Source organism: Rhipicephalus sanguineus, chromosome 1 (genome assembly GCF_013339695.2).
Source record: "Rhipicephalus sanguineus isolate Rsan-2018 chromosome 1, BIME_Rsan_1.4, whole genome shotgun sequence".
Classification (NCBI taxonomy): Eukaryota; Metazoa; Arthropoda; class Arachnida; order Ixodida; family Ixodidae; genus Rhipicephalus; species Rhipicephalus sanguineus.
Genome location: NC_051176.1, coordinates 251330151 through 251402239, shown reverse-complemented (window position 1 = coordinate 251402239; position 72089 = coordinate 251330151). Strand labels below are relative to the sequence as shown.

The window sequence follows — 72089 nt, the reverse complement described above, 5'->3', positions numbered from 1 at the left end:
TTGCACAAAAAGTGCCTTAAAATGCTTGTACATAAAAATTTCTGCGCGTCATAAAGTGACTGTGTTGACGCGATGTTAAAAAATCCAAGATTTCAGAAATAGGCCGAAGGAATTCATTTTCTTTGTGCACATACGGTTCGAAATATATCGCGTAAGAAGCTGTAATATAGGTCGTTATCGCAAAATATTGCTCAGGTGTAAGATTAATACAAATAGAGAATAATGATAAATAGCCACATAGGCCTGATATTACGACCTCTCTCCACAAGTATTTCACCAACAAAGGCAATCACGTCGTTAAGGAGCTCAGATATGCAGTCTTGCTGCCGTAAGAATGGAATTGGATATCATAAGTCCTTTGCAGACAAAGGGTGTGTCACTGCGTGTGTGGCAGGTATCACACATAACAATTGTTTCGAAACGTTCGAAAGCGAAACGTTTCGCACGTTTCGCTTTCTCGCTGCAATCTTACTCCCACCTTATTCACTCTTGCAAACTCTGAGCAGACCAAATAACATTACTACTGTAGTAGAAATGCTAAGGCATATCCTAGTGGCAGTGGCTTGATCCTTCTGGCTGGCGTCGTGGAAGTGCAGCGCTCCTGCGCCACACACAGATCCTCTAGAACGCGCATCAGCGCACACTGCCGATTTTCGCAGATGGTACGAGCACTGGGCCCTTCAGTACACAGTACACACTTCGCATTCGCAAAGCGATGTTGAAAAACACGAGACAGCTTCCCAGTGGGTGCTCTCTCAAAGGTCTCAGCACAGGTCCCCTTCCGCAGGGTGCGTGGAATCGACGGTAATCATGCTGTAATTATCATATGGGTCACGATTTAGCCCCAAGCCTTCAACCGTAACGGATAAAGAATCCTCAGAATTGTAGCCCCTTGAGCCCGCTGCAGATGGCGCTGTCGCAGGTGGAAGAAGACGCGTCTCGGTACAGGTTGTCAACGGGCAGACGCAGCCGGGGGGGCGCGTCCGGATCCATACCGCTTACATAGGACGGCGACGCAGTGCGGGTAGAGCCACGGCTCTGCAGGTACCATTGGTGACAGTGGTCCGCGTCCTGAGCCCGCTGCAGCTGGCACTCTCGCAGGTGGAAGAAGACGCTGCGGAAGAGGGGCCAGTCGTCGTCTCGGTCCAGGTCGTGAGGCGGCAGACGCAGCCGCGAAGGCGCGTCCGGATCCATTCCGCTTACATAGGACGGCGACGCAGTGCGGCTGGAGGCACGGCTCTGCAGGTACCATTGGTGACAGTTGTCCACTTCCTGAGCCCGCTGCAGCTGGCACTCTCGCAGGTGGAAGAAGACGCTGCGGAAGAGGGGCCAGTCGTCGTCTCGGTCCAGGTCGTGAAGCGGCAGACGCAGCCGCGAAGGCCAGTCCAGATCCGTACCGCTTACATGGAACGGCGACGCAGGGCGGGTGGAGGCACGGCTCTGCAGGTACCATTGGTGACAGTGGTCCGCCTCCTGAGCCCGCTGCAGCTGGCACTCTCGCAGGTGGAAGAAGACGCTGCGGAAGAGGGGCCAGTCGTCGTCTCGGTCCAGGTCGTGAAGCGGCAGACGCAGCCGCGAAGGCCAGTCCAGATCCGTACCGCTTACATGGAACGGCGACGCAGGGCGGGTGGAGGCACGGCTCTGCAGGTACCATTGGTGACAGTGGTCCGCCTCCTGAGCCCGCTGCAGCTGGCACTCTCGCAGGTGGAAGAAGACGCTGCGGAAGAGGGGCCAGTCGTCGTCTCCGTCCAGGTCGTGAAGCGGCAGACGCAGCCGCGAAGGCCAGTCCGGATCCGTGCCGCTTACATAGGACGGCGACGCAGTGCGGGTAGAGCCACGGCTCTGCAGGTACCATTGGTGACAGTGGTCCGCCTCCTGAGCCCGCTGCAGCTGGCACTCTCGCAGGTGGAAGAAGACGCTGCGGAAGAGGGGCCAGTCGTCGTCTCGGTCCAGGTCGTGAGGCGGCAGACGCAGCCGCGAAGGCGCCTCCGGATCCATTCCGCTTACATAGGACGGCGACGCAGTGCGGGTGGAGGCACGGCTCTGCAGGTACCACTGGTGACAGTTGTCCGCTTCCTGAGCCCGCTGCAGCTGGCACTCTCGCAGGTGGAAGAAGACGCTGCGGAAGAGGGGCCAGTCGTCGTCTCGGTCCAGGTCGTGAAGCGGCAGACGCAGCCGCGAAGGCCAGTCCAGATCCGCACCGCTTACATGGAACGGCGACGCACTGCCGGTGGAGGCGCGGGCCTGCAGATATCATTGGTGTCAATTCTCCGTTTTCTGGTCCCGCTGCAGTTGGCACTCTCGCAGGTGGAAGAAGACGCTGCGGAAGAGGCGCCAGTCGTCGTCCCGGTTCTGGTCGTGTAGCGGCAGCCGCGAAGGTGCGTCTGGATCCATACCGCTTACATGGGACGACGGCGCACTGCCGGCAGAGGCACGGATCTGCAGATACAATTTCTGACAATCGTCCACCTCCTGGGCCCACTGCAGCTGGCACGCTCGCAGGTGGAAGAAGACGCTGCGGAAGAGGCGCCAGTCGTCGTCTCGGTCCAGGTCGCGAACGGGCAGACGCAGCCGCGAATGGACTTCCGCATCTATACCGTTTACATGAAACGGTGACGCACTGCCGGTGGAGGCACGGGTCTGCAGATATTACCGACAGTTTTCCGCCTCCTGAGCCCGCTGCAGCTGGCACTCTCTCAGTTCGAAGACGCTGCGGAAGAGGCGCCAGTCGTCGTCTCGGTCCCAGTCGCGCAACGGCAGCCGCGAAGACGCGCCCGGATATATACCGCTTACATGGAACGACGGCGCAATGCCGGCAGAGGCACGGATCTGCAGATATCATTGCTGACATTCGTCCGCCTCCTGGTCTCGCTGCAGCTGACACTCTCGCAGATAGAAGAAGACGCTGCGGAAGAGGCGCCAGTCGTCGTCTAGGTCCAGGTCGTGTAGCGGCAGACGCAGCCGCGAAGGCGCGTCCGGATTCACACCGCGCACATGGGAGGACGGCGCACTGCCGGTGGAAGCACGGGTCTGCAGATACAATTGCTGAAAATTCTCCGCCTCCCGAGTCCGCTGCAGCGGGCTCTCTCGCAGGAGGAAGACGCTGCGGAAGAGGCGCCAGTCGTCTCGCTCCAGGTCGAGAAGCGGCAGACGCAGCCGCGAAGGTGCTTCCGGGTCCATACCGCTTACATGGGACGACGGCGCACTGCCGGTGGAAGCACGGGTCTGCAGCTTCCGAGTCCGCTGCAGCGGGCACTCTCGCAGGAGGAAGAAGACGTTGCGCAAGAGGCGCCACTTGCCTTCTCGGTCCAGGTCGTGTAGCGGCAGACGGAACCGCGATGGCGCGTCCGGAACCAGTCCGCTTACGTGGGACAACGGTGCGCTGCCGGTGTAGGCATGGGACTCCAGGTGATGCAGCGTGTTTTCCCATCTGCAGGCTCTGCCAACGATGTTCTCGAGCCTTTTGTAGCCGTTGCCCAGCCAGTCAACCATCACCTGTGCCTGGGTTTCGAATGCGGCTCGTGACAGGAGCGCGTGCACGACATCCCTGTCCTCTTCTTCCTCCCCGTCAATGGCTCGTAGCCACTGCAATTCGCGGCTTTCAAAGCGGCGAATTGCAGTGTGTCAAACAAAATCACTGTTTGAGTCAAACAGTGATTTTGTTTGACACATTTTTTTTGCCTTCATTTCTGAGCTCCCTCTTTACTCACGACAAGGAAAAATAATTATTTTTATGTTAACGTGTTCAAGCATTGAAGACATTTTTTCCTACCCCACCCCCAGCCCCCTTGCAGTTATCCGAAACCGAAACTGGAAGCTTGCGATTGAATATTCCTTGTCGACTCTTCTCAACTATCGCGACATGTGGATATTATGCCACGAAACTTTGTTGTAGTAAGTTATAAAATCTTAGGGAAGCATTTTATATCACCTGATGTATTTTAATTCAGTAAAACATTCTTCTGGAGGGCTACGGGTTGGCCCAGCAGCAAAGCGGCATTCGGTTAGTGCATGAATTTGTATATTTAGGCCTATGAATTTGATATTTGAGTTTTACAATGTTTTCAATTCATTTATGGAGATAGGGGCGCACTTGACATTTTGTTGCAGAAAGGCATCAAACCTGGCTGCCGGACGGATAAAATCTTCGCCGGTCCTGAACTACGTCTCGGGCTCGGGTAACATTCTGCGGATAGCAAACCCTGTTTTTAAGAGCTCGACCAAATTTTGTTGTCGTGCGCGGCATGTAGAGTTCACAAGCAGAGCGCGGAGTTGTACCATTTTCGTAAGCGCCCTCTCTTCGAACAGAGGCCCGTCCAGGGCTGGGCAGATACTTTGAAGTTGTATCGCGATACAAGATACTCAGGCAAGAAGTATTCGAGATGCGGATACAAGATGCCACCACAATAATTGTATCTGATCCACCCTGAGGTCGAAATTTAGTTGTGGTGTTGTAGTTGTGCACGAGTCTACAACGAAGACGTAGCCATGAGAATTTTTCGAAACAGTTACACGCGTTTGATGATGCGAAAGAAAGACGCCCTCGCAGGTTTCCCTCTTTCATTCGCTATCCTCCGTTCGTCGGTTCGTCTCTCCTCCTGGCCGAGTGCTCTCCTCGCAGGGCGAGGAGGAAGAGCAGGAAATGCGCGTACCTGCGAGCGGTCGAACATGTGTTGATGACGAGCAGACGACATGTTGAAGTCACGGCGAACCGTTGGGGGGTTGAGGAATGCCGAAAGGCACGGAGAGGAGAAGGGACAGTTTCTTGAAATTTGTGGGGCGGCCGCGGCTGATTGCGCTGCGGCGTTTGGCATTGTTGATCGTGACAGCATTCTGAACTCGAAGCGCGCGTTTATTTGAAACGTTAAAAAAATTATCGGAGCTGATTTAGGGGCCCTTTAAAGGGCCAGTAAGTACCTCGTGGTCCAAAATTTGTGACGGAGAGATAACTTTGCACTAGCTTGTACGATGTGAACGTGCTGACGCAAGGGTTTTGCGAATAAGTGCTGTAATAAGTAAGTTAAAGAGTGTACAACAACCCGCTTCGACTGGTTTCGTTTTCTAGCTCGCCCATCCTACCCTTCGGTGCGCTCACTGGTACGAAAGGAGGGAGAAAGCGCTTGAAGCGTGCGGCAAACCCCTGTAACTACGCTCGTACATGACAGATTATAAAAAAAAATTGAGGCATGTGATTCCGAAAGTTTCATGCGCTAATTCCACCGTAATTCAGAAAAGTGTTGCAGGGCCCCTTTAAAGTACGAACACACTGGCGCCGTGGCCCTTTCCCGCGCGCCGCTCACCGCTCGCGAAACGTCGCGAAATGGCTTCAAGGACCCCAGGGGGTCCGCGAAGCCACTTTTGGGGGACCGCGAAACCCATCATCGAAGAATAAAAGCACGTTTTTGGAGGCGCACGATATCCCGTGACAGCGGCGCCTTCGGATTTTTTTTTTTGTATGCTTCACCGCATAACAAATTTCCATTGCGGCGGAGCTCACATGTGTTTCCCCTTCTCCATGAGATGGCTGTAACGTTTTTGTTGCAGTTTTCTATGACATGTGCAGGCGAGCATATCTTTTCTAGCCTTGCATATTCGAAGAGCAAACATAGCTAGAAACAGGTTGAATGTGGCTGTGCACCGCACAACGTATTGACAAGCTGTTGAGATCAATGCCATTCTTTGCCAGGGAGCAGTACAAGGCGCCTATTTCACGATGCATGTTGTGTTATGACCCTCTTCCAGCCCCCCCCCCCCTTTTCTCTCACTGCAAATGATCCCTCATCACTTCCACCGGTCAAGAAGGGGTCCTCGAAACACCCATGGCTGAGAACCACTGTCCTAGAGCTTCATCTTCCCTTCCGACACTGGATGGATGGATGAATGCTATGAGCGTCCATTTTATAACGGGCCGGTGACAAGTGTGCCACCAGGCGCAACAAATAAAAAAAGGCTTTTTGCTGCTTTTTCTTAACGTTGGCCTAATGCCTCTACTTCGATTAAGTGTATCTTACTACACAAAAAAAAAAAAACTTAAATTCTCAGCCCAGTTCTCTACCCGTTAGGGCAGATTGTCCTTCTTTTTTCCAATATTTATTTTCGTCCTTTCTATAATTTTCTGCCACCAATACTCTAACCGTCTCTTACTTATTGCAATCGCGGGTGTGTTCAGCTTACCATTGTTCTCCCTAAAACCCAAGACTTCATGTAGGCTCGTGCCCAAACGTACACCAGGGTGGATATCTCCACATTCGATCAGAAGATGCTCCGCCGTTTCCTTATTTTCCCCACAACATGTGCATTGTTCTTCTTTACTGAATCTTGCTTTATAACTACGCGTTATAAGGCAACCCGATCTCGCTTCAAACAGTAAAGCGCTTCTCCTTGAATGATCGTAAAATGCACCCCTCCTTATTTCGTTTTTGCCCTTTCGGTAGTTACTCAGAGCCGCGATGGAGGCGAAAATGTTTGAGGCCCGTGTACTCAGATTTAAGTGCACGTTAAAGAACCCCAGGTGGTCGAAATTTCCGGAGCCCTCCATTACGGCGTCTCTCATAATCATATCGTGGCTTTGGGACGTTAAACCCAAGATATTGTTATTATATTATTAGTTACTCAGAACCGGTTGTTTCTCCATAGTTTTTTTTTTAGGATGATGATGATGATTATTATTTGCTGCGGTTCTCTTCTTAACGGGCGGGTGTAATGACACCCTAGCACATATATGTAGAAGGAAAAAAAAACACGTCACACTGGAGAGGCCCAGCAAAAGGAAAGGAAAAAAAAACGAACAAAGAAAAAGCGGGATACACTAGGTGTCACAGATGTTCTCTAGTGTCACTGCACTGCGTCACCCTGTGCTTTCGTTGCTTTCGTCCGTTGAGAAATAACCACTGCCCTCCAGCGTTCGAGGCGCCGCATCGTCACCTTCGCTGCTCGTGGATCGTCCACACCATCTTCGCCCGCGAAGCCCAGCGCTGTGCGCAGTGGCCCTGCGTACGGGAGGCCTATCTGACCGCACTCGAGCACAATATGCGCAATTATTTCGTCCGCACTGCCACACGCGCGACACAACACCGAAGCCACCGCATTGTCGAACGCTCTTTTGTATGTGAGGGTACTGAGCGCCTGCGCGAGCCTCGAACAGAAGTGAGCTCCTGGTGGTGTTATCGTACAGACGAGCTGCGTCGATGGTGCCTTTGTAGGTGCGGTATAGTTCGAGGGTGGTTTTGCTACTCATTGTGTGCTGCCACATTTCCTCTTCCTTGTCACGTACCCGCTCTCGCACTTCCTTGGTATAACGCCTTACGGTTTCAGCCTGTACAGGTTCTGTAAAGGCTACGTACTTCTGTTCCAGGCGATACACCCGGTTCACTCAAGCTGTACGGATGCATGTTGCTGCAAGGTATTCAAACACCTGCCTTGCCCAACGGTCTCTACACATGAATTGTAGGCGGTCCCGGTACGTTATAGCTTGCCGGAGGTATCACGAGCTTCAAAACCAGACCAGCCCAGGTCCCCCTGGATTGCCTCATTCGCCACCCTTCCATGGTAGGCAAGCGCCGTGCGGCCTACTTCTCGTTGCCGCCACTCCAGCCATTCTCTGGTTGCCGCTGTCATGCAGACTACTGCATTGGCGAAGAACGTTGCCATCGAAACTACAGACAAGAGGGTTCGACGACAGCTCCACGGTTTACTGACTGTCGGACATCTCAGCAAAGGGATAACCGTGTACGCCAAGAGAAGGAACTTTTCTTTAGGTAAATCCACGATAAGTTCAGTGGTCCCACGTCCAGGCAAGGCCAAGCAAGCTTTGAGACAGGTTAGAGGGACGCGTGACAAGTTGCGTGAGATACGCGAGAGAACAAGACGCGTGAGAGCGACCAGTGACGAGTTGTGGCCATGACAGTTTAGGCGCTAATCCCCGGAGAGAAGTATTACGCCAAGTCCCTGCTGATGGGGCTGTATAGGGAGCTTGGCGCTGCTGATGGGGGTTAGGCGCTTGGCGACTTCTGGAAATAGTGGACGGCAAACGAGTGCTCTCCGAAGTTCATCCCGAAGACGAGAGTTAGTGCATGAATGATGGACTCTTGGTAAAGTAATTCCAAACTGATTTCATTACTTTTGAAAAGTAATATTAATGTCAATGCATTCCACCACCTATTATTTTTAACGTAATTACATTTTGAAGAATTCTAAAAATGTAATTAGTAACGTAAAATTACCTTTCAGGAATAATTTTGCCTTGTCTGTCGCATACCACGAGCATGCGCGTATGCGCGTAAGCGGTACCTTCCATGTCGACAGAATATGTGTTAAACACCATAGACGCATTTACCGGGGGGAGGGGCAAGGGGGCGCTCGAAAGTGCTAAAGAGAATCTTATGATATCGGGTTCTTCTGCAGTGAAGATTGTCTTCGTTGTCCCGTCGCAACGCGTGGTAGATTCTCTGCGGTACGAGCCCCCTATGCGATGCTTTCCCAACATGCGCTCTAGCGTTGCCGAGGAGGATACCGCTGAGCAGGGGCTCTCTATAATGTCTTTCATTCTGTCCTATCACACGTCAAATGTACATCGCCGGCGACGTAAGCGCGGGCGGGAACCGGCAAATTTTATGATGATCTGAGTTATTTGCCATTATTAAGCCTTTTTTTTCTCTCCCCCGAAAACATGCAGCATTGCCCGCTCCTAGCTTGGTTGCTGTGAGTCGATGAGCGTGCAACAGTGTTCGGTGTTTTACTTGGGCCAAGCTAAGGCGGAACACCGAGGGATGAGGGTTCCGCCTGCGTCTCCGATTTTTGTGCTTCGCCTTTTTCATGATGCTTTGGCTGCGACAACTGCGGTGGCTTGAATCAAGACGTTAAAAAAAAAAACGCATCCTCAAGAAAGAAGAGTTCACACAGCGATGCCGTATATACGCGCACAAAGTGCCACACACGGCTAACAGCGTCATACTATCCCTGAAACAATTTACTATACGCAAATAAATTCATTCTCGCCAACTTACGACTGACTATAGCCGCTGCCAAATTATAGGCGGGAAGTCATCATCTATCGTTATCAAAACAAGACACTGTCCTTTTATTCCGAAAAAGTTTACGTATTGTTCGGCATAATAAAGGGGGACTGACACCAATGGTTCTAAGGTGAACAGTGGTGGCAGCGGATGCTGCACAATGACGGGCTGGTGGACCAACTCAGGGCTGTCCATAGGGCGCGTGTGGTGGCAGGGGGGCTGGGCCTCTCTGTCCCGACGTGGGAGCGGCCCGCATCAGTCCCAGAATGATTACTTAGGACCTAAATAAAGTTCTTCATAGTTCATACCATAACAATTTTTGAAGCTAAGTTTACTCCACCATACAATTCTCCTGTACACAGACTAGGCTCTGACCAAGTCTGAAGCTCACCAAAGGCTTATGAGACCTCTTATTTTTACATTGAAGTTAATTTTCGAATGGCGCGCCTACTTACGTCGACACTAGCGTGACGTCTGGCTACAGCCTCAATTCTGGTGACCTCACGTAACAGTATGGCTGGTTGTGATGACGTCTAGGTACCAAAACATACGGAGCCGCGGAGCGGAGCGGCCATGGAAACATCCCGATATCTTGCCCAAGCACGTCATATGAAAAGCTCATACCGTGTCGTGAGGTCAGGGTGCAGCAGGAACCGATACTAGCTTTGAAAACACATTGTAAATAATTTTTCAGGGCGTATTCATGCTTACCAGTACGCTCTTGAGGGCATGTTCTTTCATTTGGCGCAAAGAAAAAAAGAAACACGATTGCTGAAAATTTTCGTGTTATTACCCCGTTAATGCGCTATTTAGTGCATGCACATGTTCTTTGTGTCGTGAGTTCTTGCGGTTTTGTGAGGTCACGTGACAGCTAGATTAGCAATTTTAGCGAGAAAGGTGCAATTACAAAAATGATTTGTCAGAGCGGTAACTCTACTCCTGTCACTGGATTTTTCTTGATAGAGTGGTGCGTGTTTTAATTTTGTCGTTGTGTGCGCGTGATGCGTATTCGTGTATTTTCCCAAATAAACATGCTTTGAAGTTAGCGCTTGTCCTGTTTACGCCTCTTTATTTTGCCTCCGTTTTTTACGAGCTACTCATTTTTTAAACACCTTTATTTACAAGGCAGCTAAGGAGAGACGCCCTTAGTCCAGGATACCTGGAGCTCGGGCAGCGTCTTGGCTTAGCTGATCTTCGATGTTGAAGCTGGCCAAGGCTCTCTCCCAAAGCTCGTCGGTGTGGTAAGGGTTGTGGAGCTTTAGCGGTTATTTTTGGCATGCCCCCTACCATGTGTTGAAGGGACCCGGGTTCTCCACAGAAGTGGCAATGCGGAGAAAATTGAGTAGCGGCTACGTGGTGATGTGTCGTTGATATGTAAAGCCCGGAGTAATCTCTCCTGCTAGGTGACTTGTGTGCGGGAGGGTACGTTCTCCGGGTGAGCTTATGTGGTGCTGTGTATGTCATGGTACGTGACTAGAGGATGCATGCACTCGGACTCGTTGTTGAACGGCCTCATATTGCTTCCTACCAAGAATTCATATATCTCACCGATTATCCTTCAGATCATACGATAGAGTTGTCACTCACCAGTGCCCGTTCGGAAATTTCATGATCATTGTTATCCTTATTGTCATCTCTTTGGAAAAGGGGCCGCGACCAATGGCTTGCCTGTTTGTTCTAGTCAAGATATAAATCATCTAGTTATAAAGCATCTATTTTTGTACTGAATAGCTACCTACGTCGTTCGTGACTCCGGTTCTACCAATCACTGCCATGTTTTCCTACTTTCACAGATACTGTAAACGTCTCTTGGTCATCTCAACCGCTGACCATGCAGTTAATACTTTAAAGGCCAACTCCGGCGATATTTTGAGGTCGACGGATCTCAATGAAATTCGCTGGGTACGTTCCTTTGCACGTTTCCGTCATTTATGCCAAATTACGGGCTTGAGACATGCTCAGATTGTTTGCAAATGAATTTTAAAGATTGTCTGCAAACGCCCTCCTGGCTTCCCACAATTATTGGCGACATTGCGTCTGTGACGTCAGTATTGGCAAGCCGGCGGAAGTGACGCAGCCGAGGGCACCGCTAACTTCGGCGTTTCGGCCGCTTCTGTTGTGCACAAGGCGACAGACAGCGTTAGTTTGGCCGGCGCTTCTCTGGTCGTCCCGGCTGTCACAGTTTTTCATACTCCGCGCCGGCGTGACCGGCATGCCTTGCACGACTTCCGGTTCGTTCGTAACAACGTCTACGTCATACGTAGACAGTACACTCGGTTGGGTTTCGGTTTCGGTGTTACGCTTTTTTGCTTATTTAAAATTATTCTCCAATTTGCCGAGTATTTCTGCTATCGGGCCCGTAACAGGAGCGTCTCAGGAACATAAAAGCACCATTACTTTGACATGGCCAAAAAATCGCCGGAGTTGGCCTTTAAGTCTTAGTCTCTGAAAGATCGACCCTTGTACGAGTCTTGCTTGATAAAGAAGGCGAAGTGGGGAGTGGGGGAGGCGAAAGAATAAACCAATAAACCGCCGCTAGAGCTTCTCATAGAGATGCCGTTTTCGCTGATCTACTATTCTTAAATAAATAAACTGGAAAATGCAGTCGTGTCAATCTCAACTAAATATATTATGACACCCAGCACAATTTATGGCAACTGCACATATAGGGTGTCGTGTGGAGTTGTTAATAATTATGTGAGTATAGCGGTGTCAATATGTCTCCTGCACTTGTGTAATAAAGACGTCTCTATAGAGAGGGTCCAAGTGCAGGAAGTTCGTAACACGATTGGTTGAAACGCCTTTATGGTTCAATTCTAAAGGGTGGAAGGTTCCGTGTGTTGTGCAATAATCGAGCGTCGAGTTGCCCTCCGTTGTGTGCGGAAAGAGTATCGTTAATGTGCCCCCATCTGCATTGTGCATATATTGAAACGCGCTAGCGAAGATTCGACGAATAGGAGAACGAGGCTGAACTGGCTCGCGAGCGACGCCGTTGACTCTTCGCTGAGCTACACCTCTGCATTGTCCATCTTGTAAATAAACGCGTTCCATCGTCACACGTGAAACGCGCTAGCGAGGAGTAAACGGCGTCGCTTGCGAGCCAGTCCAGCCTCGTTCTCATTCGTCGAATCTTCGCTAGCGCGTTTCGCTATCACGCGTATATATAAATCACAGTTCTCTTATGCGTGATGTGACTTCTCACAGTTGGTTGTTATGAGCGTCCCCTTTATAACGACGCGATGACCTGTGGGCCTCTAAGCTGAATTATTAATTCTGCCTATTGTTTTGCATACCTGAATGAAATATTTTTCCCGATGAAAAATGATTATAAATTAATAGTTACCTTTCTGCTTTTTACGGTAGAGTTACTGGTTTTCATGCCTTTTTTTTTTTTTTTTTGCTTCCTCCATACTCTTCCGTTACCAATCCTCCAACCGTTTTTACTTAACTCCATCGCGGGCATGTTCATTTTTCTCGTGATATCCTGAAAACCCTGTGCTTCATGCAGGCTAGTACCCATACACACGGACGGAACAAGAGGGCGGATGGCCTCGCTCGAGAATATAGCATCCGAGCGACGTAACGTGCTCCCGTAGAATCCTCTATCACACCTTTTTATTCTGGAGACGCAGAGAGGCAGAGACGCGGAAGGCAACGATATAGCTTTCCGGACCCATCCTTGGACTCAGCCCAAATGCGGGACTGACCCAGACTACAACTCCGTACACACACACGTTACTCCTACTACACCGCTCAGAACCCCCCCCCCCCCCCCTGTACTCCAACACTTGCCCGTGGTGCGGGGGGCGGTTATTTATTAACTGTATCACATGGTCATGGCAGAGCCGGCCACACAAATCAAGTTCCCCCTTTTGGGACGATGTGACTCGCAAGTAGAGTGTGGTCTCGACCAAGCTTGGAGTGCCGCAATCGCCAAAGGGGCCCTGGATTTAGAGACACAACCAGTGGACCTGAATGTCATTGTCAATAAATGTTTTGTACTACTAATACATTCAACTGAAGCATGCTCCGTCATTCCCTAGCTTTCCCTCATCAAGTATACGTGCGTCTCACTTACTACGCGTACTAAGGCGACCTGACCTCGTTTTTAACACTAAAGCGTTTCCCTTTGAATTAATGTTTAAAATTGGCGCAGCTTGTGCAATGCCGCACAAGGCTGGCTAGGTTTTTACCCTCTCACCTCTCTCTTTCCCGCCCCTTGCTATACGATACTATACATGGCTATGCTTGCTCTCCTTCCCCCCCCCCCTTTTTTTTTTTCGTGTCTCTGTCTTTCTATCTCTTTCTCTCTATGTATATATTCCTTTCTATGTCTTTCTATCTTCTCTTTCTTTCCCTCTTCTTTTTTGTCTTTCTATGCCTGTTTGTAGGCGTTTTCTCGCCTTCTATCTTTTCTCGATTTCTTTCCCTTCTTTCTATTTCTCTTTCTTTCTATCTCTGGACTCGTTATCTCTTCCTCCTTTCCCTCCTCCTCACCCTTGCATCTGTCCTCACCCTTACTTTCCTTTCCCACACCCTTGCTATACTATGCTATACAAGGCTATGCTATGCTCTGCTAGCGTGCCTGGATAGCTGAGTGGTAGAGACGCTCGCCTTCGGATCGTGGGGACGCGGGTTGAAACCTCGCCCGGCGAAGAATTTTTTTTTCGTCAAGAATTTCTCTTTCTCTCTTTCTTCCTCTCTCTCTGTACTTGTTCTCTCGCCCACCAGATTTATTGCATCCCACGTCGGACAAATCGACGCACGTGTTCTGGGAGCGAAGCAGAAGAGCAACAAGAGGACGAAGGGAGCGCGTGTCGGTTCATGATGATGATAATTATTCTATCTACGACACACGGCAAACCTCGACCATAACAGCCCTGCTGCAAATGCTTCCGTCGTTTCATGTTTACCCTTTCGGCAGTTGCTCAGAACAGTTTTTTTTTTCATCGCTGCTTTCCTAAACATGTAATGACTTTCTGATTTTGCGCTCTTAATTGCCATATCGCCTTCACTGCCGGCCGCATGCTTGCTGGTGAAACACTTAGTTCTTTTTCTCGAATGTGAGTAGGTCTTCCTGTACAAATACCTGAACTCTTTTTCTGCCCATCTGCTTTCTTTCATATCCGTTATTCTCTATTCGAACCTAATTATGCCGTGAGCTTCACTCGCCTCAAAAGCCTGCCTAGCTCATGTCGCCCTTTGATGTCTCATTTGTAGTCTTCCCGTGAGCGCCCAATTCGAGGTATCTCTATACATACACTGCGTAAGAACAAAAAAGGTTGTCGTCTAACCGCCTTCCAGTTCGAAATCCATTCTGGAGTTTTCTCAAAACACCATTACCTTCTGGTCACGTTTGCATTTTTAATTGATTTGCTTGTATCGTCAATCTACGTAGTGCAAATGGGATGGTCAGCGGTCTATATGAGTGAATGTTATCTTTCTCTCCTTTGCCTTTATAAGTTAACTTCATCCTACTTTGACGTCAACTGTCTAAGTTTTTCTGCCGCTTTCAACAGTCCTCCTTTAGTGTTTCGCTTCAGTTCATTTATCAGACTTATGGGAGACCAATCTACTCCGTTGGTTTGAATGGTTTCTTCTTCATACAAGCAGGATCTCGCCACCAGGTCTGCAGGGCGGCAGGACACGAAGAGCCGGTCAGCGAGCTGCTGTAGTGCTGTTGGACTCTAGCTCGCTCGCACCTACGCAACGCATGCAGCTGCCTTCGTATCTCGTGCGCGCGATCTTCCAATTCTTCTCAACCATCACCTTATCACAACACCGCTGCTCTTGTGACACAGCAATCATCACGACGCTGTCTTTTCACGGCCCCACTATCCGCATCACCACACTCGGTTGTGGTGATGTCGTTTGTCGCGAAGAGGCCGGATTGCCGCCATGGAATCCGAACCATTGCGGTACCGAGGAGAGGCAGGAAGAAGGGATAATTCCTGCACCGCACGAACGATCGTGGCCAATTCAAGATATAGGGGGGAGGTGGGAAAGGAGAAGGGACCAGCAGTGGATGTGATTGGAATGTCAAGGGGCGTAGGCGTTATGACACAGGGCTGTGGAGCCGTGGGTTTGTTGATACGCTGCGTCAACGTAGCATGTGACAGCGTCCGGAGGAAAAGGGTCATGGAAGTGAGCGCGGATACGTCGTCGCCCCTCATGAAGATGTGGGCTCATACTGGATGGTATAGGGGCACAGAGCAGATAGCTGAGAAGGGCTTGTTGAGGGGCGTCTAGAGGACATTCAATGGGCCAGATGCCAACACGACGCAATAACCTATAGCCCTGCGCAGAGACGGATAGGCGGCCCACTTGTCGATCACTGTGGAGGCGCAATAACTCTGCTAGGGGAAGAAATAGGCCTGTTGCGTACTGTTTGGCTGTGTATATGTGTATAGGGAGATGAAGAGCAGCTTTATAAAGAGTGTTTAAAGCCAATTAAATGCGATGCATTTGTGCCTGCGTAAGTGTGCAGTATGGCAGGCAATAAAGGATTTTATTCAGGGCAAAGGCTTTTACAAGTTTATTGGCTCTGCATTCGTCGAGGCCGCCGCGCCGCTTGACTACTTGCCGGACTAATTGGGTTAATTGGTGACGTGTAGTGATTGTGGACTGTGTTGCTCGGGTAAAAAAGTGCTCTTGGAGGGGAAAGCCTAAAACTGAGCAAGATGACGTTAGGGGGATGAAAGTACAGGTGAGAGTGGGAGAAAGGAGTGGTTTGACAGACCGTTGGTATTCAGTACTGGAGAGGAGCAGCAGCTCAGACTTCTCTGGAGCTGCTTGCAGACCGGAGCGAGAAGGAAATTCGGAAATGAGGTTGAGGCCGGAGTGTAGTGTGAATTCGACCTCTCTCGGAGACAGTGAGTGCACGAAACGGCGATATCGTCTGCATAAAGAAAGAACGGATTGTAGTTAGGGAATCGCAGACAAACCCTTTGCGAGAGGGGCTAGCCCTATATTAAAGAGGGTTGGAGAGAGCGCGGCTCCTTGAGGTGTTCCACGCGTCAGTGTGATGGGCGAAGATAGCGGGGTCTCTAGTCGGAACTGGGCCCGTCGTGAGCGAAGAAATGCTGAAACGTATCAGTAGAGTCGTGATCCGCAGTGGATGTCTTGGAGGAGAGAGAGTATAGCGTCGTGAGGTATGGTATCCAAGGCCTTGCGCACGCCTACAGGGACAAGTGCGTGAACTTGACACGTTAATGGTATAAAGAAAGCTTCTTGGAGAAGGAGAAAGAGGTCTTGAGTACACATGTGGGTGCAGAAGCCAGTCTGATTGTACGGAAGAAAGGGAGTGTCCTCGTGAAGATCAGTAAGACGAGCGAGAACCACGCGTTCCATGGTCTTCCCGACACAGGAAGTTAGTGAAATGGGACGCAGGTTGGAGAGTGTGGCGGGCTACCGGGCTTCGGTATGAGAGTCATGATGGAAGAGGTCCATTCATCGGGAAGTGTGCCGGTCGTGCAGTGTTCATTTATTTTGCTAAAAGAAATTCTTCGTCGGAATCTGGCATGTTCTTCAGCAAGGTGCAGGTGATGTTGTCAGCACCCGGGGAGGTTCCAGCCTTGCTTTGAGCCAAGGTTCGTTCCAGCTCGAAGAGGGGGAAGGGGTCTTCCAAAATGCCGTCCAAAGTGCAGGCTGTGGGCCAAGGGGGCACCGGAGGAGTTACCCAGGGTAACCTAGTGGGCAGGGAAGAGTTAGTAGAATCGCATATTTGATTCCAATTTGTTGTGTCTGCGCGTGGAACAGTGAATTAGTATGTTGAATGCCGATGCGACTGAGACGTTTACGACGTCTCCAGAGGCACATGAGGCGTGGGTAGGGGTGGTCGGATGGTGCGTTAGCTTCTGTAGTAGTGGTGCCAGGGATCGCATTCGCTTTAGCGAGTTCACCCGCACAACGTTGCTTGGTCTTGATTCCTGGACTCGGAGGCGACGAAAGAGGTCCCAATTGGTCAGCGTTATACTTTTTCTGGGTTTGTGAGTGAGGGTCAGTTTAATTTCATTTAAGTGATGATTGGGCAGTAGGGTGTCCGGGAGGACCTGCCAAGTTTCTGGAGGATTGTGATCACGGTGAAGGGTAAGGTCAGGCGTTGTATGACGTTGCGTTGTGTGTCCATCTCGTGTGGGTATGTCTGATGTGTTGATAAGTGCATATGAGTGCTGCATAGCGTGTGCGTGAAGAAGGCGGCCAGGGCGCAAAGTGTTCGGGTATCCCCAGATGGTATTTGGGACATTGAAGTCTCCACCAAGAATGATGTCGCGGTGTTTTGGAAATGATCGAAGGAATTGAAAGAGAGGAGAGAGGATAGTTGTTGAATTTGGGGGATTGTAGCTTTGTTAAATTGGGTTGGGTGGCTTGGTTAGTTTGGTTATCCGGGTTCATGACAACACTGAACCGTATAACTATACTTAAAATATAAGACGGTGGCGCAAAACGGGACGAACACAAGAAGAAGAGACGTAAACAAGCGCGCTTGTTTGTGCGCTTGTTTACGTCTCTTCTTGCATTCGTCCTTGTCCCGTTTTGCGCCACCGTCTTATATTTTAACTATGCACCAACTAGCCCCGCAACAAATTTTATAGCTATACTTGCCGGGCAAGGGAAATTTCTTCCTCAGATCGGGAACATCGTAAAATCAGGTTTCGTTATATCAAGTTTTAGTTTTACTCATCGATAATCCTCCAGATAGAGTATCATTACGCGCCGCCAGGACCCGTTTATTACCTGCGTTAAACATGATCATTATTACCTTTATTGACATCTCCATCGAAAAGGGACCATGATAAATAGCTTGCCTGTTTCTTCTAATCATGGAGGAAGTAAAAACACTAGGATTGATCGTCACGAGGCAATCTTGAAGCCTAGTCATAAATAATTTAGGAGAGAAATGGGCCCTATTGTCTCGAGACATGAGCCTTATTCTTCTTTTGGTCGGCCCACTTTGGTCATGTGCTGGAGGCGCTGCGGAGGCCACGTACCTAGAGTTACTGTATAGGCTACATTTAGGTAGCATACACAAAGGCTGCATATTCAGTAACTCTACACATACCCAAGAGGCACCGCGCACTCACGGTGAGTGTGACCCCTATATAGTTCTCCAAACCAAAAGTGGAGGTTCACGTGACGGTAATCTGCGGACCAAGAGAGCCGTTTGGTCCGCCTTCTGAATCCGAGCTTAACGATTCTGGTTGTATCAGTCAATGCCCTGTTGCTTTTTTTCACCGGCATCAAAAATTAAAAAAGTAAGAATAATCAAAAATAAAGAAATAAAGCCCTCTTGCTTATCTCAACCGATCACTAATTAACAGAGTTGAAACTCAATTTAACAAAGCGATGGCGGCGCTCAAGTTATTTCGTTAAATCGGGAAGGTCGGCAAATGGAGAAAGGAATTTTTCGGTTCTTCGAAATCTAAAATTATAACGTAGCGTCACCCAAAGCTACTACGGCATTGTTTTTGCCAGCAACCCACGCCTGTGTGTTTGAAATGTCCCTGAGGAAGAAAAAAGAAACAAAAAGAAACATGAGATGTACGGATGGACGACAAGTCGGGCCCCTAAAGTGCTACGCATATAAAACCCGTCTCGTTCAAAATTACAAGAAAATCATCGCTTATTGACTGAGTTACTTCACGAAAAACTTAGCTAAACAGGGTTTTGTGGCCAAATTAGTTCGTTAATTCGGGTAGATGATGACACTGAACACTATGGGCATTAGCCGGGGAATCGAAATTGCTTCGTTAGTTCGAGAACTTCGTAAAATTGGGTTTCGTAAGGTCCGGGCCGCGGCGGCCGCATTTTCGATGGAGGCGTAAATGCTTGAGGCCCGTGCACTTAGGCTTACCGTATAATCCCGAACAACCTCTCCCCCCCCCCCCCCCTTCCCCTACGGTGAAAGATATTCGGACAAGTTTTAGAGGGGGGCCCTTGCTCCGTCGCGGACCGAAATTTAAGATGGCGGCGGAATAGCCTCTAAGAAGAATGAGCACATGCGCTTAAAAGAAGTGCTTTATTGAATACACATGCACTTGCTGTTTTTGCTGAAACGGAGGGAATAATCCTCGTGCGAAATTTAATGTGTTATGACAAGGGGGAAAGACGTTCTTGAAATGTTCCAGCAATTTGTGACAACACCGAATGCAACCCGGATGCACTACATTGTAAAAGTACTAAGAAATCCTGCACATATTTAAACACTCTCACTTCTTGGGTTACTGGGAGCCGCTGCTGCATAATTCGGTAGCGAAGAGGCTGAATGAAAAAATGGCGATTGGGGAGGGGGAGAGGAGGTGGGCGCTTGCTAGGTCATTGGTGCATATTTCAAATCCGCCGAAAAGTGGAATGGGGAGCTTGCTAGGGTAGGGGCCCTTGCCCGGCATTTTACGATAGGCGCACGTTAAAGAACGCCAGGTGGTCGAAATTTCCAGAGTCCCCCAATACGGCGTCCCTCATAATCATAGCGTGGTTTTGGGACGTTAAACCCCAATAATTATTAATTACTCTGATGTGTGGACGCCTTTTACGGGTCTTGCGGCCCTGCTTGATCATGAAGGGCGAGGGGAGAAAAAATAAACCGCCGCTCAAGCTTCTTATAGGAATGCCATTTTTGCTCCGGTACTTTTCCTGAACAAATGAATCCGCACGCGCAGTGGCATTTATATGAAGTAAAGATGTTATGCCGCCAGAGAAATGCATTGCAACTGCTCATGTGGTGTCACCTGCTTATTGTAACTATGGAAACATAGAGGTGTCAATTTGTATCCTGCACTTAATTGTGTAATAAGAACGTCTCTATTTAGAGGACGCAGGCGCAGCAACTTTGTGGTACGATTGGAAAAAACGCTTTGCTGCGTTGAGTCGTTCTTAATTTTCGTAAACGCAAATGGGATTTGGTTATCATGCATTTTCTAACCGGCGAACGCCGATCAAGGAAGTACCCAAACGCGTTCCGCGGCGGTCCGGATGCGTCGATGCGCGCTCCCATTTATCTGGAATGGCGTTTGTGTCACCTCTTTGAAATTAAAGTTTCGGATTGTTTGCGAAACGTGCCTGAGACGTCGAGCGCAAGCGAGAAACCAAAGGCGAAGCCCGCCATACACTGTCCATGTGTGTTGTTGGTACATTTCTCACCACGCGGCCTGGCAAGGTGCATGCTTGGTTGTATGATCCATCCTCGCAGCGTGAATGGCGCTTTAATTCTGTTACTCCCTTTCACAAAACACGAATCACTCCCGTATTTTCAAAACAATTCCCCACTCGTGATGATGATCTACATTGGCATTCCCTCAGAAAGGGGGCGGGGGCAAACAGTCTGTTACAATAATAATCAGACCTGTTGGTCATCTTTTGCAGTCTAAAATTATGGTTAATCCTTGTCTGATCTTCCCTACCTTTATTCAAGCATCTACTTCTACTTTTTAATGTTAGCTACGCCTGTGTAACGACTCCAGTTCATTCAATCTCTTCTTTGCTATCTTTTTCCCTACCACATCTCTAAACGTTTCTTTGCTTATCTCGACTGCTTACTAGTTTACAGTGCCATCCAGGGCCTCTGAAACTTCCACGGGTCTTACTTGGTGAATATCGCTCCATTACAATGTCTTGTGTAGCTAGCGCCAGATTAGAATCTAGCGCCACGTCGCGGTGTGGCGCGAAAACATCGCGTGCGCTAAAGCTTCGGTGAGCTGAGGGCACGGGTTTTAAATAATGGCACATCATGTGGGATGGAATCGAACGACGCAGGTGCTGCGTTATCATCGGCCAAGGTGCGACACTGAGTGGCTTCGGCGTACCATATATCCAAACGGAATATTCGTTCCTCATTACTTTAAGCCAGTGGCGTGTGGCAAGAGGCAGACAGCAGCCCGCCAAGAGAGTGAGGGAGGGAGGGACGAATGAAATCATGTGCCAGTCTAGGCGGTGGTCAGTGCGCCCCGCTAACAGGCCTGCCTGTGACGTCGACAATAGTTGCTGAATGGACGAAACGTCACAGGGAGAATCAGTAGCCACTAAACGCGTCATATTCATGACATTCACGAGGGTGGCTTCGTGGGCTAGTCGGTACTGCATCTTAGAAAGGTTAAAGCACACGCAGATGCGGACAACGTGAAGAGGAAACGGCGTTGAATCAGCAAGAATCAGTGGACCGTAGCAAGAATCAGCGCCGTCTATGTGCGCTGTAACCTTTCTAATATTAATAATAGCATTACACTACTCTCTCACAGATTGGCTCACTTGTTGAGAGAAGAGCACACACGGTTTGCACAGAAAGTAGCCCTGAAATGCTTGTACGTAAAAGTATTTCCGCGCGTCATAAAGTGACTATGCTGGCGCGATGTTAAAAAAATCCAAGATTTCAGAAGTAGGCCGAAGGAAATAATTTTCTTTGCGCACATACTGTTCGAACTTCTTGTGCTCTATAAGAACGTTGCGTTTGAAATCCATAGCGTAAGATGCTGTAATATAGGTCGTTATCGCAAAATATTGCTAAGGTGTAAGATTAATAAAAATAGAAACGAATAATAAATAACCACATAAGCCTGATATTGCGACCTCTTTCCACAATTATTTCACCAACAAAGGCTATCACATCATTAAAGAGCTCAGATCTGTAGTTGCCATAAGTATGGAATTTGATGTCAAAGATCCTTTGAAGACAAAGGGTGTGTCACAGGGTGTGTGGCAGTGATATGGTATCACTCATGACAATGCAGAATATAAAGAACGTTTCGCACGTTTTGTTTTCTCGCTGTAATCTTACTCCCATTTTATTCACTCTTGCAAACTTTTAGCCGACCAAATGACATTATTGCTGTAGTATAAATACTAAGGCATGTCCCAGTGGCAGTGGCTCGACGCTTCTGGCTTGCTGCGTGGAAATGCAGAGCTCCTGCTCCACACACAGATCCTCTAGAACGCGCATCAGCGCACACTCCCGATTTTCGCATGGGGTAAAAGCACTCGGCCTCTCAGGACACAGTACGCACTCAGCATTCGAACAGCAATTTCGTGGAACACGAGACCGCTTCCCAGTGGGGCTCTCCCAAAGGTCTCAACAGAGGTCCCTTTTCGTAGGGAGCATGGAGTCGGCGGTCTTCGTGCTGTAATTATATGGGTCGCGATTTAGCCTCCAGCTTTAACCGTAGCGGATAACGAATGTCAATTGCTGCATCTTGAGACCGTTGCAGGTGGCGCTGTCGCAGGTGGAAGAAGACGCTGCGGAAGAGGCGCCACTCTTCATCTCGGTCCAGGCCACGTAGCAGCAGACGCAGCCCCGAAGGTGCGTCTAGATGCAGTCCCCTCAATTAGCACGACGGCGCACTGCCGGTAGAGGCACGGGATTGCAGATACCATTGCTGTCAATGCGCCTCCGTAGACCGCTGCAGCTGGCACTCTCTTAGGTGGAAGATGACGCTGCTGAAGAGGCGTCGGTCAAATCAGTCCAAGTCGTGTAGCGGCAGACGCAGCCGCGAAGGTGCGTTCGGAACCACACAGCTAACAGTGGACAACGGCGCACTGCCGGCGGAGGCACGGGTCTGCAGATACCATTACTGACAATTGTCCGCCTCCTAAGCCCGCTGCAGCTGGTACTCTCGCAGGTGGAAGAAGGCGCTGCGGAAGAGGCGCCAGTCGTCGTCGCGGTCCAGGTCGTCTAGCGGCAGACGCAGCCGCGAAGGCGCGTCCGGATCCATACCGCTTACATGGGACGACGACGCACTGCCGGTGGAGGTACGGGTCTGCAGATATCATTGCTGACAATGCTCCGCCTCCTGGGCCCGCTGCAGCTGGCCCTCTCGCAGGTGGAAGAAGACGCGGCGGAAGAGGCGCCTCTCGTCGTCTCGGTTCAAGTTGTGCAGCGGGAGACGCAACCTCGAAGGTACATCCCCCCCCCCCCCCCGCTGCAGAAATCCGAAACCGAAACTGGAAGCTTGCGATTGAATATTCCTTGCCGACTCTTCCGAAATATCGCTACACGTGGACATTATGCCACGAAACTTTGTTGTAAGTTATAAAATCTTAGGAAGCATTTTTATCGCTTGTTGTTTTCGAATTCAGTAAAACGTTCTTTTAGAGGGCTACGGGTTGGCGGCCCAGCAGCAAAGCAGCATTCGGTTAATGCGTGAATTTGTATATTTAGACTTCTTCAGCTTACTGGGAGTGCGGGAACACACAACAGACGAAGGAAGAACCACAGAACACGAGCGCTCACTAACAACTGGTTTATTCACACATTAGAAGGACACATTTATACACAAAGGCGCGCATACAATGTACATTTAGGCCTATGAATTTGATATTTAAGTTTTACAATGTTTTGAATTCACTTATGGAGATAGGGGTGTACTTGACATTTTGAAGCAGAAAGGCATCGAACCTGGCTGCCGCGCGGCTAAAATCTGCATCGGTCCTTAACTACCCCTCGGGCTTGGTGCAAAAACATTCTAAGGATAGCGAACTCTGTTATGAACAGGTCGGCCAAATTTTGTTGTTGTGCGCCGCATGTAGAGTTCACATGCAGAGCACAGAGTGGTACCACTTTAGTAAGCGCATCTCTTCAGTAAGCGCATCACTTTAGTAAGCCCTCTCTTCGTACAGAGGTCCATCCAGGGCTGGGTACAGATACTTTGAAATTGTATCGCTATACAAGATACTCAGGCAAGAAGTACTTGAGATACAGGTGCAAGATGCTACCACAATAATTATATCCGATACGATACGTGCCCATTGTACCTTGAAGGGCCCCTAAGCACCCCGAGGTCGAAAGTTAGTTGTGGGTTGCTGTTGTGCACGAGTCCAACGAACACGTAGCAGTGAGAATTTTTCAAAACGGTGCCGTAATAGCGGAATTACACGCGTTTGATGATACGAAAGACGCCCTCATTCTTTTCCCTCTTCGCTATGCTCTGTTTGTCGGCTCCTCTCTCCTCCTGACCGAGAGCTAAGCGCGCGTACCCGCGAGCGGTCAAATAGGTGTTGTAGGTGACGAACAGACGAGATGTCTACGTCCCAGTGAACCGTTGAGGGGTTGAGGAATGTCGATAGGGACGGTTTCTTGGAATTTGTGGGGTGGCCGCGACACATAGCGCTGCCACGTTTGGCATTGTTGATCCTGACGGCATTCTCAACTAGATGCGCGCATTTATTTGAAACGTTAAAAAATTATCGGAGATGGTTTAGGGGAGCTTTAAAGGGCCATTAAAGTACCTCGCGGTCCAAAATTTGTGATGGAGAGGTAACTGCGCACTAGCTTGTACGATGTGAACATGCTAACGCAAGGGTTTTGCGAATAAGTGATGTAATAAGGAAGTTACAGAGTGTAGAACAACCCGCTTAGGCTGGTTTCGTTTTCTAGTTCGACCTTCCCACCCTTCGGTGCGCTCGCTGGTACGAGAGGAGAGAGGAAGTGCTTGAAGCGTGCGACAAATCCCTGTAACTCCGCTCGTACTCGACGGATTCTAAAAAAAATTTTGCGGCATGTGATTCGTAAAGTGTCATGCGCTAATAGTGAGACTATTCCATTGTAACTCAGAAAAGTGTTGCAGGGCCCCTTTAAGGTAGGAACACACTAGCGGCATGGACCTTTCCCGCGCGCCGCTCACCGCTCGCGAAACGCCGCTTTTCTCTTTCTCCCGTGGAGCGTCAACGTATCTCTCCCGCCGACCGAATCGCTCCCTGACCAATTTTTGCCGCTGCGACGCAAGCAAACCACCAATGAGCGCCTGCTTTTTTTTCTCACACAGGCGTCGTCATATGGTATGGTATGGATAACTTTATTGATGTCCTGAGGATTCAGTCTAGGACTGATGCGGGCCGCTCCCATGTCGGGACAGAGAGGCCAAGCCCTTCTGCCGCCACACGGGCCCTCTGGACAGCCCTGAGTTGGTCCGCCAGCGCGTCACTGTGCAGCATTCGCTGCCACCAGCAACCGAACATTTTTCTCCTCACCCGCGCTACCTCTCTTCGTCTGTCTGGAAAAAGCCGCGAGCCGCAGTGAGCGGGCGGGCGGGCGCGCGCGCCTCTACATATCGACTCTTGTTTCGTGACTCTTGTGCCGGCAATGTGGACAGCGTCAGGGGCGCAGGCAGAAGTTTTTGTTCGGGGGGGGGGGGGGGGGGGGAGTGATATATATGTGTATATATAGCCGAGCACCACTGCTAATGGCACTCGGCTGCTGACCCGAATGTCATACGATTTAAACGCGAACGCGTTCACGCACGCGCAAGGGACATTGATTAACCAGGAAAATGAGAGAACACAAAAGGCACCCCAATCTGTCTACGGCTTGAGGAATATGATCTCCGTATCGTTTAAGGCAATAGACGGTTGTCTGGTGCACTTCGTACTCTTTTTGTTAATATTGACGCGTGTATACTACATGTGGACGATCGCGACGATGGGGGGCTTTAACGGACATCGTCTAGTGGGGCTGTGGTTATTCGAAGACGAAGAAGACTTTTTTTCCTGTTCACTTGATTTGAACAGGCTGCTTCGCTGTCACAAGGTGTTCTTGTCTTTTGTTCGCGTTGCCCCGCGACAATATGGCCGTGGCTCTATGATGGCTTTTTTTTTGTTCATGTGTCTGTGTCAATCACTGTGTCATTAAACAGTGGCTTGCACTGATGCTTCGCGCAGTCTGCTGCCAGGTTTGATAATCGATAATTAGTTTCGTACCTTCTCTGGTACTCTCATAATCTGACATTGGCGCACTTTCCAGTTTTTGCTGATATAATTATTGCTGAATGGTTAAGGGATGAGCTAGACTACGTGAATGCGAACGTGTACACGTTCACGTTTATGTCGCATGTAATAAACCCTCAGTTGAGAATCATGCGCTAGTTTTCCATCTGGGCTTCTTTGCCGTCAGAGTTGTACTCCGCACTGTCAATTAATTCAAGACGAAACAAGACCGCCTTAGTTTCAGTACCGTAATTTCAATTTCGGTTTTGATTAACACAAATTATACCAATCGGGGCCTCATTAACTATTGTTACCGTTTACATCTAATATACCCGCAAAAGATAAGCTGTTATCATCTGCACGGATTATAAATTTACCATTTTTAATGCGATAGTGTTAGAGCTCCTTTCGCAATAATTCCGGTGTCGGCGTCGTTGGTTGTGAGGAAAATATCAGCGTTGTCCGTAAGCGAAAATTCGAGATAGATGCAAATAAAGAAATAATAAAAAATCTTCGGCTCGCGTGCGAATCGAACCCAGGATTTCTGCGTGGCAGGCAGGTGTTCGACCACAGAACCACGCCCGTGCTCCAAATTGCTTCGGAAGAAAAGATTATGTGAATGTTATGAATCTTGCTTGATGTTTGAGTGGGATTTTTTTTTTTTCGTTTTATGCATACACGCGGTATTTACATTGCTCAACTGCAGCTGTGGCTTCCTCTTGAATCGCTATCACATCAGTACTATTTTCGCCATTGCAATCTAATATGCTGGGCTCCTTGCTAATATTAGGGCATTCATTGCTAAACGCATTTTCCAGCGTCTGCGCCTTGAAATGTCGACCCCGTAGATCAGCCCAGGGTTCCTGTGCTCCAGCCTTTCCTCATTACAGATATAAGGGAAATCAAACCCTATTTCACTTTTTTCAAGGCGCCTTGCAATGTCAGTAACACAAAGCGCGAGCAAGCCCCGCCACGGTGGTCTAGTGGTTATGGCGCTCGACTGCTGACCCGAAGGTCGCGGGATCGAATCCCGGCCGCGGCGGCTGCATTTTCGATGGAGGCGAAAATGTTTGAGGCCCGTGTACTTAGATTTAGGTGCACGTTAAAGAACCCCAGGTGGTCGAAATTTCCGGAGCCCTCCACTACGGCGTCTCTCATAATCATATCTTGGTTTTGGGACGTTAAACCCCAGATATTATTATTAAAGCGCGAGCAAGAATGGAGACAACGTGCATCCTTTGCTTCAGTCCTCGTTGAATTTCCTTCAAATGCTTCCATTTTCGGCTTTGCCGTACCATTTTTAATTGCCCTTATACGAGAAATTGTGAACTGTCGCCTAGGAAGCATTCACAGAAATAATTCTGCTGATCCGTTCATTGTTAGAGGAGAAAGGATAAATTTAAATATAGCTTTGATAGCTTTGAAATGCCCCATGAGGCAAGCTTCTTTGCCAGCGCTCTTTCTGTTTCGACATTCCTTCCCATGTGGAGCCGAGCTCACAGCGTTACGGTACGTCATAAGCCCCATAGTCTCCTACAATTTCCTAGAGGGAACTTTGGCGCTGCGATCGTTCAGCCACCATGGGAATGATGGGTAGTACACGGATTTGCCTAACCTTCGTGCTTACAGCTTCGAATGCACTTGTGGCTTTGTTTATTGCCGTGTTTTGGCGTTCGTTTCGGATAAAAGAATGGACCGTTGTGAACTTCGTGAGCAGATTTGAATTGGTGAGCTTAAAAAGGTTAAAGTGGTGAAGTGGAACTGCTGACTTTTGTTTAACTTCATATTGTGACAAAGCGGATGCAGGCGACGCCGAGCCAAACGGAGCCAAAAGAACGAAGTTTAGACAAATCCGTGTACTACCCATCATTCCCATGCTGGCCGAAGCGCCATACGTTGCAGCTCCCATGCATAGACACTAGCGCCAGAGTTCCCTTTAGTGTATCTATAGAAAACTCTATGATAAGCCTCGCCGGTGCGGATCTACGATCGGCAACGTTCCGTATATTCAATTATTTACCAAAATCATGTACCACAGCCGCTGACGTCGCACGCAGTGCGCCTTACCTAGATGTATTTGTATGTGACGTCAACTCTGCATGGCTGGAAGCGGGGATCATTCGAAATAGAAGGATGAATGGGCTTTTATTTTGAAATTTCGGCTTTTTTCCCGCCATGCATCGATTTGATACTTTGCAGGTCCGCGAGGGGTCTGCCAACGACGCTCATCATTTCCAAATTTATATACATACAAACCTGGTGTGGGTCCTGAAAAGAAAAGGCTCTGGCGTGATGGACACGCTCCCAGCATTTTCCTCCGGTGTGACAGTGCGACTGGTGGATCCAGCCGGGGAAGTTATCGGAGGCGGTAAATTGTACATTAAATATCTCTTTTATTACGAAATGATTAATTACAGCACTGGTTCGCTGAATGCGTACATGGTTGACAAGGTATGTGCCGGAGCACTTGCAGGGCAAACAGCGCGTCCGCCGCTAGTGAAACAGTATTTACATTTCTCGCACGCTAAGTACAAAGTATTGCCAAGTGCTCTGAACATTCTCGCTGTCATGGCACGCGACACAAGTTGCAACGAAGCATGCCGTCTGTAATGAAATGTTGCGTATATTATCACCTGAGCATTTCGCGTTACACGCTAAGCGCGCGGCAGTGCATGACGTTGCATGCAAACTTTTTGCGCTGCACAGATAAGCTTCGGTCATTTCTTGAACTTTCAGAAGATTATGTGGTTTAAAAATATGCATTGCTTTTGTGCACTACACACTATGTAACCGAGCGCGGTGGTCTGATGAATGTAAGATTACCGGCTTTATGCGGTTGTATGGTCCACCAGTAAGAACGACAATCATGAGTTGTGATGAGATGTGAAATAATTATGATACGGTCTGCACATGCCTGCTGTAATGTTTCCAGGATTATATCTCAGTGTTCCGAACGCGTTTGCCTCGGAACTGTCTTATAGCCCACAATTTCTTAGTAACTGTTTCGAACGGCAGTGATGCGACCCGGATTTCTGAATTTCATGTCTAATTATATTTTCTTTAGAGAACAGCAGTTCTATGATAGTAGATACTGAATAAGGAAGTTACAGACGTCTTTATTGTGGCACGCCACCAGGTGCGCGCCTCGAAGTTTTCTCATCCCTAGAACAGAAATTTTTTATAAATTGGCGAGTAAAATTGTTGACAGATTAAGCATGGCATTGCAGAGACGACGTGACCACGTTATGATGAACAATGATGCACCGCAAAAAAAAAAGAAAAAAAGGAGAAAAATGTCACACGAGACGTGATGAATAACAGAAGCAAGACGAACAAGTATACCGGTCGAAGCTAGCGGTCGTTTTCAGCTGCCAGGCAGGCGCAGTATCGAACGCAGTCGTCCTGTATTAGTGGGCATTTTTTACAGCTCGCGAATTCTTTTGTACGAATGACTATTATGTATAGCTAGCTTCGCTCGATGCCTCATCGACGCATGCATTGCGCCTCAACGATAGGAACAGAGTGTAAGGGGCGAAAGAAGCAACACCATAGAAAGCCCGCACTTCCGACACCTTGGAAAGAAATAAGCTGGCACGCAGTGGGCGACCGAAGCACCGCTAAGGCCGCCTCGGCGCCGCTCCGTGCACGGCGCTGTACAGCTCAGATGGACGTGGTGCGATCGGCGACCACCTCCTTGTTGGCCAGCTTGGCCATGACCGTGATCTGGGCCTTGTCCAGATCCTCGGTGGTGATGGGCGGCGCCTGGAACACGTTCTCGTACACCACGGCGGCGATCACGCCTCCGAGGATGGGTCCCAGCCAGAAGACCTGCATGACAGATGCGGTGACCCGTCAGATCACGATGGTTCACCCACTGCGGTAGAGTGAATTTCTGCTGTACTAAAAAAAAAAAAAAAAAAAAAAGACTATACAGATGGGATATCGATTCCCGAACGCGGAGGACGACTTTCGACGAATTCGATGTGCCATGGTGTTCAAATGACGCCACGTCCCTTGCAAATGACGTTAACGCACAGGCGACGCCTATAGCTACCATACGTTAAAGGGACACTAAAGAGAAACAATGAATTGGTTTAGGTTGATAAAGTGTGCTCAGTGAACTCTTTACCCGCCACGGTGGTCTAGTGGTTATGGCGCTCGACTGCTGACCCGCAGGTCGCGGGATCGAATCCCGGCCGCGGCGGCTGCATTTTCGATGGAGGCGAAAATGTTTGAGGCCCGTGTACTTAGATTTAGGTGCACGTTAAAGAACCCCAGGTGGCCGAAATTTCCGGAGCCCTCCACTACGGCGTCTCTCATAATCATATCGTGGTTTTGGGACGTTAAACCCCAGATATTATTATTACTCAGTGAACTCTTGTGTAGTTTATTTCACCACCATTGCTTTATTATTAGAGGAGAAAACCAAATTCAAAGTTTCATTTTTAAATTTCGCGCCGAACTTTGTAATTCGTGACGTAAAAGGTTTCAAAGAGCATTTAACGTATTTTGGTGCCACTGGCTCGACTAAATTTCCACAAACTCGTTATGTCAAGTCTCTGGCCCCCTCAGAGGACAATGTACTTCGATTTAACCGATTAGGAACTACGTAGGCCCAAGCAGGCGCCGTCGAAAATATGTGACGTCACGGCAAATGGTGCGGGAATTGCAAGGTGGCGTCGCCACCTGTATTTTCTTTTTGCGCGTTTTCTCGCTTATTAAGTGTCTTCTCGCAGCAAGCGTGGTGGTTTTGGTATCATCGAAGACTACTTTACTAATGCGAGAAAAAATTACACCATCTCCCGCTAAAGGGGACCATGAGGCGATGCGAAGCCGGAGCACTTGCACGATCGCGTTCCGCTGGCGTTCATTGGGCATGCTACCGACCTCGCGTCGTGGAACGCGAAGAGGGACGCTACGCGCGTCGTACCTTCCATCTAGCCTGGCCGTTAATTCTCACAGGGCGAGCGGGGAACGCGGTCGACAGGCGGGCGAGAGGGGGGCAGCGTAGGAGAGGAGAGAAGGGGAGGGGACGCGCATGCGCTCGAGCTCATCGCGGCGTTGCGCAGGAGAGAATTTCGGCATGTCTAGCCCGCGTTTCAGAGGAAGAGTGGAAAGGAGGAGGGGAGGGGGGAAGTGGAGAGAGGTATGGGAGATGGGAGGGGAGAGGGTATGTGGCGAGGGGGAGGGGAGAGGGTACGTGGAGATGGGAAGGAGAGAGGGTGAGTGGAGAGGGGGAGTGGAGAGGAGGTGTGTGGAGAGGGTATGCGCATGCGCAGTAAGGGCGGTCACGCCGCACACCACCACCACCGGATTGAGCTCCGCCTTAATATACTTCGCATCTAAAATTCGTTTTGCTCTTTAGTGTCCCTTTAAGGGAACACTAAAGAACACCGTAAAATCATCTTAGGCTCATATGGTATTCTTTCAAAACAACTTTTTCATTGATTTGGCCGGAAACGTCAAGGTTTATCAGAAGGAAAAGTGAAGGTCAAGCTTCCATTTTCTCCATTTAACGCCGAAAACTACCGAAAACTATAAGCACGAATACGTCACTGCGACGGCACGAATTTAGGGATATGCTTTCTCGTTAATCGTTTTGGCACAGTAAAACGTTTTTGAAAACTTGCTAGTTTTAGTCTTTTTGTACCATTAAAATATGGTGTACTTGTTCTTTTAGCCATATAAACAGTTAACTAGATCCGAGATGATGCTTTGAAAATCCGTGATGTCATGGCAAGCTGGTGTTGAAACTCCAAGGCGGTGACGTCGCCACACTCTATTCTCGTTTTTTGCGTCTTTGTTTTCTGCCCGCTAAGCTTCGTCTCGTGTTCAGAGTGATGAAGGTTTTGCTGTTGTATAATTTACTAATGGAGCTAAATTGTGTCCCACCAGGTCACGAACTTTGCACACCAGAGAGGGTGTGACGAGAAAGTTAAGTGCACCGCACCGCGGATACATCAAAGAGCGCGTCACATGTGTCTGGCCCCACGGCTTAACGTGCGTACCAGCTGCGGGTGCCAATGGCTCCACAAATAGAAGCGCAATTATTCGGTTCGGTTTCGGAACGAGAGAGGTTCTTGAGCGTCATTCGTGATGGTATATCAATCCAGAAAAAAAGTCGTTTACAGTTTTAACAGATATGCATGCAGCTTATACTAAAGAAAGTGTGATATTATTCGTACTAACATAGGATACGCCTGATTCTCGTCTCGCCACGGCGCGTTTGAACGAAAATGGCGGCCGCGTGCGTTGCACAAAAAAAAAAGAGAAAGAAAAAAAAAAACTGGCGCAAGCTTGGTTCCCGAGAAAGGTGAGATGCACCTATAACGCTGACGCGCGTGTATGGCTCGCGACGGAGAGGTCAGAGGTCGAACGCGGTGTCTAAACGCGCTCCAGACATCTTAGTATATGCTCCGAGTTTCCACCTTCCTCAGGACCGAGACCACTTTGTCGTCGCTATCAAGTTTCCATGTTTTCGCGTGCCTGCACTGCATCAAGAAACATGTATGCGCGTGACACAGGTACAGGTGTCGGGGTTGCGAAAACTTGAACATTCCTTCACTATATAGTGCTAAATGGTAACTGGAACATACCGGCGCCTACAATTCTGCGAATTGAAGTAGTCCTCTTGTTTTGCTTTCTCGTTCTTATTAATATTTCGCCCCATTCCCTGTGTACACAGGGTAGCCAACCGAACGTGCATAACGTCCGCCATTGCTTCTCTGTCTCCCACTCTCACTGTTGGCGGCCTGTACAAGAGCAGGCACGTATCAGCTAAATTTTTATAGAATCGCCGCCAAGCTTTCGTACGAAATATACGTTTATGCTATTTTCCTGTGTATATTGTTCGGCTACGAAAACCCACACGAGGCGATACGAACCGTGTAGAACCGTTGAACCCTCATTGTTTCCTCGCCGGTGTCGTACCAAAACTGGAAATATTTGCTTGACGAAATATATGCCACCCGTTTCACGCTATTTTCAAACGCATTGACGCTTATTTAAGCTACATAGTCTTCATATCCACCGTTTCGCCCGAATTCGCCTGGTTCCGACAGTTATACAATTCATTGGTCAACCCCACGGCGCAGGGGTAACGTCTCGCACAACGACTGAACAAAACCATGCAGCATGTGTCACCGAATCGACTATAGTCTTTGGGCATGATGATTACACGCAACGCGGCGAAACGCAATGAACTTGTCTGATAATGGAGAACAGTGGGATGCATCCGTAATACCAGTACATACGGCAATTTCGAATTTCACGTATAGCACATAAATGGTCTAGTAATAGAAGAGCCTAACGACAACCGCACAACGGCGAGAAGAAGTCAGGCGCGCTCAATTCCCTTTCACGTCCACGGAACGCGAACATCTTGGCGTCATTCGTTCATGAACAAAGTGTATCAAGTGGGATTTCACTCGTATTTTCTGTTACTCTCGAAAAGAAGTACATTATGAAATACAGTAAAAACTAGTGAATTCGACACTCGTTAATTCGGGAAACCGGATAATTTGGACGTGTTCTCTGGTCCAGCCCAGCATATGCATTGTTTAATGGCATGAAACTCTCGTTAATTCGGTCATATTTGGCCACAACTCGGTTAATTCGGACGATCCTCGGAGCGCGCCGAGCGCGAAGCGCCGCAAATGTGCGACGCAAACGAACGAAGGAGCGCGGACAGCCGAAATGGCCGCGGGCTTTCAGAAAGGCGTGGTCTCCATCCACAATCGCGTTGTTGGTGCGTAATAAGGTATGGCTCCAGAGCACGTTTCGGATTAAGACACGGGGGTCTTGAGCCACGTTCACATTGTGAACGAAGTCTCAAATGACTAAAATTGGTGCTTTTGCTCTGCTCTTATGCACAATAATCACTGGATTTATGCATTCCTTAAGAAAATGAAAGTGCATTGGTGTAATGGATATTTAATTATTGTTTTCTTGATAATTTCGATAATTCGGCATTCGGTTAATTCGGACAGTTTTCCCGGTCCCGTGAAGTCCGAATTAGCGAGCTTTACTGCATGTGCCTTGAAGTACGCATTAGCGGCGGCGTACGGGCGAGCAACGCAACCGCATCAGCCACCTTCGCAGCCGCCGAGCATCGGCGGTCATCCTCTGCTCCAATAAGTGTTCCATCTCTTGCTTCGTTTTGGCAGGACACCGTTCACGGAATGAAGCGATCCTATTCAAGCTTCGTTTGTCTTGGCGGCGCACCGTCGGCAGCTTCCGTTCGGCAAGGTCAACGGCAGTGAGCACCATGAGCACTTTAAACGTCATTGGGGTACACACGCCAGAGTGCGTTTAAAAGCACAGCGAAAATTGTCAAATTGCGTTGGCTTCGAAGATGGTTGACCGATAGTGATACCGTCGCATGGATTTTACGTGAGATGATACTCAGTCGCACGACACGTGGTATTGCCCCCCCCCCCCCCTCTTTGTTAGTGACGAGACGACGACGCCAACGACGCCCCACGAGGCGGCGAGAGCAAAAAGAAACCGCCGTTCAAACAAAGTCATTTTCGATGTTGTCCTATTCGGAAAATAAAAGTAGGTAGTTGCGGCGGCTTCAATCTTAACTAAAGGCATCGTGCCGCTAGTAAAGTACATTGCGACTGTATATACGGCGTTGTCTGTTAGCTAAGAATACAGGGTGTGAGTAGGTTAGATATATCTGCTACACTTGCGCAATAAAGACATCTCTCTGGAGACACCTTATTGATGCAACACACGCTCTTCGCTTTTGATAACGTTCAGTACTTTCCTGAAGTTCTCCTTTGTAAGAGGCAGCTGTACGCTGCTTTTTCGTAGTGTTGAGTAGCGCGCCAAGTAACAACGTTTACTGCAGATGGCCTCGTCGCGCGTCATAAAAAAGCATTAAATTAGATCTAACATACAAGAAAGCAAAGGAAAGTATAGGGGCTGTTATATCTAGCAATGACGATGTGAATGTGAAGAAAGTAAAGTGGGCGAAAAGATAACTTGCCGCCGACAGGGACCGAATCTGCGACTTTCGAATAACGCGTCGGATGCTCTATCACTGAGCTACGGCGGCGGTCATCCTCCCATCCACTTTATGAGGTATATATGTGCATTTAAACCTAGTCAGCGCGTCGGCGCTGACTAACACTCCTAGGTTTAAATGCACACAAACAGGGTTTGTTTATTTCTAAGGCAGAAAGCATTTTCATTTATTACTCAGTATAAAGAAGTAAAAAAGATTATCACGCTACAGGTGGTAAAATCATTGAACTATTTCTTGGTGCGAACGCAAAATGTCTCGCTAGCTTTCATAGCGTTGCACCTGATGTATGAAACGGCATACAAGGTGTGCGTTTTCTTTTTTTTTTTAACAATGCAGATGCCTTATAAAAATTCTGACAGTCACGCTGCAGTCATTTTCGCACGTACTCTATGTTGAGGCGGAAAACTTCGCGGCAACTAAAATGACATGGACGGGACTAATTAACAAAAACTCGTTAACTTTTTTTTTAATTATTGACATGAGGGCAGTTGCTTATATTAGAAAGTTGTCACTTTCGTCACTTCCTTGGCACGTGCAGTTCCGGTCTTACGTGACAGACAGGCCGCGTTTTATGCGCGCCGGGCGCGATCAGTTTCGATTTCGCCTTAAAAATTCGATGATGGATAGGTCGAAATACGCGCAACTATCGTGATTTCTAAAAACAAATGGTTATGCCATAAATTAGCACGCACTACAACTTTCTAATATAAACAACTGCCCTCAAGTCAATGATTGAAGTTAATTTACGAGTGTTTGTTGATTAGCCTCGTCAATGTCATTTTAGTTGCGGCAAAGTATTTCCGCCTCGACATAGAGTACGTGTGCGAAAACGACAGAAGCGTGGCTGTCGTAAAATTTTTATTAAAAGGTCTGTATTGTCTAAAAAAAAAAAAGACATCCTGCACAGTTCGTTGCAATGGGCACGTAAACGCGCTAAAGATGTTTTGTGCGTGGCCACGCTCAATTCGCCAAACTGTACCAGTCACACAAAGAAGCATATAACCGTCATTCTGCTTACCCAGTGGTCGTCAAACATTCCAGACATCACCGCCGGACCGAAAGAACGCGCCACGTTCATGCCTGCTCCCGTGTATCGGACCTGTAACGAGAGAGCACACAAAACATGAGCGCGCCGTCAAGCATTAGGCAATTGTATACATAGCCCTTTATGATATAACGTACGTCATTCCACATATCTTACCAGGTTTTTCGTTTCTGTGAAAAAGACCCTCTACTGATCCTAAGTTCAGTTCAGTGGACGGTTTGCAAAAATCTGCAGGACGGCTTTCCTGCAGGTTTTTTTTTTTTTTTTTTTTTTTTGTCAACCAAGCACTTTCATTCACTAGACTGACAAACGTTTTTTTTTTTTTTTTTTCGAAAATTACTATGAGATTGTCACGCCTCATTGACACATCTCAGCCTATGCGTGGTGAACGAGGAAACCAATCGTTCGTGGGGCGAACGTTCACTGGAACTGGGAACGTCTAATGTACAGTGTTCTAGAAGACACTGTAGTCTAAAGCATAACGAGCGAGTGAAAAAAGTCTGTGAACGAGAGTGCTCGGTTGAAAATATAAATACCTTTCAGGAAAGCCACCTCGCAGATTTTAACAGTGGACCTGTTTAAGCTTGAGTTCCAGCCGGTGGCCGGCGACCGCTCAAAACTCGCGCAGCTGTGCGAAGCGAAGTGGAAGCATGGCATAGCCATGTATACAGTCGCATACAACTTAAGAAGTCCGCGGCATTACCTCCTCAGTGGCGGATGCACGCAAGCCTGCACCAATGGGCGCGCACTCCAGACTGACGTTATGAGCCGGACAGCCGGTTAACCCGCCTTCAGCGAATATTGCCGGGCGCTTGAGCGGTACTATTCTTTTAGTCGCGGAGGCTATCGGCTGCAGCGCTTCGGTCTTCTGGGCGGGGCCTCTCCGGACTTCTTAAGTTGTATCTGACTATAGTATAGAATAGCTGGGGGTGCAAAAGGCAAGTGAGGATGAAGAGGAGGGGATAGGGGTAAGTATAGTATAGTATAGTACAGGCACGTAGCCAGGATTTTTTTTCGGGGGGGGCCCAAGGCCTAATTATTCGAAAGAAAGTCTTTTCGTGGCAAAAAGAAAAAAAATTGCCCGGGAACATAAAAGGCTGGACGAATTTCGGGGGGGGGGCCCGGGCCCCCCGGGCCCCCCCCTTGCCTACGTGCCTGGTATAGTATAGTATAGTATAGTATAGTATAGTATAGTATAGTATAGTATAGTATAGTATAGTATAGTATAGCACGGTATAGTATAGTATAGTATAGTATAGTATAGTATAGTATAGTATAGTATAGTATAGTATAACAATGGGGTGGGACAGGGAAGTGAGGTTGAGGAGTGATTTGCGGGAGACGAGGAGGGGAGATGGTAAAGCATAACATAGCCTTGAAGGAAGGAAGGAATACTATACTATAGTATAGTATAACAATGGGGTGGGACGAAAATTAAGGGGGAGGGGGAGCGATGCGAGGGTGAGCAGTAGGGGAAGGCCACCAGCTCCGCTGCTCTCCTCAGTCTCCGCACCACTAGTGCGTAGATGTCCCTGTCCCTATCTTTTTTTGCAAGTCTCCGCAAGTCTAACTGCATACCCCATTTATCCACACTAGAAAGTCTAGCAAGCCAAGTGAGTGCAATTTTTACACGCGCTGGCGTAATTTTCGCTTTCTTTCTTTTTGGAGACTACACGGTTCATGCATTCAAGGGAAAACACAGAAGTCGTCGGGTGGCTCAGAATACTGAACACTACACCACAACAACGAGAAAGAAAGATAAAAAAGAAGAAAAGCGAAACAAAACGGCACTATAGATACTTATTTTCGTCCTTGCCGTTAAGTGATTTAATGCGTGTCGAGACGAGCAGCTTATGATTGATTTATTTCCCCGAATTCATGAATTAGAAGAAAAAAAAAACAGCGACAAAAACCGCACACGTCAGCATTGGGACAGTTGACAGCGCACTCGCGGCATAGACTACGAAATACTTTTACAAAGTGCGAATTAGGAAAGGCATTTTGGGAACTTGATTATGACGTTACAGGGCAGTGGATCTAAATTTTAATATTGTGACGCTGCGGGAAATATTATTGTTGGTGCGGTGGTGACACACACACGCACACATATTCAAAATTATGCGTGTCATCATACATGGTATTATGAGGTACAAGCTCAATATAACACTTGACTAAAGCGTTTAGCTAAGTCGTTCTAATACGGTGCCGCTAAACGATTAACATAATCCGAGTAAGCGCCGTCAACAGTCGTGACGTCACAAGACTCCAGTGCGGGAACTTCAATGTGGCACCGTCACCCGTCTGTCGCGTACGTGTTTTCGTGGACCAGCCTGCGCTCACGATGAGGCCAGCATTGTTCATATTCCATAATGATGATGATATGTCGTGTTTATTGACGTTGGTATTCAAGAAGCGTGTACTTTATCAATTCAGCTTAATATCCGCGTTTAGTGACTCCATAAATGTGGATTTTATCTCTCACTAAACTGATGATAACAATACATGCGAGGACAATCCGACCTAGTAGGATAACAACGGACACTTGTAATACGACAGCGAGAAATTTATGCGCTAAAACAAGCATACTTTTGTGGTCTTGTGCGCCGCGAGTTACGCGGTAATAAGAAAAACGCATACATGGGTCGAATCAGTGAGCACGTAGTTAATGCAGATATTAAACAATTATGCAGTTGCGATCCCCGCCTTCGAGGCTGCAATGCAGGAAAGCACGAAACGAGAAGAGCTTGCGGAAATGTTGTGTATCGTAAGTCCCTGAAAACGCCCACGTATTACGCGCTATGTCTGTACAAGTAAAATACTGTTTGCTTGGTCTAGGGTTTTCCAGAAGAAAAAAGAGGAACGGCGATGAAATAGCAACCGATAAATTGAGAAATAGCTATTTATTAGCGACGCTGTTATTCTCATCCATAAGCCCAATGAACGAGGCAATCGCGAGAGAACAATAGAATTCTAAGGTAAACGGCAGCGGGGGATACACTTTCCAGGCGGATATTTCTTACCGCGAGCGGCGTTTAACCCTGCAAACGGAGGGAAGCTCGGTTCATGACGATGTGTGCATATAGCCCTTCGGATCATTGCCGGCCGTGCATGAGTATAGCTAATGCGTGCGACTACCGGTACAGGCCGCAAGGTAAGCCAGCAGCGGCGAAGGCAGATGGAATTTATAGCCACGAGAATGATGAATCTCGCCGTGCCAGCAGCTCGGCCAAGGTTACCGCGCGAGCGGAGAGAGCACGGACGGAAGGTCGAGGTCGTTACCGGCGCTGGACTCGTCAAGCCTTCCATTCTTCAAAGCTGCGCACCCTGTACTTTGAGCTTTCAACAATGCGCCATAAACGGATATGTACGCAGTGCTCGGCGATGCAAGCTCTGAAGAAACGATCCGCAACATCCCATGAATGCTACACGCTGACCCCTTCGCTGGATTTTTTTCCCTCTCTGGTCTGGGGTTTTTCTCGGGGAGGTCCACGTAAACCTGTGCTATAGTTGTAAAAGAAATACCGTTGGCACCACTTCACGGCCACGCTGCAAACTATTAATCTATGCTTAAGGACCCTAAACGTCTTCGTAAGCGCATGCAATCGATTCATCATCCGACGCAGTCGACGAGTCCGTTTTCTTCATCGAGGCGGCGATGTTCATCTCGGGAATTAACTTGGACGCTCGCATTATTATCCGAGTAATCATTACGGGAAAGCGTCAACGAAGGTCTTGCGCAAAATTTCGTATCTATATAAACGCCCACTCGCGCGAAGACACTTAATGTCACTCGGACGGCGTTTCGCTGTGGCCTCTTGAACTATGTGCGTATTGCATGTCGCCCACAGCACCTCGCGGGGGACGACGCGGCTTGGTGCCAGCGCGCTGAAGAAGAGAGAAGCGCTCGAAATTCGCGTGCTGGCCCCAAATCGATTCAGCCTTCTTTTTGCCGGACGCGGCAGCCCTGAAGGCATAGCCGAATGACGCAACAGCCGCGATTTTGTTACGTAAACAGACTACCTCCGCGTGATTATTTATTAATTCTTTCGAAGAACGCGCGACTCGCAACGCCTGAGGCACCCGATTTCTTGGATGCGCCGGCCGTATCATGCTGAGATGGAGATTGTGGGTGTATGGATGCGCATTACCTAACAGAGGAAACAAGCTGTGAAAATGACATGTCAATATCTTGGCGACCTCTGTATGTCGCGCACGTACGACGCGCGTTAAAGCGCTGCCTTGTACTTACATGCCGTCAACACGTGAAGAGATATGGACATATAGACGACGTATATCGACATTATAGACCAGGGGTCTCAAACACGCGGCCCGCGGACCTTTTGCTAGCGGCTCGGCCCGCACATCACCTTCATCCTATATATATTATTTTCTTATAAGTATGTTCATGAGCTACGCAGACGTGACTGGTCTCAACCATTTTATTTTTCGTGAGGCACTCCGTGTGGTAACAATGTGTTAAAAGATAACCGTGGAACGAAAACTCGATATTTTCAGAATCGGCGTCCAGATTTCTGTCACTCTAGAGATCAGTATCGATATCTTTCTCGACACCTGACGTCAAATCCCCTTCAGAAATGACCCACAAATGATCTATGAGAAATGCCTTTTAAATTGCAGCGTTAGCTGACATTTGTTCAATCGCCAACCAACATGCGCGTCAAATACGTCTACTATAGCTGTATACGCAGAAAACCGTATTACTCGGAAACTAGAGCTTCATATGTTAACTATGTTAATATGTTACGTTAATATGTTGCGTTATGATGGATATCTTGTTAGTGTTGTAAAGTAGTCTCATAAAATAATTGTATTTTTTTGCGAAGGCCAGGAATTGCGTAATGCTTAAAAGAGATAGGTGGGATGGGTTGAACGATCGATAATTAAAGTGGATAAAATCAAGAGTTTGACGAAAACTCGTCTGGTCGGGAATGCTCAGAGTCTTCCAGTGCTCGTGCCGAACATTCTGTTTCAAAGAGACACGATATTGAATGGGGCAGGGCGCATGCGCTAGCTATTGAAAGAAATCTAACTTCGCGACTTCATCTGGAATCATTACTAATCCAGACTACTGATACCACGCTGAACCGCAGTGACGGCACCCTTCCCTCTGTTTATGCACGCTGTTTGCGCCAACTATTTGACCGTACTTAATCACCGCCCCTTCTTTCATTGCTTCATTGCGAACAAGGCCCCCGTACGGGAGCCGAAACGTCTTTAATTGGTTCTTTTTGTATTTGGTTGGCGTATTCTTTTTACCTTTGACCACCGTTAAAGTGGATACTTGGAAAGGAGAAGGGCGGACAGGGGCCGATGCTTCCACCGTCTACGTGGACTGATTCAGGCGGGGAATTCTAGTACAAACGAACAAAGGGCAAAAAGAAAGAAGCAAGGTGTGGCTCCTCAGCATTCTGAATTTGCAGTGGCCGACATATCAGAATATCGTCAAGAGCCGTCATTTACGAAGCGACACCTTTATCATCGGCCGAGATACCGACTGCGCAACTGACTGCTCAGCGTACTGCACGGCATGTACGTACATACTACTGGTCTGTACTGCATGGCATGGATTGGCTCGCTTAGGCATCGAGCAAATGCAAATTGTCAATAAATGAAACTAATTAAAGCAGTACAACTAGAAATACTTCATCTTTTATGTGGCACTAATCGCTCTTTGAAGCGTCCGGCTGCAAACAGCGTGTGTTGCATAAACAGCGTGTCGGAAAAGTGTTACGAAAGTCTAAACCGTTATTGACAAGGTGCTAATGTAAATGCTATAAATTTCTTGCGAGTGCATTTCAGATGGTCAAGGTTGTCGTTGCTGTTATTTTTACGCTAGTTCATTCTCCAATACGAGTGCGACATGTTCTGGGCCCATGGCAAAGCAGCACCTGTGCGCTACGTGCCACGAAAGCGCTGTTGAATTTCTTGCGGGCCACGAGCCTGAACGAAACTTTGTAAACTTGTGTGGCTGTATGTGTTATGCGTTTATCGCTGTATATATCATAATCGTCACCCAGCACCTGGAGTAGCATGTCAGGCGAACAGCCAGGCAAACATCTCCAGTTTTTCATTAAAATGTTTATCTCTCTCTATTATCCAATACGTTCAAAGTAACGTATGGGTCTTTTTTTTTTAGCTCTATCGCTTGCTGTGAAAAAAACACCGATAGTTCCCTCAAAAGCACAGTTACAGCTTGCCGCACGGTGTAACATTCCCTTTATGATGTAGTGCATACCGCTAGGATACAGAGCTTGATGCACCTATTTTAGTTAAGTCTTTCTTAAGAATATGTTTTGGCTGACATTGTCGTATATGTTCCATTATACAAGGCCTAGGCGTAAAGCGAGTGACTTAAAAGTTGTGCGTCCTTTTTTGTAACTGTTTTCTGTGCTGAGACGTCTGCAGCAATAAAGCCGTTGGTATAGTGTCATCGAATCACTTGGTGATAACGGCAGTGAAGAACAGCCGAAGATGGTGAAAAGGCGTGCCATGCTCGCGAGCATCAGTTCCCATGTAACACAGTACTGATAAACCGCTCGAGAGGCTTGACAGATAACTCAATACCAACTGCCCTGAAAGGGACACCAAGCTCGACATCTTGAAAAGAGAGGCTTGAATAAAAGGAGAAAAAGAAGCTAAGTAAGTCGACGAATGGGAAGAAGAAATCAACTCAATGTTTTCCTAGTAACAAAAACTGTTCGCATTCTTTCGTTGTGAACGTTTTCTTCAGTTCGTATACATCATACCCGATAATTACGCAGGATCAAGGCGGTTCATCGCGTTTTTGTTTGTGCTGCAGGTGCATGACATACAGGTTTAATGCTAACGCGCGTCAGGGGCAGTCCTTTTGCTCGTATGCATTCTCTCTCTGTCTGACTGTAATTATTCCTCATGTCCAGTGGTCACCTGACTTAATTGTTTCTTTTTGTTATCTTTTTATCCGCGCTCAGTCGAACAACCACACACCAACGTGCATCATTTTTTTTTTTTTTTCGCTCTCAGCACGCAACTTGCACAGAATGCTTCAATCATCGTGCTCGCAAAACGAACGAGGAAAGCGCAACACCTCCTCTCCGTCCGAAGAAGCGTACCCTTTCATTCCACAGACGCAGTTGTGTTAATGTCCACCTGTCTGGAGTAATTGTGATGGGCTGCGCGGTGAGCGCGCCTATACATGGGCAGAGCTGCTGCAGCCTGCTCGGAGTGTGCAAGCGTCAGCATCCCAGAGCAGATTCACGCTAACCACTACTTCCTTCTGTTTCCCTCTAGAAGTTTCCCAGAGTGCATTTCTTCTCTTGGCACTGGTCCCATCAGCAACGACACGGCGACATGTAGTCCGCGCAGCAAAAAGAAGAAGAAAGGCGAAGATGGCTCTACGAAAGCTCACCTCCTTTTTTTCTTTTTTTTTTTTTGTTGGCAAGAGCTACTCTATTTGTTTGTGGGGCGCTGAATGAGTGCGTCCAGGAAAGACGAGCAACGCGGTCGCAGCGAAAAGGGCTAACAAGCGTCGCGTGCTTGGGCAACCGAACGGGTGACGACGAAAAGCACGACACCAATGAGTGAAGACCGCATGGACGTCCCTTTTAGCGATTCAAGGACGCCGCCTGCCAAGAACTTTCCGCGTCAGCGTGAATGAACACCCAGGGGACACCCCCACAATCGTGTACAACTTGAACTAACCGTCCATTTTTTTTTTTTTCGATGTATAAATTTGTTCAGCGATATTGTGACACATCGCGTGACGGACTTCTCCGATCTCGCCGACTCATTTACACATGAACACCGGTGTTTCAAGAAGCTAGATGTGCAGAGAATTTTTATCCCAGCAGACGAGCGTTCTCTATAGATAACGATAGACACGCGCGCTTTGAGTCGTGACGTCAAGCGTGTATGCGGAGAGCCTAATGAAAACCGTGCTCTTGAAAGGACATAAAAAAAAAGATGATGCGTTGCCTCCGGCCTTCAGTGAAAAGTATGAGCTCTTGCGCACTTCTCTACTCAAAGCGCCTCGGCACGACCCACTCGCTCTTATAATTCGTGTCGGCACATTCTGGCACTTCGCTCAAGGAAACCATATCTGTACGTCTTTTGCCGTCGACATGGCCATTTTGTCAGATAGGACAATCATGCGATAGCCATATTAACTGTATACGAGAGCTCGCATACCCATTGACCCATCGTCATCATCCAATACGTGTTTTTTGTATCATGCCGCCACAATCCTCGTCGCACGCGCTTTTTGTGTCCACAGGCGGTCTGCGGTTCTTTCTTCGTGTGCGTTTAGGGTCGACTGTCCTTCTCGGCAAAGGGGGCAACACCACTGTATATGGCGACTGAAGTCCGTTGCTCTCGACCCGAGAAACAGCTATCTCGGTCATCTTGGTGGCTAATCAACAATACTGTCGGACCACCGGACACAATATATAGGGCCCAGGGTGGTCATCCCGAAAGAACTGAATGGTCCATTCTCCCATGATGCGTCCGCAGTCGGTTGCAGCGCACGCGCAGTTTTGAACCGTGCATTTATGAAAGAATGAAAGGGAGGCCTTCGGATGCTCTGCCTCTGAAGTGACCGATCGAGATACCATGAGTGGATGGCTCATATCTGCATAGTTGCAAGCTTTCCTCCTCTCTGCCTTCGAGCCTAATGCAGCAGAGAGCCGTGCAGCAACTATAGGCTCCCGCTCATACACGTATATAGTCTTCTTGCACCTCGGTAGAAGTGGAGGCGACCTTAAGCACTCTTACATGAAAACATGGTTCTGAGAACGCCGCAAGATGTCCCCGTTTCAACTCGGAGAAGTGGAATTATCTTTCGCCACTACAGTATATTGCCTTTATGGTTATAGCGCCCCTGCTTGCCTCCGGCGTAGCAATACCGTCATCAGTTTCTTCCGCCGTTAGCTGGTAGGAGTGCGCATTCAAGCCGTATACATAGGAAGATTTACGAAACTCAGAAGAAAAACGAGTGCGGCCACACCCTCATTTTTCCACGCTACATACTGCCGCATTATACTGAGAAGGTGGTGTCTCTTCCAACGAAACGATGACATCGGAGTGAAGTGCCTTTCGGTTCTGGTGTTGGTTGCGACAGCTGGTGTAGTGCTGAAGGTGAGAACTCGCACGCATTCTTGCTCACAGAGTGGGGTGCGGCGTTCATACCGAGAGACTTGGTGAGCTGTCACTTGCAATATATATGCGATGCTTGTACAGATCATACGATAAATCACATGCTGAATCATTGGGGTGTATTATGTCAATGCCGGAATGAAAATAAAACAAGGCTACTTGGACACCTCACCCAATATATGGCAACGTCGGCACGTACGTTTTATCGTGAATTCATTGTTTATTATCATATGTCACCTTATATATATCACGCTGTTAGACGACAGTTGTCTGTATATGCGTGTGGGGCGAGCAGCGACAGTCAACAAAAAAGCGTTATTGACCTAGAGGAGCACAATTTTTATAGGACGAGCCAGGTGCATGCAAGGAATGATCTGCCTCTTTGAATGCATCAGGACTTTCAAGGGCTTATAACTCTTGCACTCTTTATACGGAATCGTATGGTGTAAACTGCTTGGCGCCCCCAGAAATCAATGGAAGAAAGAAAAAAAAAAGGGGGGGGGGGGCGAAAATGCGGGAGCCTTCGTTGCAAATAAGGCAAAGTCGGCCTCGGTTCCGATGGGAGTTGGCAGCGATGCGTTTCGTGTCATTTGACGAGGGGCGCTACAGAACGCGCGCAGTCGGTCAATCATGCAATTCATGATGCGGTGCGTCTGTGGGACACTGAGATAATTCGTATCTGATTTCCACAGTGGAGAACCTTGAGTGACGAGTGTTTCTCGCTCCTGGCCTGAGAAGATGCAGCGCGCATGTTCGCAGGCCCGAAGAGCGAAGTGCTCACGAATATATCGCGGTCACGTGTATCTGTGTCGCCGAGCTTGCGGAATACTTGCACTCAATGCACGTCGAAGAGCTTAGTAAGGGAGGCGGCCACGTAGCGCCGGAATCAGCGGCAACTGTTGAAGCGGCGGTCTTGTGCGCCTCTTTTTCGGTCGGCGCCGTAAATGGACGCAATCGCGGCAGCCGTGACCCACTCCATGAAATGAGCTGCATGCTTGCCTATGTGTGCCCCTGTCTGCGAACACTGGTGCGTACGCATCTTGTCTACCTTGCTCGGAGACGCTATATGGTGCGCGTTGTTACGACCTTCTTTCTTTCTTTGTTCGAATTCCCGTGGGGTCCTAAAACTGGTCCCATATATCCAGGGATGCAGCATCAGAGGGAGCCGCCCATGAGCCTGATTAGCTTTCCGTGAGGCGTGCCTTCGTTTCTTTTCCGGGCCCTGGTCGCGCGCCTCACTAGGTTACGTCGGCTGAGCCCCCGTCGGGCTTTCATTAACAAGGAGCAGGATTCTTCCGGCATGCTAAACTAATGGCACGGTGCACGCGATGACAGAGCCAACGCGGTCTCGCGCTGCCGGTTCGCATGGCGCAATGAACCGTAATAAGAGGAGCGCTTTTACGCGCCCGAGCCTTCTTGGAAACCTGCAGGATAATCGCCTCCGTTAAATGGCAGCGCGCTCTGCTGGTCATGTGGCGGAGAATTGACGGTTTTCCCGAGTGCTTGTCGACCAACTCGTCGAAACGAATAGCCGCTGGCTGTGCGCCGCTTAGCTAAAGCAGCGGACGTTGGACTTGCGATGAAGTAAGAAGCGGCTCGCAAGAACGAGTTGAATGCACTGTATTCATTTAGTAATTAATTGGGTTTCATATCCAAAAGCTACACCTGGACTGAGAAGGTGCCGTAGGGTAGGTATCGGAAACATCCTGTAGAGTTGCTGAATATATTGGCATATACTCCTCCCTTCCCTTTGACATTAATAGAAATGAAGCCGGGAATCGGTCTGTCATCTATAACCGCAAGCTTCTTGCACTGATAATACTTCCCGAATGTGCTTCAAGTTCAATGGTACTAAAGGCTGTTCATGAGGTAGGCACGCACACTAGTCAGGCAACTCTACACTTAAGGCCGTTTAAGAAGGAAGACCACCTCGAATGACGTCCAAATCACGTTTCAAAGCTCCTCTTGCCTTCCGTGCTCAGACCACGGCAGCGACGACGTCTTTCTAGGATGTGCAATCATTTCGCAGTCTTCAGACGCCTCGTTCACAGAGATACACGTATGCTATATGCTAGTCCTTTTGTACTGGTTTACGAACCAAACTTGATTGAATATTTTAGCTAGGTCACTAATCTTTCGAACCACTTATCAGTTTGCAAGCCTTTCGATTACGGAAAACATTCTCGCCTAATAATTTCGGTTTTATCAAGTTGGACAGTTTTACTGAGACCTCAGTAACGGGGGCACTTGTTTTGCGTTCTGCGTCATAGAATATACAGCAGACATCGAGAACAGCTCCCCCAAAAGCTGCACGTTTCTGTGCACTGCAGCAGCCCGCGCGGCTCGTCGGCGCGCACCTGCGTTTTACCTCCCACGGTTAGCGTTCAAAGCCATCAAGCGATGATGTGGAGCGGCCGTCATTTCGCTAGGAAGTGGAGCGAAAGATACTAATCGCGGTTTCTGAGCCCACCAGTTGGAGGTGCTCGCGGCGGAACCAGTGCAGGGACTAAATAAGCGCTAGCGGTCGCCACGAATCCATTGGGAAGATTCGAGAGAGAGAGGGAAAGAGCGTGGGATGTTCGCGCTCGACACTGCGCACGCCTCCGCTCAGGGCACTGTTGCAGCCCAATTTGTCGGCAGGAGGGACCGTCGCGTAGGCTTTGCCAGGAAACCGCGAATAATGCAGTGTAGCCGCGAGATAGAGGAGCCGTGACGCGAGGACAGAGAAGCGGTCCTGCAAGGTTGGGTCCGTGACCGCGCTGGTCAGGAGCGGCCGCACGCCAACCCTTCTGCAGAGGCAGAGCCCCTCCATCTACCGGGTGGCCCCGCGTGAAGCGGGCGTCCATTTATAACACAAATAATAATGGCGAGCCAGTGGCGCAGAGTTGCCCTGTTCTTGGCCGTTCCCGAGCCTTGATGGAATATTGCCACTGTCATAGTCAGCAGTTACTTCTTTCTGCATCATGCCTATATCGTGTACCCTTCTGCAGGTCTCAGCAGCACTGCTTAACTAACGATAAGTGCTGCCGAGATTCGAGGCGATGCACGCATCGCGGACGCTTACACAGCGGAAACAAAATTTGCCAGGCCGTCGTCGTGTATAAGCTTGCTGTTATTTTTTTACCGTTTCTGGAGCCACATATATAAGTGGACCTTGAAGGACATCGTACGAACTCTTTCGTCAGTATTATTATTTCTTTTTTTTACTGGTCCGACGCTCCCGCTTTGTCTCGTTCGCTGGACGCCATTGCTCATGCGTCGCTTGCTTTCGCAAAGGCAGGGCCAAGGTACTCAGCGATTCCCGGCGCCTTACAGACGTCTGGTATTCTCTTGGTGCAAGAACCTCGGTAAACTCCGATTGAAGGAGACAAGCGAGATATAGAACGCTTCATGAAAAGAAAAAGGCGAAAAGCACCGACGTTCCTGTATACTTACATTTAAGAGAACTTTATAGAACCCCTAGGGTACCAAAATGAGTCTGTATATCCCTGCACTACGGGGTCTCTGATATACTGTGCAGTTTCGGGACATGAAAACCCATAGCGGTGTATGAAACCCCACAGCGCCCTCCATTCGTAGTAAAATATTTTTCGTCTCAATTTTCTTTTTTATATATATATATATTTCATGAACGCACGTTTACACTACGTGCATAAAAGCTTCTGTCACGCCACAAGCTATATACTGACATGTACCAGGTCCCTTTTGACTAATCTCCTCTTCAGGCATATTGTGCGCCGGTGTGAGACGACATCGGCGGCGACAAGATTAGATTACAGCGTGCACTTACACGTAGAACGCCCATACAGCTTCTCGGAATCCAGTTGCTCGGTGGCGAGACAGATATTCTATACAAGAGTGCGCTTCCGTCCGCCGTAGCGATGGCGTAATCATGTCTAGTATATGCCACTCGCCTCTTTTATATTTTACTGAAAAACCGGCAGCTTAAGATGTCACAGAAAGTCGTTTGTGATGTTGTTCTCTATTTTTAGTCCTAGCCGTCACAGTTGAAACACCCGCGGAATACCGTGCCTGTACTAACATAAGCTCCACAGCGATTATGACTGTACCCTGACAAGTATTTAGGCTTGGAACCACAGCTCGTATATGATCGATATGGATTGTCTGATGTGCACGTCCGCATCCGTTGCCTTTGGGAAGGACACGCACACGCGGTTTGTCAGTGACGCTGCGTCATGCCTTATACTAACACATGTTGACTCGGTAAAAGATAAATATACGTGGTAATGCGAATAGATCTCGTCATCTGCCCCTTTCACGAGGCAGTCGGGCCTCCATTCAAGGATGCCATATACCAAGCCCGCACTGCAACACTATAGTCTATTCCATTTCTTGCCATTTCTGTATGCTCGTGTGAGTTAAATCCTTGTGTTTCCGTTTATACGCGCTACAATATTATTCGAAGGGATAATACAGAACGAGTCTTCATTTGTGAGCCCTCACTGTCAACCTGAAGCCTCGCCAAATTGTCGGCCATGTCACACGTTGTAGAAGGAAAATAAAACACAGACGACATTTGTATGTATTTCTGCATGTATTTCTATAGTATAATTCTGCTGCCTTTCATGGCTTCCACTTTTTCTGCGTTTTACTCTTTCGCTTTCTTGGCATTCGGATGCTTCTCAGCGTTATTACACCAACTCATGCTCTCAGGCTGACCTTGTCTCCTGTAGCTACAGAGTAAATTGCCACATGCTGTCGTTGCTGTCGTCTCGCCTCATTACGCGAACAAACCGTCCGAGCACTCGCCCTTGAACCTTCGCTGCAATGCCCGCGACTTTGACCCTTACACAGAAGTACTTACCTGATGCGTCCCTCCCCGGCATTCACCTCAGCGTAATTAGAAGAGCCATAAAGTTGTTACCAACCAATCTTCATATTTGTAATGTCTAATAATAATAACTTCTGGGGCTCTATGCGCCAGAAGCGCAATATGATTACGAGACACGCCGTAGTGGGTGACTCCGCATTAATTTTGACCACCTGGGGTCCTTTAACGGGCACCTAAATCTAAGTGCACCGGTATTCTTGGATCGCGGCCCCATCGAAATGCGAACGCCATGGCCGAGAATGGAAACCGCGTTCTCGAGCTTCTGGGATGTCGAACTTCTCGAGTGGAATCGCTTTGGTCCCCTGCTGCTTTGATGGCGTGCTACAGAACGCTGACAAATTAACCTGGTCGGTATTATCCTATCGTGCATAATAAGTAGGCCAGCAATCAATGCTTTAATCAGAGAAAAAGTTCTCAGCTGTAGGCGGTCCCTGCCGGAATTCTTCCATTTGCCTGAATTGTGATAGCGTCCCTTCCCACGCTGCCTGAAGCACTCATAATGTAAGTATGAATATTTTGTTAGACTAGAGGTACGTGAACAAGTATTACACGCCCTCCGTGTATCCAGCCCTGGAATTAAAAGCAGAAAGAACGATATTGCTGGCATCCGCAGGGCGCCCGCTCATGACTCCGTTTGTCAGCGAGTGCGTTTCCGTGACAGTCGGCCGGTGCGCTAACCCTGGCGAGGTCACACTTGGTCATGGGAGTGAAGTCTTGAGCGCAGGCGACACCCGCAGCGAGCAGCAGCAGCGGTGACCCTCGCGAATAGTGTGGTGCCCCCGCCGCTATGGCAGCCCGACATTCCGCGCGAGGTGAATGGTTGGAAAGGGCAGTACATGTAAGCGGCCGGGGACCGGTTCAGCCATCAAGTACGCACCGCGCGCGGCTTCACTTAGGCGCGATAAATTCCTGTCAGCGCGAGCTGGCGGCGGCACGCGGGCTGGCTGTGCAGGAAGGCAAAAAAAAAAAAAAAAAGGAATCGACGACAAATGCCCGTGTTCTTTTACGCGCCGGGACAGGCAGCGCGAGAGTGGCGCGTCCGTTCGGGCCCATATCCCCAAGCGCGTTTCAGTTATCGATAAGTTCTCGACCTTTGGCCTGCACCGCAGGCGTGGATGCCGGACGTGCGGGACGGTGCTTGGGTCTTCGAATGAATTCCGCTTGAGATCCGGAGGCACGGAGTCGTGAAGAAAACAGCAGGAGATGATTTAAGGTCGTGTCGCGCGTGTGCGAATGCTGCGTCCATCGCCAAGAGTTCGTTCGCGGCCAATCTACCGCGCTCTATAAGACCTCGAATAATTTTACTCGCTGCAGAGAGCACTGTGCGTCTACACGGGTGGACGAATCCCGAACGATAAAACGACCCCCATCCATCCGTGCATTCAGGCCTTCACGAAGGAGAACTCCGTGCGTTTGAATGTTCGTGCATACGTGTGCATATAGCGTCGACATATGATGGCGCAAACTACTCCACGGCAAGCGTTTTTCGCTATGATTGCACAGTCCGATCTAACTTTGCACGGCCATTAACTTGATACGCGCAGAAGAAGGTCTCTTTTGATTACCTACTGTGCCCTTCATCATGCGCCACTCCGGCGTTGTCCGCACAGCTGGGAGAACCCGACTGTGTTTCAAGGCTTTCCTGGGAAGAGAAGGAGAGGAGTGTGGAGGCTGCAGCGCACGGACAAAGCTTTTGCGCAGCGCAGTGTGACAGTTATATTTTCCTTTGCCTGCCACCTCCGACAGCCGCCGTGAGACCGCGCGCTTCGTGTGGTGTTTGAACAGCGTGGTCCCGTTGACCGGGGCACCTGTGACGCCCGACTGCGAAAGAGACTGCGCGAAAAGCCAATGTCTGGCGTCCTCTCAGTGGCGCAGTTTTCTATAGAGTTCCGATGTCTAGCGCAGCAAGCTGCCAGCACGCCGCTGACGATGGATATGTTTAACGTATAACGTTACGAATTCGTTCATCGCGTTAATCGCATGCCCATCAAACCTCACTTTCATTCTTTTGTCCGCCATGAAATGACCCTTTACCGCGCACCACGTTCTACGTACGTAAGAGCACGAGTTCTGCTTTCTCTTCGCTCTCATGGAGTATAATAATATCAGAGACACCATATTGGGCGTGTCGTTAGAAGTGGCTACCGCGTTGCGCAGACCCATGTGTCAGGAAGCATTTTCCGAGCGAACAGCGTCCGATGGCATAAGAGGGCTTCCGTAAGAACTTAAATAAAAATTGTGGGATTTTGCGCGCCCAAGCCAAAGATTATGGGACTGCGTATTATATTCGACCACCTGGGGTTCTTTAACGTGCATCTACATTTAAGTGTATAGGCAAGCGTTTTGCTCCCATCAAAGTGCTTCGGCCAAGAATCGAACCTACGACCTCATGTTTAGCAGTACAACGTCACAGGCACTAATTAAGACACCGCGGCGGAGCTTATAGGACATTTCCCCCCTTTTCCCCCTGGACAAGCAGGAGAGACTGCAGTCATACCGCTGCAAGTAATGACATCTGCAGTCTCGTGCGCAGTCGCATCTTCGGTGATGTAGCGCAGTAACTCTCCGTATTCTAGCCATTGCGCGGGAGGCCATTTCTCATTCTTGGCGCACCCCAAGGGTCGTGTCAGGGAATACTTTGCGCACTACGTGCGCGTCGGGTGTGTGCGTTACGCATTAGAGGCGAGCCTGCTCCATCACCCCACGTGACTGCGCATGTCGCAACCCTCGTTATGCGCAACCGACGCTTTCTGCACGATCCGCGGGCCAGTCGCCAGAGGAATCATCGCTTGTTTTGGCTTAGTGACTAAACATGACGTCCGTGTAGCTAAGGAAAACAAATTGCTCGAGCAATATTGCGCACGTACTTCCCTCGGTTATGCGTGCACCTAGTCGAGCGCAAGAAGCACGCCGCGCTCGAGAAGTTATACTTGGAGTAATGTGTTCGAGCAACCGCCTCGAAGATAGTCACACACCGGCTAGACTTCAAGGACTTGGCCCTATGAGAATTTGCGTGAACTTAATGATACAAATACTCTCAATAGATTGGGCATCAAAAGCGGCATACGAATGTTACCCGCAGATGGCAATAAAATTATATCGAAGTTTTCCTCGGGTGATTCTTACAATGACATTGAAATGGCGGGTGCGTTGGCGGATAAACCCGACGACAGAACTAGGCCGTTCCGTCCATCGCGTTTCGAAGTAGTTAAACGCCGTCTCGGAAAGGCCGCATACAGGTTTCTCCCAAGGCCTTGTTCGTCGCAATGTCGATTCCCGGCGGCCGGGCACTTTCAGTCGCCAGCCTAGAAGCGTTGGCAACGACGCGTTCGCGTGTCATGCGAACAGCTCAGCCTAGGGACCGTAGCTCAGCCACGGCGACGGAAGAAAGTTCCGAGAGCGGAAGAAAAGAAAGTTCGCAGCCCCGTGCGCTAGACAGGGGTCTGACGAGTCACGTTTGTAAACCCCCCTGTGGGCGTCATCTTGCTGAAGACTTCCCGACCGCACACAGATGGTGCGCTGCGCGAACGACTGCGCGAGATGCTGAATGCTGAGGAGGGTGAGACGGCGTCTCTTGATGCCCTCTGGCTTTCCCGCGAGTGTCGCGACTTTTCAACTTTTCTTTTTCTTTTATTTTTTTTTTGTCTCGCCTCTGGCGTCGTGTGCGTGTGTTCGTTGAAATAACTTTTTTTAGCCAGGTTCTCGTAGTCCGTTGCACCCTCCATCGTAAGAGACACGCCCCCTATTCTCCCTCTCTCTCGTTTCCATGACGTAACTGAATCTCCAGGGGAACTAAAAACTCGAACGCGCCATGACAATGTCCAGTGTGGGCACTTGTGAGAATTTATTGCCCACTTCCTCCTTAATTCTTCTTTTCTCTGAGTGTAGTGAGATTTTAAACCTCCTTGAGCGAGATGGACGGAATTAGATACCAAGCGCTGAAGAACGCACACGAGGGTGCCAGATAGGTGGGGTGATGATGTTGCGAAGTTCGCAAGCATTACATGGAATGCGCTCGCGCAAGACGGGCTAAAGTGGAAGGCATTGGGAGAAGCCTTCGTCCTGGAGTGGACATATATACTATTTATTTATTTATTTATTTATTTATTTATTTATTTATTTATTTATTTATTTATAATAGGCTGGTGATGATGGATTCGGTTGGGGGCACGACGTTTCTTTGCCTATGTGGTTAATCGTCGTTAGTTACTCGATTGCCTTCGTGACGTGAAACCATCTTCGCTAACATATCTTTGGCAATGATGATGCTGTTTGTGATGCATATTCCTTGCATCGCATTAAATATTGAATGCGGAATTGAATGCACCCGTGTTTACAATAATAAAAAACCGCGCACTTACGTCTTATTATTACGCTTGCACCGAAAATAAATGGTTTCGAAGTATCTCTCTCTCTCTCTCTCTCTCTCGCTTGCTTCTTTTTTCTTGTATCTCTGACGATCCTCGAGCCCATTCGATTGACCCTGAAAATTGTGTATGCAAGGACACCTGCGTGCTTGGGAAGCTTGAAGGCATGCACTTCTCGCCAACCGACTTGCATTTGCTCGAAGAAAGAAACACACCGACAGAGAGGCAACAGCTAGGTCTCCCTTGTTTCCTAGTACACACACACAAACATGCGGCTCACCCGGCTCTGTGTGTGCATGAGAAAGCAGCTCAAGTGCCGACACGCGCGCTGCTGAATCTATTAAGTCTGTGGTCATAAAAAAGAGAAAAAAAAAAGATGCGTAGCAAGCAGCTTCCTACTTGGCCCGTCTGCCAAGGTGCGCTCTAGCAAGATTTATGGCGTTTAGCGTCCGCGCCGGCACAAGACTATCGCATAAAGATCAGATAGGGCATAGGGAGATTGAGAGTAGCTCGCATGCAGCGACAATGAGAAACTTCGGCGCAAGTGACAAGACGTCCCTTGCTTTGCTCCTTTAATAGACTACAAAAAAAAAGCGCTTGTACGTAACTTTTAGAGGGAAATTTTCTTATCACAAACCATTCTTGGCATCATCGCGGCCAAATGTTATTTTCCAATGGAAGTCCCGTAATATGGCGCGGAACAATAAGTCAATATTACATTGCTATCAGAGTTGAACAGATCTCGACGGTCTTGCGTCAGATGATTTAAGTGGGCGTGGTGCCTGAGATGTTAGCACGTCATGTTAAGTCGTTCTTGCGCGTAGGTGTGGCGATTTGCTACCCGTCGTCTTCTAAGAACGCTGATTATATTGAAAAGAGAACAGGATGTTTAACCTGGTGATTATCTGTGCTGTATGAGATAAAAAAAACGAAAAAAAAAACGTGTAGTGTGCGTTGTCATTGCCCGTAAAAGAACACCAGATGGTAAAATTTTCCGGAGCCCTCCACTACGGCGGGCCTCATAATCATATCGTGGTTTTGGCACGTAAAACCCAAATATTATTATTATTATTATTATTATTATTATTATTATTATTATTATTATTATTATTATTATTATTATTATTATTATTATTATTATTATTATTATTATTAAGGTAAGGAAAAGAAAATAATTATACAGAGTAAAATATATAACACTTAATCTATATTAACTGAATTTAGAACATTCTGTATCGTAAACACCGAGACCACCGTCCGACTAGTCCAGTGAAGCAAGAGACAGGCCGAATGTTGTTCATAACAGCCTTGCCATTCTCCCACCTTTGTGTACGTTTACACGTTTTGAAGCGTAGCTTTCGGTTTGAGGTCGATGTAGCATGATGCGTATTTCATTACTCGCCCGAAGCTACGATTTCTCAGGTCAGCATGTGCGTATTTTATTAAGAAGCTGTTGCTGCATACAGCACGGGCAAATTTTGTTTCTGCTATCTTAGGAGTGATTCGCACGATCTGTATTCGACGTATTAAGGCGGCGGTCTCACTCCGGCGGCACGAACACGTCGTTTTTGTCACTTTTCCAACCGACGCGGCGGCTGTTCTCCGTGCTTTATATAGTTGACTTATATATCATTGAAAAGCTTGATCTTTGTACTTTTCAAATATATTTATTAAAAACAAGTCAACCATTAGTATTTGGGGATGGATAGCCAAGAATAAGCGCAAGTTACACGGTTTTGGCTGACTGTGCCTCAGCAGTGACCATTTTTTAAAAAATCTGCTACAGTTACAGCACTGTTCTTTGCGCAGCACATTCAAGACATATTTACCTATTTTCTCAACGTAGCAAATTGATGTTGGACTTCTACTTTTTTGTTGCTGAGCTTTTGAAAACAGCCAAATTTAGTAACTTCCGCAGCAGATTGTCCAGTAACTATTCGCTAGAGAAAGTTCATTTTCGGGGCGTATGTAGAGGATAAGATTTTCCGTCTGAATACCCAATTTCATCGATGTGCACGTGCTACTTTTTAAATTATATTCATCTAAAGTGGGCGATATTCTCAATATAGGGACCTACCGTGACCCATTTTCGTGGAAAGCTACTGAAGTTCCATGGCCGAATTTGCACGTAGAGAAACTATAGTCCCCGATCTATTTCCTGGACCTAGCGTTTTTCAATAAAGCAAGCAGAAATGCGATACGAAGCTCGTAAACTGTCTTAATTTTTCATGCTGAAAACGTCAACAAAAGTGGAGTAATCTTCAAACTGCGCTGAGATCTCCGCATGCATAGCTTAAAATATAATAGTTACGGTCTCCTTATATAATTATACACACTAATCACACACAAATACTGCAGGAACACTGAGAAATCTGCATTATTCCTATCACTACAACGAAAATCTTCCTCTAGCGCCACCTAGACGGACAACACGAAAGCGCTGCATTGGAAAGCTCCCCGTCTCCCCGACTGTGGCGTTCGAAAACACTTTACTTCAGGGGAGAATGTCAACTTCAGACCATGCCCCAGCATCTGCAAGTCTTCTCTTTTTGTCTGCCTTTCAGACGGCTGCGCGGGAGAGCGTGAAAGCAAGTGTGAAGCATGGGCGCCTTGGGGGGTGCAAAGCCGTCTTGCATCGCGGCTGGGGGAGGGGGGCAGAGAGAGATCTGGCATAGCTTGGGTGGGGGCAAGTGCCGGTGTGGCTGGAGGGGGGGGCAAATGCCGATTTTGCACAGAGAGTATGGGGTGAGCGTCGTCAAGTGAAAAAAAAAGAAAAGCCGTACTCTCGGAACGTCCCCCTCGTGTGCGTGCGTATGTTTGTGGCCCCACTCGGGCGACCACTAAAACCGAGGGGTGTGCAACGGCAGACAAGAGAAAGCAGAAAAACGGGCACTGCGCGTGCGATGCGAGGGAACTGAGTAGATCTGCGTGGGCGAAGTATGTTTTGAATAGCACCTCAGCTTTCCTTTTCTTTCCTTTTTTTTAGAAAAAATGTCGTTTTCCAGAGGTGTGGTTTGCTGGGCTTGTTCATATGAATCCACAGCAATAAACATCATAAATACGAGATAAGGCACACATATATAGGAATGACACGACAACTGTTTTGTATTTGCTGCGTGTTCCTTTCTGCCACTGCTAACAAACTAAACACCGCAGAGTTAAACTAACTAAATTAACAATTAAACACAACTAAGATGTATACCTCCGCTTCTAAAAAATGTAGGCCACTCGAATTTCTTTGGTACCGGCTTCCTTTCCTTTATGCGTCGCAGCATTTTCCCCGGGCAAAAGTGCGTGAGCGCGAAAGTAACCCATCCCGTTCAACTGGGCTTGCTGTGCTCTGTACTTGCTAGATTAGGCTACAAGCGGAAACTTGGCAGGATACGCTCGCTCCGATTCGCCGTCTATCATATACTTTGGCAAGTTATGCATCGGACTGTTTCGCTTCAGGACGTGGGTTCGATTTCCGCCTACGACAGGCGCATTTCCATGGCAACGAAATCCAGGAACACCCGCGTATATATTTCCGTGCACTCTAAGTGTTCAGGAGTGCCCCATATCGGCGTTCCTCATAATTACATAAGGCTAGCTCCAAGGGGACGCGGGCGTTTGCGAACTCTTCACTCTGAGTCGGAACACCGTGCAACAAGGCGCTCGCGTGGTTACCCTGCCTCCGCCCCCGCTTCTATCACGCGCACCTTTAGACAGCCTGCGGTTACAGCCTAGGAACTGCGAGCTCACTTTGCGTATTTCTCTGATTCATTGCTCTTGCTTTGAATGATTGTACTTTGGGGTGTGGAACGCGGTTTCTGTCAGCCCAGTATCGCAAACTTCACACCTAAATTTGTATACCTGTTTGCTCGAATCACAAATAAAGTTTATATAAAAAGCCTTAGTGGTAAGCTTCGGCCGTATTTGCGGTCACCCTGTGGCATGTGCGGGCACATATTCATTGGGATTTTCCGAATGGTCTACTCTACATCTCTTCTGGCACTTGGATTTGTATGTTTCGGCCCTAAATAGTAGGCCTCCTAAGTTTTTTTTATTTCTTCAGTAAACCTCCTCAGGCAAGGTTTTACAAACGGCAGGTGGGTGGCATACATGCGTGATACGCTTGGGGTCCCGGTTCGTTCGCTGCTGTATATCCTTGTGCGCAGACCATATCGGTGACTACGCAGCAATTCTTGCGGTAGCGGGAATTTGCGTCCAATGCTGATGTGGTGAGCTGGAAACCCGAAGTATGACATCGTTCCACGCAACACAGCTTTGCCGTCGGAAGACAGTGACATCCGATTGATAGCCTCCGGCCGGGAATCTTAGGCGCGTGCCTGTAGGCTTGTGTTGCTGCACTGGCGGCTGAAATCAACAGCTATTCCTCGATATCTGCGCAGTGCATGCTGTTGTGCTCGTGACACGCGATCGAACACCTCCTCTCTGTTTTCTTTGCTCAGCTCGTGCTTTATCAGCCGCCGCTTTCGCCTGAAGGAGAAACGTTAGGAGCTAACAACTCAACGTCTTTGGAAAGTCTGCCGTGCTGAGAACTTGCGATGTCTGAGGATAGCGGGTCGTAAACTCGTAGCGTGAGTCGTAAGGCTGACGAGCCAACGTAGCCGAACTGGGACTTGCGCCTAGTAGCCAGACAAGAAGAGAAGCGTTTTTGAAAACGATAAGTTTATAAAAAGTATAGTTGGTATCGTTGTGCATAAAACACGTTTACATGAAAGCGACAGATGCGCATCGCGTTCATGTTAACAATGGCAATTCGCTAGGAAGGCGCATTGCAGTAATACGTCAGACAGGGATGGTATTGCGAGTCCCGGTCGAATCACAGGCCGTAAATCACGAAGAGAGTAACGGTGGCCTCCCGTCGTGCGAACTCCGGGCGTGCCTCTTTCGCTATAAGGTATTCATATTAGCGCAAAGCAAAAAACAAACACTCGAGAAGGAATTGGAAGGGAGCAGACAGGTCAGGCGCTGAAACCTTTCTGCTTCCTCCCACTTCTCTCTGTAGTCTTTGTTTCTTTGTTCGCGCTAATATGTATCTCTTTGTATAGTGGTTCATGAAGGAGAAAAAGGTGGTAATTTTTGTCTCCCGTGCTTCAGACACAAGCGCATGTATCCCTCTGACATCAATGAACTCGGCCAGCAACCACATGGCCGCTGCGGCGAAGAGAAGACGAGGGGTTCTGTAAACGGCGTCGCATCGCCTTCCCGAAACGCGCTTGCAAAGCCGATGCGCTACTGTCGCATTCATGTAAACGGGATTATAACCGGCCAGCTGGGGCGACTCCATTCATTCAACAAGACGCCGACACGCCGTCTCCACAAAATGGTCTCCACGTTGTCTGAGTGTGGCCCAGTTCATCTTCCCACGGTAGGGAAGTGTGCCTGCGTTGACAGTTTGCCGTAAACCGGCACGGCACGCACCTCGTTCACACGAATGCGACAACTGGCGCATCGCATCCATGTAAACGGGTGTAAGCGCTGGAAAGGCGCATCGCACAAATGCGCCAAGCAGGTGTGGATTTCGAGGGGTAAGCCGACTCATGGACCACCTTACACAATTGAAGGGGAACGCCGGCCCCTCCTCGAGTCGGCCTCGAGTGCACCTCTTCGATACTACACGACAGCTGCGGGGGCAGAAAGCGAGGACTTCTCGGGAGGGTTCATGCACTCCATGTAAACGGCGGCGCATTGCTCTAGGAAAGGTGATGTGCTACCGCTGCATTCTGTCGCATTCGTGTAAACGCAGCTGGAACGCGGCACTGTTTCCCACGGCAATGCAGTCTAATTGAGTTAGTGGGGGAGACAAGGGTTTCCCAAAAGTCTGTAGGCTAACCAATCCTTCCCTGGGAAGAAGGGGTGCACTATGCACGAGGCAACACCACCAAGACTGGTGTAGTCTAGACCCCACGAGTACAGGAGATGGGGCATAACATCCACTGTGCTAGCCTGAAGCTGAGAGGCAGCATGGGGGGGGGGGGGGGGGGCGATTGAGCGAGGATGAGAGCAGGTAATAAAATGTGTGCTGCAGCACGAAAGCCGACAGTCTGTGCTTAGTAACGGGAGACGCTAGAGAACGGAACGCATTTCATTCGCATCCACTGGTGTCCACTGCTCGCGTAGATTTGAGCTTCTCGAGCGTGCGCTGTGCACTCTTAGAAAAGAAGTTAGTAAATGGTTAGTAAATGCTTGCATTTACTACTTTCGAGCGTATTTTACTACCATCGCGAAATCTGTTTACTAGCCAGCAGTTAGTAAAGGTCGTAAAGTGCTGCCTTCACTAACCAGAAAGTTTACTTGGTGTTTTTAACTAAATAACTACTAGCCACCCACATTGCCAGATCTTTCGTAGATGCGCAGTATACTTTGCCGTAATCGTGACAGTCTTTAGCAAAATTTAAACAATTTTTGTTTTGTTGATTACCTTGGAATTAAAGTTTCGTGCTACGTGATGGCACGCATATAAGCAAATATAAGGGCACACGACAATGTGTAGAAAACATCAATTATTCTTCTAAATTCTATGATTGCCAACCAGTACACGGTGCATAGGAGCATAGTCTTCAAGCCGCTGCTACAGTAGATATCAGCTACGTAAAAGTCTTGCTATTCTGTGTGTGCACTTGCGTGTGTTTTCTCATTCGTGATCAATTCATGCCTCTATGTATGTTGGTTGCTTTGTGTACCTACCACGGTAATTACATGAAGTAATTAGCGGCCATTCGTTAATGTACGAGGACAATGCCACTTCGTTTTTTTAGTCCTTTAGGTACTTTTGTAATAGAATCATCTTTATATGGCAATGCACACGCACATATAAACAAAATAGGCGTAAGCCAGGGGCGTAGCCAGAAATTTTTTTCGGGGGGGGGGTTCAACCATACTTCATGTATGTTCGTGCGTGCGTTTGTATGTGTGCGTGTATATATACGCAAGCAAAATTGAAAAATTTCGGGGGGGGGGGTTTGAACCCCCCCAACCCCCCCCCCCCCTTGGCTACGCCCCTGGCGTAAGCCTCTAATTGAGTTGTTAGCGCGGTTACTAACAACTTAGTAATGGACTAGCCATTCGAGCTAGTACTATTCACTCACTATCTAGGTAGCAAGTTCCACTAGCCTGCATTTTACTACCTTCACTTACTAAGAGGCTAGTGTATTTTGTGACAAGTAAACGGTTAGCATTTAGTCAGTGAATATGCCGACCTTTTTTTTCCAAGAGTTGTCGCAATCGGCGAGCCACCCTTTGCCTCGGGCGCCGGGACGGAATAAAGGCAGCCGCCTCACTTTGCGGCGATAAGGAAGACGCCGGCTGTTTCTCATGCACCAGGAGGTGCATGGTTGCAATTGCTCGAAACAACACCATTGTCGCTGGTGCCGAAGCGGTAATGCGACACATGGCGCCTTTGTGCCCCAGGAAAGGCCGTGACGCCGAGTTTCCGCCGAAGACGGACCTCGGACTACCGCACTGTGCGTCTCCGGCTGTTAGGCCGTCTACGCTTCGATCAGCGCCAGCTTGCTGTCAATTACTGACAATTTGGGTGAAACGACCACTCATCATGTTATTGTAACGAACTTTATTGAAAATCAAAATCCTATTGAAATAGCGTACGCGAATAGAGAAGTCGTTCCCCCGACAAGAGAATAACGCACCAGGACCATTCATGCCACGCATATATGTCGCTGAAGACGTAATTGCTTCAGCTCTGTCATACAAATGGTTTTGCGGTTCATCTGATGCTTTGCACACGGTAACATGATAAATAAATGCTGCATCAACCAAAAGATGAATTGATACTACTCTGCTGAAGTTTCAATTCAAATGAAATAAATGACGGTACGTATAGCAGGGAAAACTGTGCTGCTTAGGCAGTTAGCACGGGTTTGACACCGTGGGTCAGAGCGGCAGCGTTGTAGCACGCAATTGCCAAACTACCCGTCTTTCGAACATTCGGAAGCTTAGGTTACATTCGGAAGCTTATGTTACACGGTGAAGGAAGAGCACAGCTAGTCAAATAGAATTTGTCTTCTCCTACAGACGAACGAGAAGTTGTGTCGGGTATAATGAGGGGAGGAGGGGGGGGGGTGGAGGTGTTACACACAACCACTGGGCGCGTTTCTTCCATGGGGGAAGGAAGGAGTACATACGAGTTTGCTTACACCCCGTGTTGCAGGTCAGGGTAAAACTGTGCCGTGTTCCCAACAAGGGCCGCAGAAATAGCGTCACGACCCTCTACAGGGTATCACAAACGGCAGAGTTTTGACAACGGGACAGAGTTGAATGCTATCCTGGAGGCAGTCTCGTCTTTATTCTTTCTTTTTCTTCCTGTCAGACCACCATGTCTCACGTTCCAGCACAATTGCAGTGACAACGATGTCTTCTGCATACTTTTGGCGCAGAAAGATTGCTGTCAATTCTACTGCGCAAATATATATATATATATATATATATATATATATATATATATATATATATATATATATATATATATGTAACACACTCAGAAACGACGCAGGGTTTCTAGGTTCGGTAAAAGATTCTCAGAAAAGTCAGACACGCGTGCGAAGCAATTTTATTTACGTTCCGCTCGGGGTCCGAGCTTTATCTGATGAAGCTTAGACCTCCAGTGAAACGTAAATAAAATTGCTTCGCACACGTGTTTTTTTTTTTCACTTTTCTATATATATGTGCGTGTGTGTACGCGAACAGAACTTCCCTGAGCATTTGCAAATAATTCATAAACTGTGAATAGAAGCCCTCATGTCACCACAATTATTTGGAGAATAATTACTGCATAATTATAGCGTTCTCTCTACAAAATATTGCTGTCAATTCTTTCTCGAGAGAAATAAAATCTTTAGTACATAGATCGATTGTGTCAGGGTGTGTAACGGCATATAGAGTGGTAGACGTAAGTGGCTGTTTACTTGAGGAAGTACATAGAAATGGAACAAAGAAAAAGGAGAGTTTATTATGATGACCGCTGTCTAGCTCAAGCAGATGACTGAGTAGTGACAATCAGTAAATGAGTAAACGACAGCGACAGAGGGGATTATTTACATAAGTACACTGTACACGGAAGGATGTGATGTCTCATGGTTCGCTTGTGATGTGACCTCCGCGATAGAGTTTGTCACCCAAACCCGCATTTCGGCACTGTATGTCACGGAGAGCAGCTGGCCAGGCAGCCTACGTGAGCGGTTTGCAGCGCAATTGTTCCTCCCGTGAAAAGAACCGCACCGCTGGGGACAGGGACAAGTGAGCGAGGGTCATCACAGAAGGAGAGATAGAAAGAGGCGTCGTTGAAGGGGAGAAAAAAAAAAGCAGCCCTTGCGGCAGCGGCGCGTAAATAGTAAAGAGGCACCTCTTTTCTAGTCAGTGGCATGGGAGTACGAAGGCTCACTGGGCCGTGCTTTTTTTTTTCTTTGGGGGGGGGGGGGGGAGCGGGCGGGAAGGGGGGGGGGCGTGAAGCACATCTGAAACTTTTCAAAGGAGCAGCGGCGCCCCTGAAAAGAGTGGATTAGTTGCAGCAGGGAGAGGCTCTTCGCTGTCGCGACGGCCGGAGAGCGCATTTTCCTCTCTTTTTTCCAAACGTGACTTGGTGGCGTCTTCTGGCGGCTCAGAATGAAACTACACTGCAGTGGAACCCCCACCTTAAATACGAATTAAGGAAATTTCTGTCGCCTTGATGCTCTAAAGAGCTTCTATAGAATGAGACTGCGGTTCACAAGATCGATATTTTTTTATTTTTTTTTTATGGCAACAAAAAACCTGCGACAAGAAGCTTATTGCATAAAACCCTGTCAACCGTTTCTGCCACTGATCAATGCGCTGAATGTAGCTTGATTTACTTTGACAGTCAATGTCAGTGTGAAATTCCTAAACTGAAATTTCCTGAAAAATTGGCTTCTGTTTTCGTCTACTCTGCCACCGAATTTACGAGAATAGCCTGCACTGATTTTAAGCGAGTGTTAAGGCGGTTAATTCAAATTCGCATATTATTGCGTTTCAAAACTTATCGTCTACAGCACTGGCCTTTAAGAATGCGAATGATAGATGTCTCTTAGTGCCCTGTACGTATTATTAGGATTATTGCGTAACATGAGTCCTTATGACTTTAATTTCTCAGCAGTCCGAAGCCATTTAATAAGTACCCACAACGCGGTGACACAAATTATTTGCTGGAAGTTATCATGCTTGGCCATTTCCAACTGGGCAGTTTTTGTAGAAGTCAATTTTCTCTTCCAGTCCGACGTCGCTGGCGCAGCTGTACGTTTACAATCACACACATTTTGGCGTTCCTTGTGTCATTTCACAGACAACTGAAACGATCGCCATGTGACGAACAGCGGAACATCGGTAGAATTCAGTGAAAGCACCTGATCTGCTACTTTCAGCCATTAGGAAGGAGCTGACAGCAATGGCTACAAATATGCCCATTGTAGCGACTGTTGCCAGCGTGTGCAGTAAAATGCACTCCATGAGGAGGTTGTTGAACGTCCGCGCCGCGAGAATCGACGCAGAGCGCGACTCGATCGGCGCGTGCTCAGTGACTCGAAGCAGGAGAGTCTTACCGCAAAGACGTGGCATGTGGTGACCGAGAGACCAATGGCCAGCGGCGCCGAGCCCTGGACGTCGAGCCGGTTGGCGTCGCAGACGCCGAACACCGTCAGCACGAGGATGAAGGTGATGCAGGCCTCGACGCCGAGACCCATGAGCGGCGTGACGCCCTCGGCGAGCGACGTGCCGCCCAGAGCCCCGTGTCGCGCCTCCGGAGTGACTGCGCGCAGGATGGCAGCGCCCGTGATGCCTCCGATGAGCTGGCTGCACAGGTAGAAGAAGCTGCGCAACAGCGACACGCGTCCCACGAACAGCATCCCGATGGTGACGGCCGGATTCAGGTGCCCGCCGCTCACGTGGCCAAGTGCCTGCACCATGCTGGCTACGGTGATCCCGAACCCGATGGCGATCTGCACCATGGTGGCCTCGCCCTGTGGCTTCTCGGGCGAGCCCCAGTTGATGCACGAGCCGCAGCCGATGAGCACGATCACGGCCGTCCCGATGTATTCGGCCACCATGGACTTCCACAGGCTGCTCGTGGCGGACACCTCGTCGATGCCGCAGAAGGAACGAAACTGGCGGACTCGGCCCATCTTCTACACGTGGCTCGCTGCGCTCTGAACGAGAGTGGTCTGGCACAGGGTGGCGTCAAATCTAAGCGGCTCTGCGGGGTCTCCGACCGTGTCAAGTGGAACACGACGCGCACAGTCCTTGCAAAGACTGCTACCGACTAACTGCTCGCGCAAAAGAGCTTTGCAAACGTTCTCTCCGCGGTCGATGCGCTCTGTGTGGCCGCTACTCTCTCGAGAACACTTGACGGTGGGATTCTGGACGCGTAAACGACACCGGTGCAGATCCGATAGCGAACGGACGATTTCTCAGACAGCTTTGATAAAGCCGGAGCCCGCGAGTCAACTTTTAGTGGTTGCCCTATCTTTTGCACTTGTTTCTTTCTTATTTGCACGCCCCCCTTTCTCCCTCTCTCGCCGCCGGGAGCAGGAATGGATACGCGGAGGGATGCGCGTCCTTCCTCCTCTGCGGGCTCTCCTCGTCTGGCGTCACGTGGCCTTGGCAACGTCACGCGGAGAGTAGAGACACTCGACCGAGGAGGAAGACAAGGCAGAATTGATCTGAAACGGCCGGCGAGAATGCTAATCGTTTTTTCCGTAAGCGGCGCGGCGGCTAGTCAATGGGGAGGTGTGCTCTCTCCATTTCCAGCATCGCCGACCTCCTCCCGAAGGAGAGCCCCAGCGAAAGAAGCTCCTGTGCGATGGAGTCTCCCGGGCCTCTTTCTTTCGTTCTCTGGTTGCGTCGACTCTGTTTCTCCCGCGCCACACCTCTCGCCCTTTGATGAGCAAGCGGCATGGGAAACACGATTGCGTTATGGCGGTGGTCAGCGATGTTCTTGGAATAGATGCGGCTGATTTGCGCCGGCACCTGAAAGGCAGTTGGGCTAACGGTTTAAGGGGGGGGTCCCACTGCAGTGTAGTTTCATTCTGAGCCGCCAGAAGACGCCACCAAGTCACGTTTGGAAAAAAGAGAGGAAAATGCGCGCTCCGCCGTCGCGACAGCGAAGAGCCTGTCTCTGCTCCAACTAATCCATTCTTTTCACGGGCGCCGCTGCTCCTTTGAAAAGTTTCAAATGTGCTTGACGCCCCCCCCCCCTTCCCTCCCTCCCGCCCGCTCCCCCCCCCCCCCCCCCCCCCCAAAAAAAAAGCACGGCCCAGGGAGCGTTCGTACTCCCATGCCACTGTCTAGAAAAGAGGTGCCTCTTTCTCCTGGTAGTATAACTATTTACGCGCCGCTGCCGCAAGGGCTGCATTTTTTTTTCTCCCTTCGACGACGCCTCTTTCTATCTCTCCTTCTGTGATGACCCTCGCTCACTTGTCCCTGTCCCCAGCGGTGCGGTTCTTTTCACGGGAGGAACAATTGCGCTGCAAACCGCTCACGTAGGCTGCCTGGCCAGCTGCTCTCCGTGACATACAGTGCCGAAATGCGGGTTTGGGTGACAAACTCTATCGCGGAGGTCACATCACAAGCGAACCATGAGACATCACATCCTTCCGTGTACAGTGTACTTATGTAAATAATCCCCTCTGTCGCTGTCGTTTACTCCTACCTCATTTACTGATTGTCACTACTCAGTCATCTGCTTGAGCTAGACAGCGGTCATCATAATAAACTCTCCTTTTTCTTTGTTCCATTTATATGTACTTCCTCAAGTAAACAGCCACTTACGTCTACCACTCTATATGCCGTTACACACCCTGACACAATCGATCTATGTACTAAATATTTTATTTCTCTCGAGAAAGAATTGACAGCAATATTTTGTAGAGAGAACGCTATAATTATGCAGTAATTATTCTCCAAATAATTGTGGTGACATGAGGGCTTCTATTCACAGTTTATGAATTATTTGCAAATGCTCAGGGAAGTTCTGTTCGCGTACACACACACACACACACACACACACATATATATAGAAAAGTGAAAAAAAAAAAAAAACGCGCGTGCGAAGCAATTTTATTTACGTTTCACTGGAGGTCTAAGCTTCATCAGATAAAGCTCGGACCCCGAGCGGAACGTAAATAAAATTGCTTCGCACGTGTGTCTGACTGTTCTGAGAATTTTTTACCGAACCTAGAAACCCTGCGTCGTTTCTGCGTGTGTTACACATATATATATATATATATATATATATATATATATATATATATATTTGCGCAGTAGAATTGACAGCAATCTTTCTGCGCCAAAAGTATGCAGAAGACATCGTTGTCACTGCAATTGTGCTGGAACGTGAGACATGGTGGTCTGACAGGAAGAAAAAGAAAGAATAAAGACGAGACTGCCTCCAGGATAGCATTCAACTCTGTCCCGTTGTCAAAACTCTGCCGTTTGTGATACCCTGTAGAGGGTCGTGACGCTATTTCTGCGGCCCTTGTTGGGAACACGGCACAGTTTTACCCTGACCTGCAACACGGGGTGTAAGCAAACTCGTATGTACTCCTTCCTTCCCCCATGGAAGAAACGCGCCCAGTGGTTGTGTGTAACACCTCCACCCCCCCCCTCCTCCCCTCATTATACCCGACACAACTTCTCGTTCGTCTGTAGGAGAAGACAAATTCTATTTGACTAGCTGTGCTCTTCCTTCACCGTGTAACATAAGCTTCCGAATGTAACCTAAGCTTCCGAATGTTCGAAAGACGGGTAGTTTGGCAATTGCGTGCTACAACGCTGCCGCTCTGACCCACGGGTGTCAAACCCGTGCTAAGTGCCTAAGCAGCACAGTTTTCCCTGCTATACGTACCGTCATTTATTTCATTTGAATTGAAACTTCAGCAGAGTAGTATCAATTCATCTTTTGGTTGATGCAGCATTTATTTATCATGTTACCGTGTGCAAAGCATCAGATGAACCGCAAAACCATTTCTATGACAGAGCTGAAGCAATTACGTCTTGAGCGACATATATGCGTGGCATGAATGGTCCTGGTGCGTTATTCTCTTGTCGGGGGAACGACTTCTCTATTCGCGTACGCTATTTCAATAGGATTTTGATTTTCAATAAAGTTCGTTACAATAACATGATGAGTGGTCGTTTCACCCAAATTGTCAGTAATTGACAGCAAGCTGGCGCTGATCGAAGCGTAGACGGCCTAACAGCCGGAGACGCACAGTGCGGTAGTCCGAGGTCCGTCTTCGGCGGAAACTCGGCGTCACGGCCTTTCCTGGGGCACAAAGGCGCCATGTGTCGCATTACCGCTTCGGCACCAGCGACAATGGTGTTGTTTCGAGCAATTGCAACCATGCACCTCCTGGTGCATGAGAAACAGCCGGCGTCTTCCTTATCGCCGCAAAGTGAGGCGGCTGCCTTTATTCCGTCCCGGCGCCCGAGGCAAAGGGTGGCTCGCCGATTGCGACAACTCTTGGAAAAAAAAGGTCGGCATATTCACTGACTAAATGCTAACCGTTTACTTGTCACAAAATACACTAGCCTCTTAGTAAGTGAAGGTAGTAAAATGCAGGCTAGTGGAACTTGCTACCTAGTTAGTGAGTGAATAGTACTAGCTCGAATGGCTAGTCCATTACTAAGTTGTTAGTAACCGCGCTAACAACTCAATTAGAGGCTTACGCCTATTTTGTTTATATGTGCGTGTGCATTGCCATATAAAGATGATTCTATTACAAAAGTACCTAAAGGACTAAAAAAACGAAGTGGCATTGTCCTCGTACATTAACGAATGGCCGCTAATTACTTCATGTAATTACCGTGGTAGGTACACAAAGCAACCAACATACATAGAGGCATGAATTGATCACGAATGAGAAAACACACGCAAGTGCACACACAGAATAGCAAGACTTTTACGTAGCTGATATCTACTCTAGCAGCGGCTTGAAGACTATGCTCCTATGCACCGTGTACTGGTTGGCAATCATAGAATTTAGAAGAATAATTGATGTTTTCTACACATTGTCGTGTGCCCTTATATTTGCTTATATGCGTGCCATCACGTAGCACGAAACTTTAATTCCAAGGTAATCAACAAAACAAAAATTGTTTAAATTTTGCTAAAGACTGTCACGATTACGGCAAAGTATACTGCGCATCTACGAAAGATCTGGCAATGTGGGTGGCTAGTAGTTACTTAGTTAAAAACACCAAGTAAACTTTCTGGTTAGTGAAGGCAGCACTTTACGACCTTACTAACTGCTGGCTAGTAAACAGATTTCGCGATGGTAGTAAAATACGCTCGAAAGTAGTAAATGCAAGCATTTACTAACCATTTACTAACTTTTTTTCTAAGAGTGCACAGCGCACGCTCGAGAAGCTCAAATCTACGCGAGCAGTGGACACCAGTGGATGCGAATGAAATGCGTTCCGTTCTCTAGCGTCTCCCGTTACTAAGCACAGACTGTCGGCTTTCGTGCTGCAGCACACATTTTATTACCTGCTCTCATCCTCGCTCAATCGCCCCCCCCCCCCCCCCCCCCCCCATGCTGCCTCTCAGCTTCAGGCTAGCACAGTGGATGTTATGCCCCATCTCCTGTACTCGTGGGGTCTAGACTACACCAGTCTTGGTGGTGTTGCCTCGTGCATAGTGCACCCCTTCTTCCCAGGGAAGGATTGGTTAGCCTACAGACTTTTGGGAAACCCTTGTCTCCCCCACTAACTCAATTAGACTGCATTGCCGTGGGAAACAGTGCCGCGTTCCAGCTGCGTTTACACGAATGCGACAGAATGCAGCGGTAGCACATCACCTTTCCTAGAGCAATGCGCCGCCGTTTACATGGCGTGCATGAACCCTCCCGAGAAGTCCTCGCTTTCTGCCCCCGCAGCTGTCGTGTAGTATCGAAGAGGTGCACTCGAGGCCGACTCGAGGAGGGGCCGGCGTTCCCCTTCAATTGTGTAAGGTGGTCCATGAGTCGGCTTACCCCTCGAAATCCACACCTGCCTGGCGCATTTGTGCGATGCGCCTTTCCAGCGCTTACACCCGTTTACATGGATGCGATGCGCCAGTTGTCGCATTCGTGTGAACGAGGTGCGTGCCGTGCCGGTTTACGGCAAACTGTCAACGCAGGCACACTTCCCTACCGTGGGAAGATGAACTGGGCCACACTCAGACAACGTGGAGACCATTTTGTGGAGACGGCGTGTCGGCGTCTTGTTGAATGAATGGAGTCGCCCCAGCTGGCCGGTTATAATCCCGTTTACATGAATGCGACAGTAGCGCATCGGCTTTGCAAGCGCGTTTCGGAAAGGCGATGCGACGCCGTTTACAGAACCCCTCGTCTTCTCTTCGCCGCAGCGGCCATGTGGTTGCTGGCCGAGTTCATTGATGTCAGAGGGATACATGCGCTTAGCCGTGTCTGAAGCACGGGAGACAAAAATTACCATCTTTTTCTCCTTCATGAACCACTATACAAAGAGATACATATTAGCGCGAACAAAGAAACAAAGACTACAGAGAGAAGTGGGAGGAAGCAGAAAGGTTTCAGCGCCTGACCTGTCTGCTCCCTTCCAATTCCTTCTAGAGTGTTTGTTTTTTGCTTTGCGCTAATATGAATACCTTATAGCGAAAGAGGCACGCCCGGAGTTCGCACGACGGGAGGCCACCGTTACTCTCTTCGTGATTTACGGCCTGTGATTCGACCGGGACTCGCAATACCATCCCTGTCTGACGTATTACTGCAATGCGCCTTCCTAGCGAATTGCCATTGTTAACATGAACGCGATGCGCATCTGTCGCTTTCATGTAAACGTGTTTTATGCACAACGATACCAACTATACTTTTTATAAACTTATCGTTTTCAAAAACGCTTCTCTTCTTGTCTGGCTACTAGGCGCAAGTCCCAGTTCGGCTACGTTGGCTCGTCAGCCTTACGACTCACGCTACGAGTTTACGACCCGCTATCCTCAGACATCGCAAGTTCTCAGCACGGCAGACTTTCCAAAGACGTTGAGTTGTTAGCTCCTAACGTTTCTCCTTCAGGCGAAAGCGGCGGCTGATAAAGCACGAGCTGAGCAAAGAAAACAGAGAGGAGGTGTTCGATCGCGTGTCACGAGCACAACAGCATGCACTGCGCAGATATCGAGGAATAGCTGTTGATTTCAGCCGCCAGTGCAGCAACACAAGCCTACAGGCACGCGCCTAAGATTCCCGGCCGGAGGCTATCAATCGGATGTCACTGTCTTCCGACGGCAAAGCTGTGTTGCGTGGAACGATGTCATACTTCGGGTTTCCAGCTCACCACATCAGCATTGGACGCAAATTCCCGCTACCGCAAGAATTGCTGCGTAGTCACCGATATGGTCTGCGCACAAGGATATACAGCAGCGAACGAACCGGGACCCCAAGCGTATCACGCATGTATGCCACCCACCTGCCGTTTGTAAAACCTTGCCTGAGGAGGTTTACTGAAGAAATAAAAAAACTTAGGAGGCCTACTATTTAGGGCCGAAACATACAAATCCAAGTGCCAGAAGAGATGTAGAGTAGACCATTCGGAAAATCCCAATGAATATGTGCCCGCACATGCCACAGGGTGACCGCAAATACGGCCGAAGCTTACCACTAAGGCTTTTTATATAAACTTTATTTGTGATTCGAGCAAACAGGTATACAAATTTAGGTGTGAAGTTTGCGATACTGGGCTGACAGAAACCGCGTTCCACACCCCAAAGTACAATCATTCAAAGCAGGAGCAATGAATCAGAGAAATACGCAAAGTGAGCTCGCAGTTCCTAGGCTGTAACCGCTGGCTGTCTAAAGGTGCGCGTGATAGAAGCGGGGGCGGAGGCAGGGTAACCACGCGAGCGCCTTGTTGCACGGTGTTCCGACTCAGAGTGAAGAGTTCGCAAACGCCCGCGTCCCCT

At 48.6% G+C, this 72089-nt stretch overlaps 1 protein-coding gene across 1 annotated transcript; it reads right to left on the bottom strand.

The window, feature by feature from the left end:
* Positions 1-29162: 29162 nt before the first annotated feature.
* Positions 29163-65825, bottom strand: LOC119377683 (aquaporin AQPAe.a). Its single transcript, XM_037647046.2, has 3 exons — positions 64720-65825; positions 35750-35830; positions 29163-29528 (listed from the first exon to the last, which is right to left on the bottom strand). Exons 1-3 carry the CDS (start codon positions 65296-65298, stop codon positions 29361-29363), a joined length of 828 nt encoding a protein of 275 aa, XP_037502974.1. The 5' UTR covers positions 65299-65825; the 3' UTR covers positions 29163-29360.
* Between the last annotated feature and the right edge of the window lie 6264 nt (positions 65826-72089).

Coding starts and splice junctions, on each gene's coding strand:
- LOC119377683 (XM_037647046.2), bottom strand. CDS start 65,298: ATGGGCCGAGTCCGCCAGTTTCGTTCCTTCTGCGGCATCGACGAGGTG. Junction 35,831..64,719: donor CCACATGCCACGTCTTTGCG/GTAAGACTCTCC, acceptor CTCTCGTTACAG/GTCCGATACACGGGAGCAGG. Junction 29,529..35,749: donor GAATGTTTGACGACCACTGG/GTAAGCAGAATG, acceptor TCTGTCATGCAG/GTCTTCTGGCTGGGACCCAT.